Consider the following 72,089-nt stretch of genomic DNA (forward strand, 5'->3'; position numbering starts at 1 on the left):
CCTATTGTGTAACTGTACAAACTTTTAATGTCAAGTTTAATAATGCACATGACTGTCACAAACACATGGACCACATTTTTGGGATGCTCGCCTTTTTCCAGTTATGATGGTGTATCTTTCATAACTGGGAAACCACCAGAAACCTAGGAAATGGTTTCTGAGCTTCTGAACGTCATAGAAATATTATATTTGATATCAATCTCCGTCAATATTGGTGACGGCAAACTTGCCTTTGGAAGTGCATTGAGGTGAAGGGTGTATTGCTGGAAAAGGGGAAAAAACAAAACAAAACCTCTTTAAATCTCTTAATTTGCGAGTGTGAATGAGCGGAGTGTGACCAGAGCGTAAGTGCGAACGAAAGTAAGTGTGTGACTTATTTTTCAGTGACTTGGATTCAGGAAGTTTGGAAGGCAGGACTTTGGACTGAATTGCTGTCTGTATTTCATTAATTCTTTGCTTTTCTTTTTACTTAACATTCTGTCTATTGCAATCCCCATTAGGAAATGAGCTCCATTATTGACAATGCTATCCAGTGTACATCTTGCCACATGTAGGCAATCCTGAACAGCCGGTCGTGGTTGCTTACTGCTGCGCGAGATGTGAGCACGTTGTGCGTTTGGAAGCCCAGATACTGGATCTAAATGAGCAGCTGGCAACACTGAGATCCATTGACAACATGGAAAGGAGTCTGCTGCTCACTGAGCAGCCGCTCACTGGGGTAGATGTGGGGGAGGGTGGTAGTCTGGAGCTGCAGGACAGTGAGGCCGTTAGTTGGGTGACAGTTAGAAGGGGGGGTAGAGGGAAGAGTGCAAGGGAGGCTAGTCCTGATCTGGCACACCCCAATAAGTTTGCAAAGTTGGCAGATGAGGGGAGTGATGGTACAGGGGTAGCACTGCTGCAGCAAGGCATGTATCCTGAAAGCCGGAGGAGTGTCAGCTCCAGTAAAGAGGGAAATAGGAGAGTAGGGCAGGCCAGGCAGGTGCTGGTAGTGGGCGACTCAATTATTAGGGGAACAGATAGGGCAATCTGTCACAAAGACAGGGATCATCAGTGTGCTGCCTAGATGGCGCTCAAGTCCGGCACATCGCTGATCGGGTTGACAGATTACTGGGAGGGGCTGGTGAGGACCCAGCGGTCATGGTGCACATTGGCACAAATGACAAAGTTAGAGGTAGGTGGAAGGTCCTTAAAGATGACTTCAGGGAATTAGGCTGCAAGCTGAAAGCAAGGACCTCCAAGGTGGTATTCTCTGAAATACTACCGGTACCACGTGCCACGCCAGAGAGGCAACGGGAGATTAGGGAGATAAATAAGTGGCTCAAGAACTGGTGTAGGAAGGAGGGATTTGAGTTCCTGGAGAACTGGGCCGACTTCTCAGTTGGCTACAGACTCTACGCTAGGGACCGACTGCACCTTAATGGGGAGGGTGCAGCTGTGCTGGGGGAGAAAATGGCTAGAAGGTTGGAGGAGTGTTTAAACTAGGGATTGGGGGGGGTATTCATTTTATAGGTGGGGAAGATAGTGCAGATAGTGACCTGGGCACAAATAAATTGGGGGTGGGGTTAGAACAGCCAATAAAGTAAGAAGGAATAGAGGTACAGAGAGATACATAAAATGCATGTACACTAATGCCAGAAGCCTCACCAACAAAATGGAGGAATTAGAATTAATTTTGTTGGAAAATAATTATGACATGGTAGGAATATCTGAGACGTGGCTGGACGAGAGCCATGACTGGGCAGCTAATTTACAGGGCTATAGTCTGTTTAGAAATGACCGTACAAACAAGCGAGGGGGGGGGGGGGTGTTTATATGTAAAATCATCCTTAAAACCTGTCTTGCGGGAGGATATATGTGAATCTAATGAAAATGTAGAGTCCCTGTGGGTGGAGATAAGGGGAGGGGGAAAAAATAATAAATTACTGATAGGGGTTTGTTATAAGTCTCCAAAAATAATGGAAGTAGCGGAGAATATCCTCGTAAAGCAAATAGATGAAGCAGCGACTCAAGGAGAAGTCATTATTATGGGAGACTTCAACTACCCTGAAATATGTTGGGGGACAGAAACATGTACTTCAAGCAAAGGTAATAGGTTTGACAACTATGAGAGACAATTACCTTTCACAACTGATTCAGGACCCAACAAGAAGGGGGGCACTGCTAGACCTAATATTAACCAATAGGCCAGACCGCATATCAAATATACGAGTTGGGGGTCACTTGGGTAATAGTGATCACAAAATAATACATTTTCATGTAACCTTTAATAAGATGTGTAGTAGAAGGGTTACAAGGACACTAAACTTCAGGAAGGCTAATTTCCAACGGTTGAGAGATGATCTTAGTGCAATAAACTGGGACGATATCCTGAGACATAAAGCTGCACAAAGCAAATGGGAGACATTTATTAACCTCCTGAATAGGACCTGTGCACAATATATACCCTTTGGGAATAAACATGCTAGAAATGGGAGGAAACCACTATGGCTAAATAGAGCTGTAAGGGGCACAATAAGTGACAAAAAGAAAGCATTTAGAGAACTAAAGCATGTAGGTAGTGATGAGGCATTAAATAAATATAGAAAATTAAATAAATTATGTAAAAAGCAAATCAAGGCGGCAAAGATTGAGGCAGAGAGAATCATTGCCAGAGAAAGTAAAAATAACCCCAAAATATTCTTTAACTACATAAATAGTAAACAACTAAAAAATAATAGTGTTGGCCCCCTTAAAAATAGTCTGGGTGAAATGGTGGATGAGGATGAGGAAAAAGCCAATATGCTAAATGATTTTTTTTTCAACCGTATTTACACAAGAAAATCGCATGACCGAAAACATGATTAGTGATAACAAAAATTCTCCATTAAATGTCACTTGCTTAACCCAGCAGGAAGTACGGCGGCGTCTAAAAATCACTAAAGTTGACAAATCCCCAGGCCCAGGTGGGATACACCCGCGAGTACTGCAGGAATTAAGTAACGTCATAGATAGACCATTATTTTTAATCTTTAAAGATTCAATAATAACAGGGTCCACACGACTGGCGTATAGCAAATGTGGTGCCAATATTCAAAAAGGGGACAAACTGAACTTGGAAATTTATAGGCCAGTAAGCTTAACCTCTACTGTGTGTAAAATCCTGGAGGGTTTCCTAAGAGGTGCTATAATAGAGTATCTGAAGAAGAATAACCTCATGACCCAATATCAACATGGATTTACGAGGAACCGTTCCTGTCAAACTAATCTGATCAGTTTTTATGAGGAGGCAAGTTCGGGACTGGACCAAGGAAATGCAGTGGATGTTGTGTATATGGACTTTTCAAAAGCTTTTGATACGGTTCCACACAAAAGGTTGATACATAAAATGAGAACAATGGGGATAGGGGAAAATATATGTATGTGGGTTAAGAATTGGCTCAGTGATGGGAAACAAAGGGTGGTTATTAATGGAAAACACTCAGACTGGGTCTCAGTTAACAGTGGGGTACCACAGGGGTCAGAATTGGGCCCCCTTCTTTTTAACATATTTATTAATGACCTTGTAGGGGGCATACAGAGGAATATTTCAATATTTGCAGATGACACTAAACTCTGCAGGGTAATCAATACAGAGGAGGACAATTTTATATTACAGGAGGATCTATGTAAACTAGAAGCTTGGGCTGATAAATGACAAATGAGCTTTAATGGGGATAAATGTAAGGTAATGCACTTGGGCAGAGGAAATAAAATGTATAATTATATGCTTAATTGTAAAACACTGGGCAAAACTGTAACTGAAAAAGACCTGGGTGTATTGGTGGACGACAAGCTCACGTTTAGTGGCCAGTGTCAGGCAGCTGCTGCAAAGGCAAATAAAATAATGGGATGCATTAAAAGAGGCATAGATGCTCATGAGGAGAACATAATTTTACCTCTATACAAGTCATTAGTGCGACCACACTTAGAATACTGTGTACAGTTCTGGTCTCCGGTATATAAGAAAGACATGGCTGAACTAGAGTGGGTGCAGAGAAGAGCGACCAAGGTTATTAGAGGACTGGGGGGTCTGCAATACCAAGACAGGTTATTACACTTGGGGTTATTTACTGTGGAAAAAAGAAGGCTTAGAGGTGATCTTATTACTATGTACAAGTATATGAGGGGACAGTACAAAGACCTTTCTACTGATCTTTTTACTCTGAGGCCTGAGACGGGGACAAGGGGGCATCTTCTACGTCTGGAGGAAAGAAGGTTTAATCATAATCACAGACGGGGATTCTTTACTGTAAGAGCAGAGAGACTATGGAACTCTCTGCTGCATGATGTTGTAACGAGTGATTCACTTTTTAAATTTAAGAAGGGCATGGATGCCTTTCTTGAAAAGTATAATATTATAGGTTATAAATACTAGATTCCTTGATAGGGCGTTGATCCAGGGAACTAGTCTGATTGTCGTATGGAGTCGAAGGAATTTTTTTCCCCAATGTGGAGCTTAGTGTTTTCCACATGGTTTTTTTTTCCCTTCCTCTGGATCAACATGTTAGGCTATGGGTTGAACTAGATGGACTTAGTCTTCCTTCAACCTTAAAAAAAAAATAAAAAAATGATGTATTCATCTTGGATGTAGGGCTCCCCCATACCAAGATATGGAAGATGAAGGATTTTTATGTCTTGTGCAGCTGGGTGGGTTCACAAAACAGAGCCCCCGCGTGAGGTAAACAACATGGGTGTGTCCTAGTGTTTTGCCTCCTTACTAAAAACCAGAATGTCCATGTTGGCTCATTCCAACCCAGGGACGTCAGATGCAAGCACTCCTCGCTGCATGGAGGAATCACACCTAATTTCCGGGGAGCCGTCCCGCCACAGAATCTGAGACCATCACCTCGTGGCGCAGGTTTTGCTATTATTTACCCCTTTTATTTTAATAACTGTTTTATGCATATATGTAAATTGTCTTTTATAAAATCTTGTATATCTTTTGTAAACACTGCCAACTTTCGGGAGTAAATTATTATTTACCAGCTTCGTTCTTCTTGTCCTATGTCGAGCAAACACGTTCCTCACCCGCTAATTCACGTTACCTAACTGGTACCCGATCCACCTGTTAAGAGATCGGTGGTGGCAGCATACGGTGTATTTATGTGATATTGTGGTTGAGGGTGGTGGGATTGAGGTATATATACGTTCCTGGACGGAACTGGTGGTATATATACGTCCTGTCACATCACGTGCCACAATAGTCGACATAAATGAGAGCAGCTGCGCCCTGTTGCTTATCCTCAGTCAATACCGTGTTTGACCAGCAGGATAAGGGGGCGCCAGAGGGCTGCAAAGTCTGACTAAGTTTTCCTGACACCCTTTAAATGCAGTTTAGGGCCATCTCTGTTGCACTCTTACTCTCTATTAGCTGCTGTGTCCCATCTGCCTAATGCTGCCACAGATCTCATGGCTGCAGTATCCAGATCTTCAGCAACTTGCTGACATCGTGTCAGTTAATCCAATGAGTGTTTGCAGTGACAGCAATGTCTGTTAGCTGGGTTTCTGATGCTGCTCAGTTGTGGAGGAGAGTAGACAGATGTCAGTGTGGTGTTCGGAGGCTCCTGAGGCCCCTGCACATGACTTCATGAGTGCCAGAGATCCAGCATGTGATCTTGTGGTCTTGGGCTCCAGTATACAGGTGGGACTTTGCAGCTATTTGGGGGGGCGGGGGAGAAGGGCACAACACTGACGTGTGCAGTGAAGGTGGTTAAAGTTCATTGACGCTAGATGACTCATTTTGGTGCATTGACCCCATAGGCAAACTAGGAATGTCAAAGAACCAATCAAGAACAACCGAACAAAATTGTCAAATTATGCATAAATAGGAAATTAAAAAACCTATAATAAATACACGGTTAAGTAAGACACCCTAGAGACAGGCACTCACACCAATGTACATACAATAGTTAAAATCGAAAAATATAGAATAGATGTATACTACCAGGAGTAGTTCTAGAACCACCCACCAGGGGTAGTTCTAGAAGCGCCCACCAGGAGCAGTATTAGAACCGCACACTAGAAGAAAGTTCTAGAACCGATCATGGCACCAGGGGTAGTTCTAGAACCGCCCTCCAAGGGTAGTTATAGAAGATCACATCGGCATCAGGGGTAGTTCTAGAACTGGACACTAGGAGTACTTCTAGAAGCGCCCACGAGGGGGGTAGTTGTAGAAGTGCCCACGAGGGGGGTAGTTGTAGAAGTGCCCACGAGGGGGGTAGTTGTAGAAGTGCCCACGAGGGGGGTAGATGTAGAAGTGCCCACGAGGGGGGTAGATGTAGAAGTGCCCACGAGGGGGGTAGATGTAGAAGTGCCCACGAGGGGGGTAGTTGTAGAAGTGCCCACGAGGGGGGTAGTTGTAGAAGTGCCCACGAGGGGGGTAGTTGTAGAAGTGCCCACGAGGGGGGTAGTTGTAGAAGTGCCCACGAGGGGGGTAGTTGTAGAAGTGCCCACGAGGGGGGTAGTTGTAGAAGTGCCCACGAGGGGGGTAGTTGTAGAAGTGCCCACGAGGGGGGTAGTTGTAGAAGTGCCCACGAGGGGGGTAGTTGTAGAAGTGCCCACGAGGGGGGTAGTTGTAGAAGTGCCCACGAGGGGGGTAGTTGTAGAAGTGCCCACGAGGGGGGTAGTTGTAGAAGTGCCCACGAGGGGGGTAGTTGTAGAAGTGCCCACGAGGGGGGTAGTTGTAGAAGTGCCCACAGCACTGCGGGTAGTTGTAGAAGTGCCCACAGCACTGCGGGTAGTTGTAGAAGTGCCCACCAGGAGCATTATTAGAACTGCACACTAAAAGAAAGAAGTTCTAGAACTGCTTACGGCAACAGGGGTAGTTCTATAACCGCCCACCAGGTGTAGCTCTAGAACTGCATATTAGCAGTAGTTCTAGAACTGCACATTAGAGGTAGTTCTAGAATCGCCCACCAGGGGTAGTTCTAGTAGCGCCCACCAGGGGTAGTTCTAGTAGCGCCCACCAGGGGTAGTTCTAGTAGCGCCCACCAGGGGTAGTTCTAGTAGCGCCCACCAGGGGTAGCTCTAGAAGCGTCCGCCGGGGTTAGGTCTAGAAGCGCCCACCAGGAGCAGTATTAGAACCGCCCACCACGGGTAGTTCTAGAAGCGCCCACCTGGAGTCGTTCTAGAAGTGCACTCTGGCACCAGGGATAGTTCTAGAGGCGCCCACCGGCACCAGGGGTAGTTCTAGAACTGCATACTAGGAGTACTTCTAGAACCGCCCACCAGGGTTAGTGCTAAAAGCGCCCACCAGAAGCAGTATTAGAACCGCTCACGGCGCCAGGGGTGGTTCTAGAACTGCCCGCCAGGGGTGGTTCTAGAACTGCCCACCAGCACAATGGGTAGTATTAGAACCGCAATCTAGAAGAATTTCTAGAACAGATCATGGCACCAGGGGTAGTTCTTGAAACGCACACCGGCACCAGGGGTACTTCTAGTACTGCACACTAGGAGCACTTCTAGAACCGCCCACCAAGGGTAGGTCTAAAAGCGCCCACTAGGAGCAGTATTAGAACCGCACACTAGAAGTTCTAGAACCGCTCACGGCACTGGGGGTAGTTCTAGAACGGAACACTAAGAGTACTTCTAGAAGCGCCCACAAGATGTAGTTCTAGAAGCGCCCACCTGGAACAGTATTAGAACCGTACACTACACTGCGGGTAGTTCTATGACTGGCCACCAGGGGTAGTTCTATGACTGGCCACCAGGGGTAGTTCTATGACTGGCCACCAGGGGTAGTTCTAGAAGCACCCATCGGCACCAGTAGTTTCAGAACCACCCACCAGGGGTAGTACTAGAACTGCCCACCAGTACAATGGGTAGTACTAGAACTGCCCACCAGTAATAGTATTAGAAGCGCCCACCAGGAGCAGTATTAGAACCGCAATCTAGAAGAAGTTCTACAACCGATCATGGCACCAGGGGTAGTTCTAGTACTGCACACTAGGAGTACTTCTAGAACCGCCCACCAAGGGTAGGTCTAAAAGCGCCCACCAGGGGTAGTTCTAGAAGCGCCCATCGGCACCGGGGGTAGTTCTAAAAGTGCCCACCAGGAGCAGTATTAGAACTGCACACTAGAAGTTCTAGAACTGCTCACGGCACTGCGGGTAGTTCTAGAACTGCACACTAGGGGTAGTTCTAGAAGCGCCCACCGGGGGTAGTTCTAGAGCTGCACACTAGGAGTGGTTCTAGAAGAGCCCACCGGGCACCAGGGGTATTTCTAGAACTGCTCACTAGAGTACTTCTAGAACCACCTACCAGGAGCATTATTAGAACTGCACACTAGTAGAAGTTCTAGAACCACTCACAGCACCAGGGGTAGTTTCAGAACCACCCACCAGGGGTAGTTCTAGAACCGTCCACCGGCACCAGGTGTAGATTTAAAAGCGCCCACCAGGAGCAGTATTAGAACCGCACACTAAAAGAAGTTCTAGAACTGCTCACGGCAACAGGGGTAGTTCTATAACCGCCCACCAGGTGTAGCTCTAGAACCGCCCACAGGCACCAGGGGTAGTTCTAGAAGCGCTCTCTATGGGTAGTTCTAGAACTGCATATTAGCAGTAGTTCTAGAACTGCACATTAGAGGTAGTTCTAGAATCGCCCACCTGCACCGGGGGCAGTTCTAGAACCGCACACGAGGAGTACTTCTAGAAGCGCCCACCAGGGGTAGTTCTAGTAGCGCCCACCAGGGGTAGTTCTAGTAGCGCCCACCAGGGGTAGCTCTAGTAGCGCCCACCAGGGGTAGCTCTAGTAGCGCCCACCAGGGGTAGCTCTAGTAGCGCCCACCAGGGGTAGCTCTAGTAGCGCCCACCAGGGGTAGTTCTAGAAGCGTCCGCCAGGGTTAGGTCTAGAAGCGCCCACCAGGAGCAGTATTAGAACCGCCCACCACGGGTAGTTCTAAAAGCGCCCACCAGGAGCAGTATTAGAACCGCCCTCCAGGGGTAGTTCTAGAAGCGCCCACCTGGAGTCGTTCTAGAAGTGCACTCTGGCACCAGGGATAGTTCTAGAGGCGCCCACCGGCACCAGGGGTAGTTCTAGAACTGCATACTAGGAGTACTTCTAGAACCGCCCACCAGGGTTAGTGCTAAAAGCGCCCACCAGAAGCAGTATTAGAACCGCTCACGGCGCCAGGGGTGGTTCTAGAACTGCCCGCCAGGGGTGGTTCTAGAACTGCCCACCAGCACAATGGGTAGTATTAGAACCGCAATCTAGAAGAATTTCTAGAACCGATCATGGCACCAGGGGTAGTTCTAGAAACGCACACCGGCACCAGGGGTACTTCTAGTACTGCACACTAGGAGCACTTCTAGAACCGCCCACCAAGGGTAGGTCTAAAAGCGCCCACTAGGAGCAGTATTAGAACCGCACACTAGAAGTTCTAGAACCGCTCACGGCACTGGGGGTAGTTCTAGAACGGAACACTAAGAGTACTTCTAGAAGCGCCCACAAGATGTAGTTCTAGAAGCGCCCACCTGGAACAGTATTAGAACCGTACACTACACTGCGGGTAGTTCTATGACTGGCCACCAGGGGTAGTTCTATGACTGGCCACCAGGGGTAGTTCTATGACTGGCCACCAGGGGTAGTTCTAGAAGCACCCATCGGCACCAGTAGTTTCAGAACTGCCCACCAGTACAATGGGTAGTACTAGAACTGCCCACCAGCACAATGGGTAGTACTAGAACTGCCCACCAGTGATAGTATTAGAAGCGCCCACCAGGAGCAGTATTAGAACCGCAATCTAGAAGAAGTTCTACAACCGATCATGGCACCAGGGGTAGTTCTAGTACTGCACACTAGGAGTACTTCTAGAACCACCCACCAAGGGTAGGTCTAAAAGCGCCCACCAGGGGTAGTTCTAGAAGCGCCCATCGGCACCGGGGGTAGTTCTAAAAGTGCCCACCAGGAGCAATATTAGAACTGCACACTAGAAGTTCTAGAACTGCTCACGGCACTGCGGGTAGTTCTAGAACTGCACACTAGGGGTAGTTCTAGAAGCGCCCACCGGGGGTAGTTCTAGAAGCGCCCACCGGGGGTAGTTCTAGAAGCGCCCACCGGGGGTAGTTCTAGAGCTGCACACTAGGAGTGGTTCTAGAAGAGCCCACCGGGCACCAGGGGTATTTCTAGAACTGCTCACTAGAGTACTTCTAGAACCACCTACCAGGAGCATTATTAGAACTGCACACTAGTAGAAGTTCTAGAACCACTCACAGCACCAGGGGTAGTTTCAGAACCACCCACCAGGGGGTAGTTCTAGAACCGTTCACCGACACCAGGTGTAGATCTAGAACCGCCCACCGGCACCAGGGGTAGTTCTAGAACTACATACTAGGAGTACTTCTAGAACCGCCCACCAGGGGAAGTTCTAAAAGCGCCCACCAGGAGCAGTATTAGAACCGCACACTAAAAGAAGTTCTAGAACTGCTCACGGCACCAGGGGTAGTTCTATAACCGCCCACCAGATGTAGCTCTAGAACCGCCCACAGACACCAGGTGTAGTTCTAGAACTGCACACTAAGAGGACTTCTAAAAGCGCCCACCAGGGGTAGTTCTAGAAGCGCCCAGCGGAGGTAGCTTCAGAACCGCTCACCGGCACTAGGTGTAGTTCTAGAAGCACCCCCTAGGGGGAAGTTCTAGAACTGCACACTAGGAGTAATTCTAGAAGAGCCCACCGGCACCAGGGATATTTCTAGAACTGCTCACTAGAGTACTTCTAGAACCACCTACCAGGAGCATTATTAGAACTGCACACTAGTAGAAGTTCTAGAACCACTCACAGCACCAGGGGTAGTTTCAGAACCACCCACCAGGGGTAGTTCCAGAAGCACCCTCCGGCACCAGGGGTAGTTCTAGAACTGCATACTAGGAGTACTTCTAGAACCGCCCACCAGGGGAAGTTCTAAAAGCGCCCACCAGGAGCAGTATTAGAACTGCACACTAGAAGAAGTTCTAGAACTGCCCACCAGGACTAGTTCTAGTACCACTCACGGCACCGGGGTAGTTCTAGAACTGCATACTAGGAGTACTTCTAGAAGCACCCACCAGGTGTAGTTCTAGTAGCGCCCACCAGGGGTAGCTCTAGAACCCCCCACGGGCACCAGGGGTAGTTCTAGAACTGCATGTTAGCAGTAGTTCGAGAACTGCACACTAGAGGTAGTACTAGAACCGCCCACCTGCACCAGGGGTAGTTCTAGAACCGCACACTGAGTACTTATAGAAGCACCCACAAGATGTAGTTCTAGAAGCGCCCACCTGGAACAGTATTAGAACCACACACTACGGGTAGTTCTAGAAGCGCCCACCAGGGGTTTTTCTAGAAGCGCCCATCGGCACCAGTAGTTTCAGAACCACCCACCAGGGGTAGTTCTAGAAGTGCCCACCAGCACAATGAGTAGTACTAGAACTGCCCACCAGTGATAGTATTAGAAGCGCAATCTAGAAGAAGTTCTACAACCGATCATGGCACCAGGGGTAGTTCTAGAAGCGCACACCGGCACCAGGGGTAGTTCTAGTACTGCACACTAGGAGTACTTCTAGAACCGCCCACCAAGGGTAGGTCTAAAAGCGCTCACCAGGAGCAGTATTAGAACCGCACACTAGAAGTGCTAGAACCGCTCACGGCACCGGGGGTAGTTCTAGAAGCGCCCATCGGCACCGGGGGTAGTTCTAGAACCGTCCATCGGCACCGGGAGTAGTTCTAGAACTGCACACTAAGAGTACTTCTAGAAGCGCCCAGCGGGGGTAGTTTCAGAACCGCTCACCAGCACTAGGTGTAGTTCTAGAAGCGCCCACCGGGGGGTAGTTCTAGAAGCGCCCACCGGGGGTAGTTCTAGAAGCGCCCACCGGGGGGTAGTTCTAGAAGCGCCCACCGGGGGTAGTTCTAGAAGCGCCCACCGGGGGTAGTATTAGAACTGCACACTAGAAGTTCTAGAACTGCTCACGGCACTGCGGGTAGTTCTAGAACTGCACACTAGGAGTACTTCTAGAAGCGCCCGAGAGGGGTAGTTCTAGAAGCGCCCATCGGGGGGTAGTTCTAGAAGCTTCCATTGGCACCAGGAGTAGTTCTAGAACTGCACACTAAGAGTACTTCTAGAAGCGCCCACCGGGGGTAGTTTCAGAACCGCTCACCGACACTAGATGTAGTTCTAGAAGCACCCACGAGGGGTAGTTCTAGAAGCACCCCCAGGGGTAGTTCTAGAGCTGCACACTAGGAGTGGTTCTAGAACCGTCCACCGGCAGCAGGTGTAGATCTAGAACTGCATACTAGGAGTACTTCTAGAACCGCCCACCAGGGGAAGTTCTAAAAGCACCCACCAGGAGCAGTATTAGAACCGCACACTAAAAGAAGTTCTAGAACTGCTCACGGCACCAGGGGTAGTTCTATAACCGCCCACCAGATGTAGCTCTAGAACTGCCCAGACACCAGGTGTAGTTCTAGAACTGCCCACCAGGAGTAGTTCTAGTACCGCTCACGGCACCGGGAGTAGGTCTAGAACTGCCCACCAGGGGTAGTTCTAAAAGCGCCCACCAGGGGTAGTTCTAGAAGCGCCCACCAGAGGTAGCTTCAGAACCGCTCACCGGCACTAGGTGTAGTTCTCGAAGCGCCCACGAGGGAGTAGTTCTCGAAGCGCCCACGAGGGAGTAGTTCTCGAAGCGCCCACGAGGGAGTAGTTCTCGAAGCGCCCACGAGGGAGTAGTTCTCGAAGCGCCCACGAGGGAGTAGTTCTCGAAGCGCCCACGAGGGAGTAGTTCTCGAAGCGCCCACGAGGGAGTAGTTCTCGAAGCGCCCACGAGGGAGTAGTTCTCGAAGCGCCCACGAGGGAGTAGTTCTCGAAGCGCCCACGAGGGAGTAGTTCTCGAAGCGCCCACGAGGGAGTAGTTCTCGAAGCGCCCACCGGCACCAGGGGTATTTCTAGAACTGCTCACTAGAGTACTTCTAGAACCACCTACCAGGAGCATTATTAGAACTGCACACTAGTTGAAGTTCTAGAACCACTCACGGCACCAGGGGTAGTTTCAGAACCACCCAACGGCACCAGGGGTAGTTCTAGAACTGCATACTAGGAGTACTTCTAGAACCGCCCACCAGGGGAAGTTCTAAAAGCGCCCACCAGGGGTAGCTCTAGAACCCCCCACGGGCACCAGGGGTAGTTCTAGAACTGCATGTTAGCAGTAGTTCGAGAACTGCACACTAGAGGTAGTACTAGAACCGCCCACCTGCACCAGGGGTAGTTCTAGAACCGCACACTGAGTACATATAGAAGCACCCACAAGATGTAGTTCTAGAAGCGCCCACCTGGAACAGTATTAGAACCGCACACTACACTGCGGGTAGTTCTAGAAGCACCCGCCAGGGGTAGTTCTAGAAGCGCCCGCCAGGGGTAGCTTTAGAAGCGCCCACCTGGAACAGTATTAGAACCGCACACTACACTGCGGTTAGTTCTAGAAGCGCCCACCAGGGGTAGTTCTAGAAGCGCCCACCAGCACCAGAGGTAGTTCTATGACTGCCCACCAGGGGTATTTCTAGAAGAGTCCATCGGCACCAGTAGTTTCAGAACCACCCACCAGGGGTAGTTCTAGAAGTGCCCACCAGCACAATGAGTAGTACTAGAACTGCCCACCAGTGATAGTATTAGAAGCGCCCACCAGGAGCAGTATTAGAACCGCAATCTAGAAGTTCTACAACCGATCATGGCACCAGGGGTAGTTCTAGAAGCGCACACCGGCACCAGGGGTAGTTCTAGTACTGCACACTAGGAGTACTTCTAGAACCGCCCACCAAGGGTAGGTCTAAAACCGCTCACCAGGAGCAGTATTAGAACCGCTCACGGCACCAGGGGTAGTTCTAGAACGGGACACTAGGAGTACTTCTAGAAGCGCCCACCAGGGGTAGCTCTAGAAGCGCTCATCGGCACCGGGGGGTAGTTCTAGAACCGTCCATCGGCACCGGGAGTAGTTCTAGAACTGCACACTAAGAGTACTTCTAGAAGCGCCCAGCGGGGGTAGTTTCAGAACCGCTCACCGGCACTAGGTGTAGTTCTAGAAGCGCCCACAAGGGGTAGTTCTAGAAGCGGCCATGAGGGGTAGTTCTAGAAGCGCCCGACGGCACCGGGGGTAGTTCTAAAAGCGCCCACCAGGAGCAGTATTAGAACTGCACACTAGAAGTTCTAGAACTGCTCACGGCACTGCGGGTAGTTCTAGAACTGCACACTAGGAGTACTTCTAGAAGCGCCCGTGAGGGGTAGTTCTAGAAGCGCTCCCAGGGGCAGTTCTAGAGCTGCACACTAGGAGTGGTTCTAGAACCGTCCACCGGCACCAGGTGTAGATCTAGAACTGCCCACCAGGGGTAGTTCTAGAAGCGCCCACCGGCACCAGGGGTAGTTCTAGAACTGCATACTAGGAGTACTTCTAGAACCGCCCACCAGGGGAAGTTCTAAAAGCGCCCACCAGGAGCAGTATTAGAACCGCACACTAAAAGAAGTTCTAGAACTGCTCACGGCACCAGGTGTAGTTCTATAACCGCCCACCAGGTGTAGTTCTATAACCGCCCACCAGGAGTAGGTCTAGAACTGCACACTACGAGTACTTCTAGAAGCGCCCACCAGAGGTAGCTTCAGAACCGCTCACCGGCACTATGTGTAGTTCTAGAAGCGCCCACGAGGGATAGTTCTAGAAGAGCCCACCGGGCACCAGGGGTATTTCTAGAACTGCTCACTAGAGTACTTCTAGAACCACCTACCAGGAGCATTATTAGAACTGCACACTAGTTGAAGTTCTAGAACCACTCACGGCACCAGGGGTAGTTTCAGAACCACCCACCAGGGGTAGTTCTAGAACTGCATACTAGGAGTACTTCTAGAACCGCCCACCAGGAGCAGTATTAGAACCGCACACTAAAAGAAGTTCTAGAACTACTCACGGCACCAGGGGTAGTTCTATAACCGCCCACAGACACCAGGTGTAGTTCTAGAACTGCACACTAAGAGGACTTCTAGAAGCGCCCACCGGGGGTAGTTCTAGAAGCGCCCACCGGGGGTAGTTCTAGAAGCGCCCACCGGGGGTAGTTCTAGAAGCGCCCACCGGGGGTAGTTCTAGAAGCGCCCACCGGGGGGGGGGGGGGGTAGTTCTAGAAGCGCCCACCGGGGGGTAGTTCTAGAAGCGCCCACCGGGAGCAGTATTAGAACTGCACACTAGAAGTTCTAGAACTGCTCACGGCACTACGGGTAGTTCTGCACACTAGGAGTACTTCTAGAAGCGCCCACCATGTAGACGGGCCCCGATCACCTGTCCCTTGTGGGCAGACGGGCCCCGATCACCTGTCCCTTGTGGGCAGACGGGCCCCGATCACCTGTCCCTGGTGGGCAGACGGGCCCCGATCACCTGTCCCTGGTGGGCAGACGGGCCCCGATCACCTGTCCCTTGTGGGCAGACGGGCCCCGATCACCTGTCCCTTGTGGGCAGACGGGCCCCGATCACCTGTCCCTTGTGGGCAGACGGGCCCCGATCACCTGTCCCTGGTGGGCAGACGGGCCCCGATCACCTGTCCCTGGTGGGCAGACGGGCCCCGATCACCTGTCCCTGGTGGGCAGACGGGCCCCGATCACCTGTCCCTGGTGGGCAGACGGGCCCCGATCACCTGTCCCTGGTGGGCAGACGGGCCCCGATCACCTGTCCCTGGTGGGCAGACGGGCCCCGATCACCTGTCCCTGGTGGGCAGACGGGCCCCGATCACCTGTCCCTGGTGGGCAGACGGGCCCCGATCACCTGTCCCTGGTGGGCAGACGGGCCCCGATCACCTGTCCCTGGTGGGCAGACGGGCCCCGATCACCTGTCCCTGGTGGGCAGACGGGCCCCGATCACCTGTCCCTGGTGGGCAGACGGGCCCCGATCACCTGTCCCTGGTGGGCAGACGGGCCCCGATCACCTGTCCCTGGTGGGCAGACGGGCCCCGATCACCTGTCCCTGGTGGGCAGACGGGCCCCGATCACCTGTCCCTGGTGGGCAGACGAGCCCCGATCACCTGTCCCTGGTGGGCTAAATTATTGAACCCATAATATTAGCACCATAACAAGTATTTACCCCTTTAATAACCATATAACATACCCAAATAATGATTTTAAAAAAGAATCAAAATCTTCTATGTTCCCCAAACTTTTGTCAATAAAAACATGAGCTTCACTCACACAAACTAAATCCTCATTTTGCTTTACCAATAGGAAAATATTTGGCCACAGGAAATAGTGGGAAACGAGTTATTTTCTTTGTTGCAAAATGAAATAAAATAAAATGTTTTCACCACTAAGATAAAAACAAACTATACAACTATATATTTATCATATGTCTGAAATGTGGAGAGAAACAAAATCTGTGTTGGGATGAAATAATGAGATAAAAGCAATTCCACTATTGTCTTTTAAGGATTTGTTTTTAGATTATAATATAATTCTCCAGGTCATTGAGATAACCGCAATACCAAACTCAAGGTGTTTTATCTCCCACGGTGGTTAAACAACTATGTAACAACACTAAAGAAATTGGTTTGGGTCACCATATTCTGAGACCTTTTACATTTTTTTTTCTGTTGATGGACCTTTGTGAGGGCGTGATTTTGCGTAGCTTTTATTGATACAATTTTGGGGTATATTAAAAGGTTTGCCCAGGTTTGGGGCGCCATCTGCAGTCAGACTTGTGGCTCCTTAAAGTGCACAGTGTGCGAGCGGACAGAATTTCTCTAGTACTGGCGCCGCAAGATTGCAATTTGCATACACGCTATCACGTGCCGACTGGATGTGTTCGGCCTCTCTCAATACAAGTGAATTGATCCGTTTTTGATACCTTTTTGGGTTGCATTAAATGTCATTGCTTTTGATTGTGTTTTTTTTGTGAAGAAGAGCATTTCATTTTATGTTTTGGGGGTATTTTAACATAACGGTTGAAGTATAATTTAAACGTTCATATTTTTCAAAACTTTTTCAATTTTTACTTTATTTTTAAGTTAACTTAGTGGACTTATGTGATCATTTAACCCCTTATACTATATTTTGTAATTTTGTATTATTGCAGTATATGCATGTAGTTTAATTGACATTCTCTTGTGAAGCCAAGCTTTATAGGAGTACTAAGATGGCAGTGATTGAATCCTTCTTTAAGGCCCCTGACTGCCATGGTAAATCTTCGGCAATCACTTCTATGGGGCGATGGGAAGAGGTACATGAGTGAAGTAGCTACCAGGACACTTAAATGCCTCTGTTAGTGATTAACCATGGTATTGACTGAACGGCAGCATTTAATGCTCCCTCCCTCCTGCATCTGACACAGCGGGCACGATGATGACACTTCATCGCACTCCATGCTGTGTCAGATAGTGTAGCTGCTGAGGTGAGTATATGCGCTGCAGAGACTGAAGCAGTGGGGGAACAAGGAGCGGTGAGTATTGTATTTTTCTTAAAAAAAATCAGTGAGTACGTGGTGCCCATAATACTGGAAAACTGTGGGCTGCGTTTTACCCTATGGGGGGTGGGGTTGTGTTTTACCCTATGGGCGGGGGTTTGCGTTTCACCCTATGGGGGGGTTGTATTTCACCCTATGGAGGGGGGGGTTGAGTTTTATCTTATGGGCGGGGGGGTTGAGTTTTACCCTATGGGCGGGTGCATATTACTGTGTGGAGGACCATGGGGAGTGTATTATTCTGTGAGGAGGACTATGGGGAAGTGAATTATGCTCTGTGGAGCACTATAGTGAGTATTTTATTGTATGGAGGATTATGGTGGCGTGTTATACTATGGGGGGTCATTATAATATTTGAAGGGTTGTGTGGGGCCATTATACAGTATGCAAGCAATTATACAGTGTTAAGGTTTGTGTGGGGTCCATCATGCTTGGATTGAAGTGAATATCCAGCTCCAGTAAAAAAACAAATGGATTGCTGTGACACCATTTAGCTGTAGTTGGGGGTTTGGAAGGTGTAGAAAATGTGCAACACCGAACGCGTTTCAAACACTCTGCATGTTCTTAGACTCATATTTTGTGCACCTTCCAAACCCCCAACTACACCTAAATGGTGTGTCACAACAATGCCATTGTTTCAATCGTTCTTATAAAGACTTTTTTTGTACTGGATTTGGATGCACCTTGCTTCTACATCTGGCAGAGACTGGATCCTGTGCTTCGTTATATGGAACCCACTGGGAATCCTTCAAGGGTGAGCTGAATATTACTCTGACCTATGTGGTGTCCATCATACTGTTTGGAGGGCTAGTGCAGACTATTATACAGTGTGGGGCCATTATACTGTATGTAGGCCCATTACTCTACATGGAGGGCTGTGTGGGGGTCACAGTTGGGGGATTGCTGTGTTGTGGTCACCTTACTTTGCCTTGGGAGTTGAGGGGGGGCATAGTTTGATGACCCTACTGTACATGTGGAGGCTAAGGTAGAGGAATTCACCATGGGGGGTATCATACTGTGTTTGGGGGGCACTTTTGTTGGCATCATACGTTATGGTGGCAATGAGAGGGGAATCTAGGACTTCAGCAGGGGGAAAATTACTATGTAAAGGCTGGAAAGTTGTGACACTGACAAATATAATTTTTTTAAAAATATCTTTTGAAGGGGGAGACCTCAACTCAAACTTCTGCTATGGGCCCGATGATTTCTATGTACGCCCCTGCCCCACAGCATCAATATACGCGCACAGCACTGCTACAGCAATACACAGAATTAACAAAATGAAGGTGAGTGACCCCCTAACCTATTAGCCCCCTGTGCAGCTGCACTGGTAGCACCAATGATATCCACTTAGTCTAGTAAAATCTGTCATCCCTCATCAAAGCTGAGCAACAAACTCTCCTAGTTACCCATAGCAATCAGAGATTAAAAGGGTATTCCCATCTCCAAGATCCTATCCCAATATGTAGTAGGTGTAATAATAATATTAGAAAAAACCTCAATTAGAAATGTAGAATAGTTTTTCTGCTTCGCTGTCTCTTTCCTCATGTGCAGGCATTGCAGGACCTTAGGTATCCATGGTTACGACCACTAGCAACTAGATAACTGGTGGTTGTAAGCATGGATATCTAATATTATTATTATTATTACACCTACTACATATTGGGAGAGGATTTTGGAGATGGGAATACCCCTTTAATAAAAGCTGAGCTCTGACTGGTTGCTATGGGTAACGAGAATAGTTGTAATGCTGCTACATAATCTACATAATTTCTCACCTTTCTCATCAGTCAGGTGGATGTGACGGGGTCCTGGGTCTCCTCCTCCGCTTCCATCCGCTCAGTCTTGTCATGGCTCAGTGAAGGCTAAGAAGCGGGTTATTCTGTTCTTCTTGGCTTCTCCTGTCCCTGTTCTCCAATCGATTCTTCTTGCCTTCCTTGTGGTTTGTGAGCTCCCGTGTGTCTCCTCTCACCTGCGCTCCTGTGTATATAGGCGCCTGCCATTGTGATGTCATCGCTATGTCATAGATTCCACATTCCGGCACCTGCCATTGTGATGTCATCGCTGTCATGGATTCCACATTCCGGCACCTGCCATTGTGATGTCATCGCTATGTCATAGAATCCACATTCCGACACCTGCCATTGTGATGTCATCGCTATGTCGCCATGCTTCCACATGCTGGTATGTGCCTCTGTGATATCACAGCTTTGGCCAATATGGCTGTAGTCCTGGGGCAGCATAAGTCACATGACTGGTACAAGTCGTATGGTTCAGGACATTGCAGTCCAATTGAAGAAATCATTGCTTGATTACAATCCGGTTTTCCACACCATTTACCTCACACACATTATTTACACCAGTGCATTATTAATGGCCGTACAGAACTAGGCCTCAAAAAGGCTGGGTTTATTGAGGTCCTGACAAGACCAGGTAATGAAGGGTTTATTACAGGGTTTGATATGGAGGTTGGATGTGGAACTAGGAATGTGATAGGCTGGTGGTGGAGTTATAGTGAGATTTATATAATAGGAGGGCAGCCATCTTTGGCGTGACATTCAGCGCTGGCTTCACTTTCCTCTCCTACAGACATCATTGACATCTGGAGGAAGTGGGAGAGCAGCTGCAGCGGTCAATTCCTCCAAAGTACGAGAGAGTGAAGACACCTCTGATTGGCCGCAGGGATCGCGGACCCCGGGAGAGCCAGTGCTGACACTGCTGGAATGGCACAGAGTAGAATAGTTATTATTTTACTCAGGGGAAACAGTGATTGAGAAGTTGTCTGAATAGTGGAAAAGCCTTTTAAGTTTGGGGGTGGCGCGTTCTCATGAAGCCTCAGCACCTCCTGATGGTGTTTAGGTTTTCTACAATAGGGGGCTAGTTAATGTTGTGACTTCGTTGCCACCTGCTGGTCATTCGGTGCAATGCAGCGTTTACTTTTTTATTATTATTATTTTTCATTATTGCAGGCTTCATCAGAGGTCGTTAATCCAGAAGATACTTTGCATCAGGTCCTCAAAATGCCCAGAGTCAGTTAGGATGGACCATTAGTGGGTTGTGGTGATGACCTCCGGTGAGACATGCCAGTTACACGCTTTCACACCTCATGTACGGTAACCTGGGTACATCTTTTAGGCCACCGGGTGTTGAAGTTGGGACCACAGTGTGAGGGGCCTGTAGCAGCATGGTCTGTTAGGGTTGATGATGCAGAAGGATGTGTTGGGACTTGGCCAGTGGCAGCAGAGACTGTTACCAAAAATAGGCTTGTCCGTCTGCAACAAAGTCTGACTTGGGAGCGTGTGTGTATGCTTTCAAGGACCATTAGGGCCTCATTTAAAAAATGGAAGTTAAAAATATTTGGAAAAGGAAAACTGCAGCTTTATCTACTTTACTGCCTCTTGAGTGTTTCGTCACTGAAATGTGGGAGCAGGGAAAAAGCATAGGGAGGTGGAGGGTGAGCAATGTAGGAGGGACTTTTGGAAATTGGCTACAGGCATTTATTATTCTCGGCAGGGTGCTAGGTGAGGAGAATCCTGAGCACTGTTCAGATCTGTTCTGTAGTGATAAGCTAACGTGCTCCGATAAGGCGTTATCCGAGTATTCTCGGGTGCTAAGAGTATCTTCGGCGTGCTTGAAAAATATGTTTGCGTCACCGCGGCTGCATGTCTCACGGCTGTTAGACCGCCGCAATACATGCAGGGCTTGCCAGTTTGTGTGGAGCCGCGGCGGTGTGAACATATTATTAGAGCATGCAAAAGATAATCTGTTAGCACCCGAGCATGCTCAGATGACACCTTATCCAAGCACGTCTGCGCAACACTACTGTTCTGTTGTCTTGATGCCAATTGGGAGGATTATAGTGTGTATAATAATGATACTAGCCACTGGATGCCATACCATAATGATACTGGCCACTGGATGCCGTACCATAATGATACTGGCCACTGGATGCCATACCATAATGATACTGGCCACTGGATGCCATACCATAATGATACTGGCCACTGGATGCCATACCATAATGATACTGGCCACTGGATGCCATACCATAATGATACTGGCCACTGGATGCCATACCATAATGATACTGGCCACTGGATGCCATACCATAATGATACTGGCCGCTGGATGCCATACCATAATGATACTGGCCGCTGGATGCCATACCATAACGATACTGGCCGCTGGATGCCATACCATAACGATACCGGCCGCTGGATGCCATACCATAACGATACCGGCCGCTGGATGCCATACCATAACGATACTGGCCGCTGGATGCCATACCATAACGATACCGGCCGCTGGATGCCATACCATAACGATACCGGCCACTGGATGCCATACCATAATGATACTGGCCGCTGGATGCCATACCATAACGATACTGGCCGCTGGATGCCATACCATAACGATACCGGCCACTGGATGCCATACCATAATGATACTGGCCGCTGGATGCCATACCATAATGATACTGGCCACTGGATGCCATACCATAATGATACTGGCCACTGGATGCCATACCATAATGATACTGGCCACTGGATGCCATACCATAATGATACTGGCCACTGGATGCCATACCATAATGATACTGGCCACTGGATGCCATACCATAATGATACTGGCCACTGGATGCCATACCATAATGATACTGGCCGCTGGATGCCATACCATAATGATACTGGCCGCTGGATGCCGTACCATAATGATACCGGCCACTGGATGCCGTACCATAATGATACTGGCCACTGGATGAGCTTGAGAGCAGAAGTCGGTGCAGACTTCTGGACAAACCAGGTCTTCATAGGTAATTGAATAAAATGGAGGTTAATTTAGAATAAACTTACAATTAAAAAAGGTATAGATAAGGCTAAGATATAAAAACACTTATACAGAAACCTCTATGAATGAGGAGTGGGTCGGCCTTCTTGTAAGAGGTTGAAGTATTTAAATGTAAATTTCTCTCCTGCATGGAGTTTCCACGCACGCCCAGACAATATAATGAAATGACATGGAAATCTGTATTCCAAGCAAAACATCCATATTCACAGGTGATTAGAATGAGAGAAAAATGTATTTTGAATAATAGTTACAGTTCAGAGATGGAGATGAGACATAAATTGTGTATACAGGACACCTATGAATGAGAGAGGGACCTACTCTGTTACAGAAGAGTGCAGTATCTAAACCAAAGTTCTGGCTCACAGTAACAAAGTTTCCATGCATGTTCAGATTAAACATTACAATTCTTAGTTCTCAAGGATAAGTCTGTTGCAGGAGACCTCCAGACGCCTGGTTTCTGTGAGTACATTTTATCTATAGAATAACATGGTACAGAACTTTCTAACAATATCTGCCGGCTCAGCCTCGATTTCCTTTACAGAAACAAAACATGATTTAATAAAGCTAGACTATATCAGACGTATCACAAGTAATAGAACATATTGGAATATTATGGATTATAATTACTGTATTGATTATTTTCTTTATTAGAAATATTTAAAGTAAAATATAATTAGTTCTTAAGCATAAATCTGACAAGGAGGCTTCCAGGCGGTTTGTTTCTGGAAGAATATCTGATCTATAGTGCAATGTCTTACAGAACCTTCTGACCATATCTGCAAGCTTAGCAGAGGCAGATCTGTTTTCCGGCACCCGGAGCAGGAATTCAGTTTGGCGCCCCCCACACACACCGCTCATGCAGTTTGAATAGTAGTCATGTGACCGCTCATATACGATTTGCTTTTTGACAGTCACGTGACTAGCTACTCTTCCTAATTCTCTCAATTTCAGTCAAAAACTACAGCTCCTATTTCATAAAGAGAAGCAGGATTAAAGGCTAGTTGTCACATAACCGTAAGTATGAAAATCACATACGAGTGGTCATGTGGTGTCTGCTGGACCCAGCTAGCAGAGCTGAATCCTGACATTGAGTATATTACACGCTCTTAGGATTGGGCATGCTACAGTACTTAATTGTATAATTAAAAGGGTTGTCCAGGTTTGTGATTAAAGTCGGAAGAACTCTAGGTGACTGCAGACTTCTGAATACTCGCAGCGCATGCACTGCACACTTTCACCTTTCCTCCAGTACAGGAGAATCCTGAAAGGTCATGTGCGTGCAAGTATTAGATTTTCATACTTCTGGCCACATTCCAACTAAACGTGACCAGCCTCACTCAAGTAATTTGTATAGAATGAGGCCATGCATGTCTAGTCGGCATGTGATCATGTGTATGCAATTCGCATAATTGTGGTTTCAAGACTTCCTGCTCTCACCACTAGCACCAGAGAATCCTGACCGCATGCAGTGCACATGCGCACGATGAGAATTCAGAGGTATGCTGTCAGTGATTGCAGACTTTCATCACAAACTTGATCTAACCCTTTAATTTTCCTAAAACAAATAAAAACAGTAACTCTTCTCAGACAGCACAACACTTTATTAACATGGCCATGTATCATGTAATCTTACAAGTTATGGACTGTTCCATGTGTACAGGATCAGAACCAATAGCTGCACAAAAATACATCAATAGAACTACCAGCAGTATGCAGAAATACAGCATCACAACCCTCATCAGTACAGTACAACATCATCAGTACATGTACTGTCTCCTCTTTGGTATGCCCTCACACTGTCTCTTCATGTTACTCCTTTCCCCACATTACCCAGTCTCTATTATGTGCCCGCACAAACTTTTCTCCCCCTACTCTGTCTCCTGACACATTACCCCCCTGTTCCTTATATTTCCACACACACATTCCCCCTTGCTCCTCACCCCCGCTCACTATGCTGGGGGTAAGGAAAGGGCAGCAGTGTTTACCTGGCCAGATCTTCAAAGCCAAATGCACTACCAGGATGCAGCAGACCCACATAAAGATAGCAGATGTGTGACGCTGGAAGCCCTACCCTGGGGGATGGGGGACTCGGAGCCGGGTCCTATGTTGTCGATGGGGTGCAGCCATGGCCCAGACCCGCTCCGTGCCCAGGGCCGGATACTGTGCACTACCCTAGTGTGAACAGCACCCTATACAAGCCTATCTTTGTGCAATTCTAATACTAGGCAGTCACCCCCTCCATGAAATTGTAGGTTGTGAGTGATTGTTTCATCAGTATTTTGCACCTGTGTATCCGCCATCTTAAAATGGGGGACCCAAAGAAAAATGACGTGGGTTCCCCCTATTTTAATAGCTAGCAAAGGCTAGGCAGACAGCTGGGGGCTGATATTAATAGCCCAGGAAGGGTGCCATGAATATTGGCCGCCTCACAGGCTAGAAACACCAGCCGTCAGCCGCCCGAGAAATGACACATCCATAGGATACGCCAATTCTGGCACTTAGCCTCGCTCTCCCACTGCCCTGTAGCGGTGGCACTGGAGTAATAGGGCTGGGGTTGATGTCAGCTTATAATGCCAGCTGACATCAAGCCCAGGTTAGTAATGAGGAGGTGTCTATAAGACGCGCCCATTACTAACCCCATAGTGAAAGTGAATAAAACACCAACACCCAGAATAAAATCTTTTAATTGAAATAAACACACAATACTTTAATATCCTAAATTAAACCATACTTACCATCACGCCCATTCCAGCTGAAGCCAATGTCTCCTGCAATAGAAGTAAAATAATTAACAAACCTCATCTTTACCTTTCCATGGTTCCTACGACGGCTCCAGCTCTGCTACATTGAGATGGCAGGCTGGATCGTAGCAGAACGCTGCCATCCAGCCTGCCATGCCGCAGACACTGAGAAGCCTATCCAGAGTAATATGGAAACTACTAAACCAATATTGACCCCTCACTGTTTTATATAGTATAAATATGCTCCAAGATAATTCTGCAGTATTTCGCAGTCAAATCCAATGGGAGTAAAATATAAAAAATAACCTTTATTCCATATTTTAAAAAGATTTTTTTAAGTGTCCAAAATCTGTGACAAATTTCCTAAAATTATCCTAAACATAGGACTATTGTGTATGGTTTTAATTTATCTCACCGGCTAACCATTTATATATATTGTCTTGTTGGGAGGCCAGGGATTAGTCACAATTCCTAGGGGTATCTCTTTATTTATATTTATAACCCCCTTTTCAATTTGGCCTCTGGCTATTAGAAATCATGCCATCTCATTTCTCCTCATTGTGAGTCTGCAGTCTGATAATGGCATTAATAATCTTCATTTTACCATGTCCTGTGCTATTCTCTTCAGAACGGCTTTATAGTGCTGCCGTCATATACCGGTGCGGTGCTTGTTTCTCCTGATCTAGGAGCTTTATATTGAGGTAGCCTGGCTAATCATCTCTTGTAGGACTTTCTATAGAAATGCTCAGCCCTACGCGTTTCATCATTCTTATATGAGACTCTCATGGTCATCAGGGGCTCACAGTCTATGATCTTTTTTGGTTTGATAGTACGATGGTTTTGTAATAAACTTATTGGCAGGGTTGCCGGCAGCGTCTGGCGGCTAAACCAGCGTGACTTTATAGGAAAGCTGGTGCCCCCTCTTGTGCGCCCCCCTTCTGTCATCCAATCGAGTGACTCGGGTGCGTTGCAGGCGTATCATGTTGCGATCATATAATCATGCAGGGACTCGTCTCATTCTTCCAGGAGGATCTTTTTCTCACAGAGATGTCTTGGCTGCACTGCGATCTCACAGTATTAATATGTCTTTTATATCTAGGGAAGGAGACTGGTATATTGCATTGCATCTTATAATGTCGTCTCTACGAGTTTGTTGCGATATGAGTTGTTAATAGTGTTTGTTCGTAGTTTGTCATTTGTTTTGTTTACAGACAGATCTCCCTGTTTCATGTGCTACCTCGTCCCACCTACACTTACATCGATGCAGAACTTCCTTTCATCGTGACAAATGCCATCTGGCTATGTCACTGCTTCCGCACCAGCAAACGCTTGCGGACGTCTATTTCCTCAAAGTTCATTTCATTTGATCGTATCAATATGTCCATAATAATAGACATTGGGATGACTTTTATTCTGATTGTATCAGTGTGTCTGATTGTATCGATGTATCTGTATTATTAAGTCTTCAGATGAGTATTTTATAATCTAAAAACAAAGGAAGAAATTCTGATGAAATTTGTCCAATTGTTATCAAAGTTCAATTTGTTCAAGAGGTCATTTTGTGATTTTAAAGTATAATAACTTTAATAGTTTTGGTCCTATAAGGCGCTGATTTGATAGTTATGTGGACCAATATCCATTATGAAGAACATGGACTGGATTCTACATATTATATTTTAGAGAGTTTTTAGGTCTAGCGAGGTTCAAGAGGTTTCATAGGGGGTGAAAATGTTATTATGTGTCAATGAAACATGAGAAGGACAATGTTTCATTTGTGTAGTGTGGGTTATAGGATTTCATTCTATGGATCCATCTACTTTCTTTCTGAAGCAGCAGTTGGTCCCAATTACCTCCTCTCGGGGGGGCGTACTACTTCAATGGCTTGAAAGTATAAAGAAAACGGGTCCAAGGTGTGTTTCTCAAGCATGTGTCTCGAGAGAGTTGTGTCCTCCCTACGTCTGACATAACCGATATGGTCCAATATCCGTCTCCGGAACTCTTTTGGTTTTGCCGATGTAGTTCATCGGACTTTGGCGAGTTGCCATATAGATTACTCCTTGCGTCTTGCAGTTTGTGAATTTGTGATTTTGGTCTTCTAGTTTGGTTGTGGCACTGATACATTTCTTGCTTTTACAGATGTATTTGCAGGCTTTGCAGTCACCACATCTATAAGTCCCCGTGGTGTCACTGCTCAGCCACGTTGTTTTGCCCGTGTTGTCCTCCACAAAGTGGCTGCGCACAAGGTGATCTCGAAGGTTCCTGCCTCTCCTGTATGTGACCCTGGGGCTCTCAGGGACCACATCTTGCAGATCTTTATCTGATCTCAAAATTGCCCAAAGATCATAGAGTATGTTCATCACCCCCTGATTTCGGTCGTCGTAGGTTCCTATTAGATGGATCTCATTATCTTGTTGTTCTCGTGCTTTAGGGGTCAATAGAGAATTTCTGTCTCTTGTAAGGGCGTTGGCCTAGCACTTTTTTAGGACATCCCTTTTGTAGGAAGCGTTTTTGTAATTCCCTCAATTTTATCATGTACTCATTCACCGTTGAGCAATTTCTCCTTAGGCGTATATATTGGCTTTTCGGTATTCCTCTACGTAGGGGAGCCGGATGGTAGCTCTGCCAGGATAGTAACCCACTTGTGGCTGTCAGTTTTCAGTGTTGTGGTAACCGGCCTTGGTTGGTATTTATTATTGTAATGTCAAGGAAGTTTAAATTGTGTTTTTGAATCTCACTGGTAAAATACAAGCCTAACTGGTTCTGGTCTCACTGTTGTACTTCAATACATCTACATTTGGCTGTGGAGATCTATGAATGATTACTTGAGTCAGGTAACCTAATGACTAGTAGATTCACAGCCATCTGGATAAAAAATCCTGTTATGTGACGTTGTGCTGCCACCTAGTGGCTTCCCATTCTTTTACATAACCGTCTACACCACAGGTCTCAAACATGCGGCCCACGGGCCACATGTGCACAAAGGAAGCAGAGGGAACGGAGGACAGGTGAAAGGAATCTTTTTTTTTTTTTTTTTTTACTTTGTGTGTGAAGAACAGCGCAGAGGACAATTCTACTAGATGGGGACCTGGATGGGGCATATTACTGCAAGATGGGGACCACAAGTATGGGGCATATTACTACAAGATGGGGACCACCAGGATGGGGCATATTACTACAAGATGGGGACCACAAGTATGGGGCATATTACTGCAAGATGGGGACCACCAGGATGGGGCATATTACTACAAGATGGGGACCACCAGGATGGGGCATATTACTGCAAGATGGGGACCACCAGGATGGGGCATATTACTGCAAGATGGGGACCACCAGGATGGGGCATATTACTGCAAGATGGGGACCACCAGGATGGGGCATATTACTACAAGATGGGGACTACCAGGATGGGCATATTACTGCAAGATGAGGACTACCAGGATGGGCCACATTACTGCAAGATGGGGACCACCAGGATGGGCCACATTACTGCAAGATGGGGGCCACATTACTGCAAGATGGGGACCACCAGGATGGGGCACATTACTGCAAGATGGGGACCACCAGGATGGGCATATTACTGCAAGATGGGGACTACCAGGATGGGCCACATTACTGCAAGATGGGGGCCACATTACTGCAAGATGGGGACCACCAGGATGGGCCACATTACTGCAAGATGGGGACTACCAGGATGGGCCACATTACTGCAAGATGGGGACCACCAGGATGGGCCACATTACTGCAAGATGGGGACCACCAGGATGGGCCACATTACTGCAAGATGGGGGCCACATTACTGCAAGATGGGGACCACCAGGATGGGCCACATTACTGCAAGATGGGGACCACCAGGATGGGCCACATTACTGCAAGATGGGGACCACCAGGATGGGCCACATTACTGCAAGATGGGGACCACCAGGATGGGCCACATTACTGCAAGATGGGGACCACCAGGATGGGCCACATTACTGCAAGATGGGGACCACCAGGATGGGCCACATTACTGCAAGATGGGGACCACCAGGATGGGCCACATTACTGCAAGATGGGGACCACCAGGATGGGGCACGTTACTGCAAGATGGGGACCACCAGGATGGGGCACGTTACTTCAAGATGGGGACCACCAGGATGGGGCACGTTACTTCAAGATGGGGACCACCAGGATGGGGCATGTTACTACAAGGTGGGGACCAGGATGGGGCAAATTACTAGATGTTTGCCAGAATTACTATATATGGTGCTAATTCTGAAACTATATTACTCTATGTGGCCAAAAGAGGGAAACAAAATTGTAAAAATAAAGCATGAAAAAATATTTTGCCACTAAAAATGCTGCTTTATATATAAACTAAATATATAAACTAAAGTAAACACAAAAAGTGCACATTTATTATCGCCATATCCGTAACGACCCAAGCTATAAAAAAGTAAAAAACACCGCAAAAATGTTCAGACGGTGTATACAAAAAAAATGGCATCACTAAAAATGTCACTTTGACCTGCAAAGAATGCGGCCCCCCAAATTCCAATTTTTTCCATATGCGGCCCATATACCCAGCCGAGTTTGAGACCCCTGCTCTACACTGTCCGTGTGGAATGTCCATTGGACGCACACATTTTTGGATGTCGTTGTATTTACAATGTGATTGGACATTTTTGCTAATATTTATAAGCTGTATGTAGAAACAGGAGGTCAGTTTTCCTTGTAGGAGTCATAAGTCCCTGCAAAAGTCCCTGGCAGGGGGATGAGAGCGGCTGGGTCAGGAGGGGACCCAGCTAATTCTACATAGAGCAGAGAAAAGAGAATAATTAGCCCAGTAGAAAGGTATAATGAGCAGCTGTAAGTACAGTGCTGTATAATCTGATTACAATATAGTAAGAGGATAAGCTCTGATGGGAGAGGTTCTTTAAGCCGGTCATGTATTGGGTAATGAGTTGGGGTGTCAGTCTCCATCAGTGCTGGCTGAACACTGACTATCCTGCTCAGATTACTACACATGGCGCTGCTCCTCCTCCCTGTAGTATGGGCTCCGCAGGACGGTGCCGAGGCTCCAGATTCTACCTGCACAGCAACAAGGTCCCAACACTTCTACCTCTATAACTTGCCTAATGCAGACGCAAACCTGCAGCCTTTCCACTGAGATCTTGTCGGCCTTCTACACTGCCATGGCTTTGTCTGCACAATGTAGCTTAAAGGGAATGTCCACTTCTTAAGCATCCTAGAAGTCTACAATATAAGGTCGGTATTCCTCTAACCCTCTGCCTTATTTGGCTGCCATTGAAGGCAGTCAGCGAAATGGGTTCAATTTTCTATAGAAGTGGCAGAATTTAACCCCTTCCTGACCATGTTATTTCCCGGCTCTGCATTTTTCTTATTCTTCTAAGAGCAGTAGCTTTATTTTTCTGTCAATACAGCCATATGAGGGTTTTTGTTTTTATGCCGTTCACTGATCAGGTTAATTATTTTTATATTTTGATTGGATAACGCCCATATGTTTTATTTTAAAATGGGTCATAGAGGGGCAGGAGTGATTTGAATGTTCAGATTAAACTTTTTCCTTTTTGTCCCCTTAGGCTGTGTGCCCACGATTCCTTTTTAAGTGTTTCCGCAGCGGCAAAAACGCTGCAGAAATGCTTAAAAAACGCATGGTAGAAGGCCTGCCATGTTCCCCAATGATGATCCACATGTGCTGTGCACATGCTGTGGAAATTTCCGCTGCGGATTATCATTGAGGAAAAAAAAACAGCACTACCAATTATTTTGCGGAAGTGCTGCGTTTTCGCCACCATTATATAGTAACATAGTTTTTAAGGTTGAAGGAAGACTAAGTCCATCTAGTTCAACCCATAGCCTAACATGTTGATCCAGAGGAAGGCAAAAAAAACCCATGTGGCAAACACCAAGCTCCACATTGGGGAAAAAAATTCCTTCCCGACTCCATACGACAATCAGACTAGTTCCCTGGATCAACGCCCTATCAAGGAATCTAGTATTTATCACCTGCAATATTATACTTTTCAAGAAAGGCATCCATGCCCTTCTTAAATTTTAACAGTGAATCACTCATTACAACATCATGCGGCAGAGAGTTCCATAGTCTCGCTACTCTTACAGTAAAGAATCCGCGTCTGTGATTATGATTAAACCTTCTTTCCTCCAGACGTAGAAGATGCCCCCTTGTCCCCGTCTCAGGCCTCAGAGTAAAAAGATCAGTAGAAAGGTCTTTGTACTGTCCCCTCATATACTTGTACATAGTATTAAGATCACCTCTAAGCATTTCTTTTTTCCACAGTAAATAACCCCAAGTGTAATAACCTGTCTCGGTATTGCAGACCCCCCAGTCCTCTAATAACCTTGGTCGCTCTTCTCTGCACCCGCTCTAGTTCAGCTATGTCTTTCTTATACACCGGAGACCAGAACTGTACACAGTATTCTAAGTGTGGTCGCACTAGTGACTTGTATAGAGGTAAAATTATGTTCTCCTCATGAGCATCTATGCCTCTTTTAATGCATCCCATTATTTTATTTGCCTTTGCAGCAGCTGCCTGACACTGGCCACTAAACGTGAGCTTGTCGTCCACCAATACACCCAGGTCTTTTTCAGTTACAGTTTTGCCCAGTGTTTTACAATTAAGTATATAATTATACATTTTATTTCCTCTGCCCAAGTGCATTACCTTACATTTATCCCCATTAAAGCTCATTTGCCATTTATCAGCCCAAGCTTCTAGTTTACATAGATCCTCCTGTAATATAAAATTGTCCTCCTCTGTATTGATTACCCTGCAGAGTTTAGTGTCATCTGCAAATATTGAAATATTACTCCGTATGCCCCCTACAAGGTCATTAATAAATGTTAAAAAGAAGGGGGCCCAATACTGACCCCTGTGGTACCCCACTGTTAACTGAGACCCAGTCTGAGTGTTTTCCATTAATAACCACCCTTTGTTTCCTATCACTGAGCCAATTCTTAACCCACATACATATATTTTCCCCTATCCCCAATGTTCTCATTTTATGTATCAACCTTTTGTGTGGAACCGTATCAAAAGCTTTTGAAAAGTCCATATACACAACATTCACTGCATTTCCTTGGTCCAGTCCAGAACTTGCCTCCTCATAAAAACTGATCAGATTAGTTTGACAGGAACGGTCCCTCATAAACCCATGTTGATATTGGGTCATGAGGTTATTCTTCTTCAGATACTCTATCATAGCATATCTTAGGAAACCCTCCAGGATTTTACCCACAGTAGAGGTTAAGCTTACTGGCCTATTATTTCCAAGTTCAGTTTTTGTCCCCTTTTTGAATATTGGCACCACATTTGCTATACGCCATTGACTTGCATTAGAACGCATGGACTATGCATCACTGTATTTGTAGATGCGCAATCCACGTGTTCCAATGTGCGGATGGTACCCAGGTCTAGAGGAGAGAAGACTCTCCTCCAGACCCAGGTACCATAGAAACTGTGAAAAAAAGAATAAAATAAAAAATAAATATGATACTTACCTTCTGGCGGCCCCCGTTGCGCTCCTCCTCTCATGCCGGCAAATCGCGATGGACTGAAGGACCTGCGCTGACGTCATATTCTTGTGACTGGTCACGCGACGCTGACGTCGGCAGGTCCTTCAGTGCACTGTACCGCGATCTGCCGGCAGTCAGCACCGAGTGAAGCAAGACTCCGGGGCCCATCACAAGGTAAGTATAGATTTATTTTTTATTTTTTTGACATTCTCTCGGGTCACACTCCATTTGCATGGATTTATATAGTGTGACCAAGTTGACAAGCACTTTCCAAGTGACGCTAAAATCGCTTGAAAAGCGCTTGTCAACCCGCATGCAGAAATGCATGTGAAGAACGCTTCACATCCGCATGTCCCTGGCAGGAAAAACGCATGTACTATCCGCATGTACAATCCGCATGCGTTTTGTCTGCCAGGAGAGATGCAGAAAGGCTCAGGAAAAATCCGGAGCATTTCTGCATCGTGGGCACATAGCCTTAGGGGACGTGAACATGCAATCATCTGGTTTCTTGTGTTATGTACAGCAATACTGCAGTATATAGCCAGCATTCACAGATCTGTCATGACAGGCATGGGTCTTTTCAGCAGACTCCTTCCTGGCAGTGATGGCATCCCACGATCGTGTTACAGGGGCACAGTTGGGCACATGGCATGACTCCCTTCTCAGTTCGCTGTTAATCCTGCTGTCCATCTCTAACAGGTGGAGCTCTGCTCTACATGTGGCTATTAAAGGCAGATGATGGCTAAATATCACAGCCATCATCTTCCAGGCAAGAAGTCAGAGCTGGCATATGATGTAACTGCAAATCATGTTGGTAAGGGGTTAAAGTGCCACTTCAGTGGGGTTTTGACACGTGAAATACTTTTAGTGCAGAAATGACGTAGTCCTTTTGGGCATGAGGGTTGGGTGCTGGGATTACTAGTACACCTGACATCCAGGTGGGCATAATTCTGTTCCTTGTGTATTGGAAGACTTTTGCCTCTGCAGCTTTGGTGTTGGCAATCTTTCACGCCCATTGATGCTCCATATGGTTGGCTCAGGAACCGTCCTCACATGATCTATATTTCCCTAAAGTAAAGTCACTTGTCAAAAGCCACCAGGACAAAGTGCGCGGTTCTGTATCATGTGGGAAAACATCAAGAAAAGCTCTAGGAAATGGCAACAAGCAAGTAATGACCCAGAAGAACGGGCAGCCTCTGAAAGGAGACCAGAAAGTGCCAAAGCCTGCGCCAATTGTTATACAGGTATAATGTATTACCGCAGCTCGGATCATACACCGCTCTTGTGTTCTCCCCTGTACTGATGTACAGACTTGTATCTACATAAAATTTGTTGTGCAATTTCCCCTGGGCACGCAGATACCCCATATGTGGGGAAAAAACACTGTTTGGGCTCACGGCAGGGCTCTGAAGGGAAGGAGCGCCATTTGACTTTTTGATTGTAAAATTTGCTTGAATAATTAGCGGACGCCATATTGTGTTTGGAGAGCCCCTGATGTGCCCAAACATTGGAGCTCCCCCACAAAGTGACCCCATTTTGGAAACTAGACCCCCCAAGGCACCTATCTAGATGCATAGTGAGCAGTTGGAACCCCCAGGTGCTTCACAAATTGATTCGTAAAAATGAAAAAGTGGAAAAAAAATACTTTTCCATTTTTATGAATCAATTTGTGAAGCACCTAGATAGGTGCCTTGGGGGGTCTAGTTTCCAAAATGGGGTCACTTGTGGGGGAGCTCCAATGTTTGGGCACACAGGGACTCTCCAAATGCAACATGGTGTCCGCTAACAATTTGAGCCGACAATTTGTTAGTGGACACCATGTTGCATTTGGAGGTACGACACAGAATTTGATAACATTAGGTCATCATATTGAATAAGTTGTCATTAGTCTTGAGCGCAAGTGCTCGCTACTTGAGTTTGCATCGGGTACTCAGGTATGCACCATGTACTGCGTGTGCTTGAGTGAAATGCTCGAGTCCCCGCCCGGATGTTTCACGGTTATTAGACACCCCAAAAAAAACATGCAGGGATCGCTCGTGCATGGCAGGCAATCCCCGCAAAGTTTTTTGGGCCATGAAGCATATGGGGCGGAGACTCGAGCATGTCACTCAAATACCCACGATACTCAATGCATACCAGAACACCCGATGCAAACTCAAGTAGCGAGCACTTGCGCTCAACACTAGTCGCCATATCGTCATCTTTTTTTCTTACTTTTGAAAAAAATCCCAACCCCATCACAACCCTAACCGTAGCACAACCCTAACCCTAGCACAACTCGAGAGTTTATTTTTTACGCCGTTCCTCATGCGGTATAAGTGATTAGATGACCTTATTCTTCAGGTCGGTGTGATTACAGAGATACCAGAATCATATGGGGTTTTTATGACTGACAGCTGTCACACACTAAAAGACGCATTTTTTGTAAAATCTAGTTTTTGCATCGCCATATTTTGAGAGCTATAATTTTTCCAGATTTTGGCAGACAGTCATTTGACGGCTTTTTTTTTGCGGGATGAGTTGACGTTGTTATTGGTGCCATTTTCAGGCATGTGACATTTTTTGATCGCTTTCTATTCCGATTTTTGGAGGCAGAATAAACAAAAACCAACAATTCAGGAATTGTTTTTTTTGTTTTTTTTTTATTCTGTTCCGTGTGTGGTAAAATTGATAAGGCAACTTTATTCTTCGGGTCAGTACGTTTACAGCGGTACCACATTTATATCGTATTTCTATGTTTTGCACTTTTACATAATAATAAAAGCAATTTTATAGAAAAAATTATTTTTTAGCATAGCTTTATTCTGAGAGCTATAACTTTTTTATTTTTTGGCTGATGGAGCTGTATGGCAGCTTGTTTTTTGCGGGACGAGATGACTTTTTCAGCGGTACCATTTTTATTTATATTTGTCTTTTTGATCGCGTGTTATTCCATTTTTTGTTTGGCGGTATGGTGATAAAGCATTGTTTTTTGCTTCGTTTTTTATTTTTATTTTTTAACGTGTTCACTGAAGGGGTTAACTAGTGGGACAGTTTTATAGGTCTGGTTGTTCCGGACGTGGCGATACCAAATATGTGTACTTTTATTGTTTTTTTTTTTTTTATATATATATAATAATATTCATTGATGGGTACATTATATTTTTATTTTTGGTGGATTATTTTTTTTATTTTTTTATATATATATTTTTACAATTTTTTTTATTTATTTTTTCACTTTCTGATAGTTTTTATACTTTATTACTTTGTCCCACTATGGGACTTTCACTTTTTTTTCTCTGATCGCCTGCATGGCACAGGAATGCAGCACCATCCCTGTGTCATGCAGGCTGTCAGCGCTGGACAGGGAGAAGATTTTTGGAGATGCACTGCGCATGTCCAAAAAATCTTCCTGCTGTCTGGTGACCCGGATGTTGTCATGACAACATCGGGTCATCATGGCAACATCCTGGAAGCCACGGCAGACAGCGCTGGAAGCCGGAAGAGGAGGTGAGTATCTGCGATCACCTCCCCTTGCCACCGCAATGCTGCGATCGACTTCGATCGCAGCATCGCGGGGGTTAATGTGCTGGGAGCGGTGCGTGACCGCTCCCTGCACATAGTACCGGGTGTCAGCTGTGACAATCAGTTGACACCCGGCGGCGATCGCGCCCGCACAGCCTGTATGCGCGCGCGATCGCCATGACGTACTAATACGGGTCTGGCTCTTAAGTCCCAGGGCACAGACGCGTATTAGTACGTCAAATGTTAAGGGGTTAACAATGCACATGACTGTCACAAACACATGGACCACATTTTTGGGATGCTCACCTTTTTCCAGTTATGATGTATCTTTCATAACTGGGAAACCACCAGAAACCTAGGAAATGGGTTCTGAGCTTCTGAACATCATAGAAATATCAAATTTGATATCAATCTCCGTGAATATTGGTGACGGCAAACATGATGTATCCATCTTGGATGTGGGCCCCCCCATACCAAGATATGGAAGATGAAGGATTTTTATGTCTTGTGCAGCTGGGTGGGTTCACAAAACCGAGCCCCCGTGTGAGGTAAACAACATGGGTGTGTCCTAGTGTTTTGCCTCCTTACTAAAAACCAGAACGTCCATGTTGGCTCATTCCGACCCAGGGACGTCAGATGCAAGCACTCCTAGCTGCGTGGAGGAATCACACCTAATTTCCGGGGAGCCGTCCCCCCCACAGAATCTGAGACCATCACCTCGTGGCGCAGGTTTTGCTATTATTTACCCCTTTTATTTTAATAACTGTTTTGTGCATATATGTAAATTGTCTTTTATAATATCTTGTATATCTTTTGCAAACACTGCCAACTTTCAGGAGTAAATTATTATTTACTAGCTTCGTTCTTCTTGTCCTATGTTGAGCAAACCCGTTCCTCACCCGCTAATTCATGTTACCGAACGGGTACCCGATCCACCTGTTAAGAGATCGGTGGTGGCAGCATACGGTGTATTTGTGATATTGTGGTTGAGGGTGGTGGGATTGAGGTATATATACGTTCCTGGACGGAACTGGTGGTATATATACATCCTGTCACATCACGTGCCGCAATAGTCGACATAAATGAGAGCAGCTGCGCCCTGTTGCTTATCCTCGGTCAATACCGTGTTTCACCAGCAGGATAAGGGGGTGCCAGAGTGCTGCAAGGTCTGACCAAGTTTTCCTGACAATTGGTGGCAAGCGGTGGGATCATAGGACATTAGTGATCTGGTTTGAGCAATCATTCCTCTCACTAAAAACTTGCACGGTTCTTACCTGGACCCTGCACAAAAGTTTTGAAGATTGAACTCGGTGTTTATTAGATCTGAGACAATACTGTATGTGCAGCAGTCACCCCTACCCTTCTTCGTTTTTTCTTTCTATTTGTATTTTGGTGATTAAGGTCATTGTTGGGGAGTTCTGGTACAGCCAGCAGAAAATGGACACTCTTATTGGAATATGTATAACCAAAGGCATGGACCCCCTCGGCAAAAACAAAGAACAAATGGCTGATGCGCTGGCGCAACTGGAGGCAGAGCAAGCCCTTCTCCAGGGGTCAGCCAAGATATGGACAGTACTGCTGCAGGGGTCCCACCTGTAGACGCATGCCGCGTCAGCGACCAGGGCAGCCTGGACCCTTATCTGCAGATGGCTCTACAGCAACTTCCTGCAGAGGATCATGAAGGACGGCTGAAAGTAATTCAGCAGCACCAGGAGGCTGACGAGCGGAGGCCCAAGCCCAGTCAGAGGCAGAGAGAGCCGAGCGAGAGGCCGAGCGGCAGGCCCAAGCTCAGAAGGCCCATGAACTGCAGATGGCCCAGCTCAGGATCTCACCATCCACCTCACGGAACGGTGAGACCAACAATGCGACCCTGTTTAAACCCCGTCCAGAGCATTTTCCTGTGATGTTAAAGGACAGCGACCTCGACACCTTTCTGAGGGGTTTTGAAAAGACTTGCAGACAGTACCAGCTGCCTGTGGACCAGTGGGCCCGGTACTTAACTGCAGGGCTGCGAGGCAAAGCTCTGGATGTGTTTGTGGCTCTTCCTCAGGGCCTAGATGGGAACTATGATGCCATTAAGCAGGCCCTAATCCAGAGGTTCCAACTGACTCCTGAGGTGTACTGTAAAAAGTTCCGGAACCTCCAACGTGGACCGCACGACAGTTACAGCGATGTGGTGCATGGGCTCAGAACCAACTTCAAGCAGTGGATCCAAGGACTGTCAGCGACCACCTTTGAGCAGTTAAAGGACCTGATGGTGAAAGACCAGTTCCTGCATCTGTGTCCGACTGAGGTAATGGATCGGGAGCCACCAGATGCCAATAAAGCAGCGCAGATCGCAGACACCTACAAGGCCAACCGGAGGTGTGGAAGCCGGGCGTTGCCAGCTGGAAAAGGGGGTAAGCCATCAACCGCCATCCCTGCCCCAGCATCCGACCTTCTGGAGGCCTTGTCCCCGTTACCAACGCCCGGCCTGCATCTGATGCCCGCAAGTGTTATTTCTGCAACCAGACTTGTCATCTCAGCGCCACTTGCCCAGAGAAGCAGAGGAAGAACCCCCCATCCAAGGTCCCAGGGCCTAATGCATCAATTCTTTTGGTGGGTGGGCCGGTTGGGAGGGCCTGTGAAAACTTGCAGTCTGTCACTGTGGTGGATACTGTCACTGTAGGCCTCAAGGACACTGGGGCCGAACGAACCCTCATCCGACCCGAAATGGAGTCCGCTGAAGAGCTTATTCCAGGAAAGACCCTGACTGTCACCGGGATTGGTGGTGTCCGATGCCCCTTGCCCAGGTTTTTATTGATTAGGTTGCGGGGAGTGGGGTGAAGGAAGTGGGAGTATCTGAAAACCTGCCTGCAAATGTTTTGTTGGGATCTGATTTGGGGAGGATATTTGCTTATTATATCCCTGACACCCCTGCCCGATCTGATACAGTTGTTAAGGTTAATGCTGATAATGTGAATGTCAAAGCTTTACCTGATGATGATGTATTTGAAGGTACAGGAGAACTCAGCCATGTCACGCTGCAGGGTGATATTGCTGAAGATCCCCTAGCAGGAGCAAGTGTCAGTGCTATGGGTAATGGAGAGAGGCACGGGGACCATGAAGCAGGTGGTGCTGTGCCAGCGACCAGTGTCACAACAGACGGTGATCTGGCTGATGGTAGCTGCCCCATAAGTAGCACTGCGCCTGAGGTAATGGGGGAGGATGGGGAAGTGGCACGCATAGCCGCGCAGGCTGATGGGACGGTGTTATTCCCCGGGGAGACGGCCTATATAGCCGCTGTTACCCGCAGTCAGAGTGCCCAGAACGCAAGTAACGCCCTGCCTTCTGGACCCTCCTCGGACAGAGGAATAACGGAATCAGTTAGGGACCCAGAGCCGGTCCCAGTGAGGACGTGGCCTTAACCTCACTTCTGGCTTCCTCCAGCCAGGAGTTTCAAGCAGCTCTGCACTCAGATGCTAGCCTAGAGGCGTTAAGGAGCCTCGCTGAGAAACCCACCTCCGAGTCGGATAAGGAGAGGGTATTGTGGGACCATAGGAGGTTGTACTGGGAGACAGTTCCCTGTACACCCCAACAGGAGTGGCTGAGGGGAAGACAGCTTACACAATCCATGTAGTCCATAGCGGCCTTGTTGTTCCGCTAGTGTGCACCTTGCTGACAGACCAGAGCTGTTCTACATACCAGAGGTTGCTGCAAAAGCTGAAGAACTTGCAGCCTGGACGGCAGCCAGACAACCTGATGTTGGATTTTGAACTAGCTGCAATACAGGCATTTGAAAGTGAATTCCCCAACCTTGAGAAGACTGGTTGCTTTTTCCACCTATCACAGTCGGTTTGGCGTAAAGTTCAAAATGAAGGACTCAAGATGCAATACCAAGGTGACCATGAATTTGCCCGTTGGATACGCATGATACCTGCCCTGGCCTTTATACCACCACAGAATGTTGTGCAATCATTTGAAGAATTGGTGGAAGATCCTGACTTTCCACAAGAAGCAATACCTATCGCCAACTATTTTGAAGACAGCTATATCGGTCGAATGAATCGCAGAGGACGTCAAGCACCTTTGTTTCCAGTTCAACTCTGGAATGTGTATGAACGAACATTGAATGATCAACAGCGAACAAATAATGATGTCGAAGGATGGCACCGTAGCTTTCCAGAAACATGTGGTACTCTTTTCCAAAATATATACCGGTTCATTAACTGTCTGAAACATCAGCAAGAGCTCCATAGTTTTGAAATTATTCAGATAATAGCAGGAAATCCCATCGCTGCAAGAAACAAAAAGTATGCTGCAATTTCAGCAAGGGTTAAACGTATCGAGCAAGATTTCAATAATAGAAGCGTGATGGATTATCTGAGAGGCATTGCCTACAGCTTTGGATTTTAGTTCATGGTCACATATTGTATGTTTTGAGAGCAGTGTTTTTAGCTGTAAAATCATTCAAGCATTATAACCTGTAATTTGTCTTTTCTCTTTTTCTCTAATCCTTCCCCTCTATACCTTTTTATGTTTCTTGTTACAACAGTTTTGATATATACAGTTAAAGCAGAACTCTCCAAAAAACATAAGTTCTGTTATAGTACCTGTGCCCATGATATTCATTTCCAAAGGAGACCTTCCAGCAGCTTCACTTCTGTGTGAAAAGTCTCCTCCAAGTTAAAGCTCCATGTGCTGCAGGATTTCAGTGGTGGCTAAGGAGGTTGTTTCTCCTTAGTAGCAGAACTTGTGGATGGATTCTAGAGGCTGTGGCTGCACAGGAGCATGCAACTACCGTAACAATAGATTCCCTATGATGTATAAAGGGCTGCTGGTTTACAGCCTTCTGCAGAGCCCCCCCCCCTATGTGTTCCGTCCTGTAACGGCTTTACACAGGCGGGGGGGAGCCCTCCTCTTGTCCAGGACAGAGCACATGAGCGGAGGGTGAAGGGGAGCTTTGCAGAGGGCTGTGAACAAGCAGCCCTGAATGTATCACAGGGAGCCAGGATCCGTTCTGCTACCAAGGGGGCACGACCTCCTTAGTAACCAATGAAATCCTACTATTTTCCTGTCTGTTTGTAAAATGACTTATCTAGAAAACAATGTTTTAGAATAAAAAAAACTCATTTGATCAGAATTCTATATCTTAGACTCATATGGTGTATTATTAGTGATAAGCGAACCTGCCAAAGTTCAGTTCAGACAGGTCTTTCCCGTATGCGAAAGATCCAGGAGCAAATTGCTAGAGACAAAACATCCTGGGGGCGAAACATCCTGGGGGCGAACTGTGCGGGGGCGAAATGTACCCGGGGGCGAATTGCTGGGGGCGAAACATCCAATTCCCGGCCCCCACATAGTCCCCCATACAGAATTATGGGCACCACAAAGTCCTCTATAAAATGTAATGGGCCCCACATAGTCCTCTATACAGAATAATGGCCCCACATAGTCCTCCATACAGAATAATGGGCCCCACATAAACCTCCATACAGTATAATGGGCCCCATAGATTGTTCCATACTGAAATGGCCCCATAGATTGCTCCATGCTGCATAATGGCCCCATAGATTGCTCCATATTGTATAATAGCCCCTAGATTGCTCCATACTGTAATGGCCCCATAGATTGCTCCATATTGTATAATAGCCCCTAGATTGCTCCATACTGTAATGGCCCCATAGATTGCTCCATATTGTATAATAGCCCCTAGATTGCTCCATACTGTAATGGCCCCATAGATTGCTCCATACATTAATTGCCTCATAGATTGTTCCATGCAACATAATGGCCTCATAGATTGCTCCATGCTGCATAATGGCCCCATACATTGCTCCCTACTGTATAATGGCCCCCTAGATTGCTCCATACTATAATGGCCCCACATGATGCTGCATACTGTATAATGGCCCCATATATAACTCCATACTGTATAATGGCCCCATATAGTGCTCCATACTGTATAATGGCCCCATATAGTGCTCCATACTGTATAATGGCCCCATATATTGCTCCATACTGTATAATGGCTCCATAGATTGCTCCATGCTGCATAATGACCCCATAGATTGCTCCATGCTGCATAATGACCCCATAGATTGCTCCATGCTGCATAATGACCCCATAGATTGCTCCATGCTGCATAATGGCCCCATAGATTGCTCCATGCTGCATAATGGCCCCATAGATTGCTCCATACTGTATAATGGCTCCATAGATTGCTCCATACTGCATAATGGCCCCATAGATTGTTCCATGCTGTAATGGCCCCATAGATTGCTCCATACTGTATAATGGCTCCATAGATTGCTCCATACTGCATAATGGCCCCATAGATTGTTCCATGCTGTAATGGCCCCATAGATTGCTCCATACTGTATAATGGCTCCATAGATTGCTCCATATTGTATAATAGTCCCTAGATTGCTCCATACTGTAATGGCCCCATAGATTGCTCCATATTGTATAATAGCCCCTAGATTGCTCCATACTGTAATGGCCCCATAGATTGCTCCATACATTAATTGCCTCATAGATTGTTCCATGCAACATAATGGCCTCATAGATTGCTCCATGCTGCATAATGGCCCCACACATTGCTCCCTACTGTATAATGGCCCCCTAGATTGCTCCATACTGTATAATGGCCCCACATGATGCTGCATACTGTATAATGGCCCCATATAGTGCTGCATACTGTATAATGGTCCCATATAGTGCTCCATACTGTATAATGGCCCCATATATTGCTCCATACTGTATAATGGCCCCATAGATTGCTCCATGCTGCATAATGACCCCATAGATTGCTCCATGCTGCATAATGGCCCCATAGATTGCTCCATGCTGCATAATGGCCCCATAGATTGCTCCATGCTGCATAATGGCCCCATAGATTGCTCCATGCTGCATAATGGCCCCATAGATTGCTCCATGCTGCATAATGGCCCCATAGATTGCTCCATACTGTATAATGGCTCCATACTGCATAATGGCCCCATAGATTGCTCCATACTGTATAATGGCCCCATAGATTGCTCCATGCTGTATTGGCCCCATAGATTGCTCCATGCTGTATTGGCCCCATAGATTGCTCCATACTGTATAATGGCCCCATAGATTGCTCCATACTGTATAATGGCCCCATAGATTGCTCCATACTGTATAATGGCCCCATAGATTGCTCCATGCTGTAATGGCCCTATAGCTTGCTCCATGCTGTAATGGCCCCCTAGATTGCTCCATAAGTATAATGGCCCCCTAGATTGCTCCATAAGTATAATGGCCCAATAGATTGCTCCATATTGTATAATAGCCCCATAGATTGCTCCATACTGTATAATGGCCCCATAGCTTGCTCTATGCTGTAATGGTCCTATAGCTTGCTCCATGCTGTAATGGCCCTATAGCTTGCTCCATGCTGTAATGGCCCTATAGCTTGCTCCATGCTGCATAATGGCCCCATGGATTGCTCCATACTGTAATGGCACCATAGATTGCTCCCTACTGTACAATGCCCCCCTAGATTGCTCCATAATATAATGGCCCCATATATTGCTCCATGCTGCATAATGACCCCACATGATGCTGCTGCAAACTGTATAATGGCCCCATATATAACTCCATACTGTATAATGCCCCCACATGCTGCTGCATAATGTATAATGGCCCCATATAGTGCTCCATACTGTATAATGGCCTCATATATTGCTCCATACTGTATAATGGCCCCATATATTGCTCCATACTGTATAGTGGCTCCATACATTGCTCCATGCTGTAATGGCCCTATAGATTGCTCAATGCTATAATGGCCCTATAGATTGCTCCATGCTGTAATGGCCCTATAGATTGCCCCATGCTGTATAATGGTCCCATAGATTTCTCCCTACTATATAATGGCCCCATAGATTGCTCCATGCTGTAATGGCCCCATAGATTGCTCCATAAGTATAATGGCCCCATAGATTGCTCCATGCTGTAATGGCCCTATAGATTGCTCCATAAGTATAATGGCCCCATAGATTGCTCCATGCTGTAATGGCCCCATAGATTGCTCCATGCTGTGATGGCCCCATAGATTGCTCCATACTGTATAATGGCCCCATAGATTGCTCCATACTGTATAATGGCCCCATAGATTGCTCCATACTGTATAATGGCCCCATAGATTGCTCCATGCTGTGATGGCCCCATAGATTGCTCCATGCTGTGATGGCCCCATAGATTGCTCCATGCTGTAATGGCCCCATAGATTGCTCCATGCTGTAATGGCCCCATAGATTGCTCCATGCTGTAATGGCCCCATAGATTGCTCCATAAGTATAATGGCCCCATAGATTGCTCCATGCTGTAATGGCCCTATAGATTGCTCCATGCTGTAATGGCCCTATAGATTGCTCCATAAGTATAATGGCCCCATAGATTGCTCCATGCTGTAATGGCCCCATAGATTGCTCCATGCTGTGATGGCCCCATAGATTGCTCCATACTGTATAATGGCCCCATAGATTGCTCCATACTGTATAATGGCCCCATAGATTGCTCCATACTGTATAATGGCCCCATAGATTGCTCCATGCTGTGATGGCCCCATAGATTGCTCCATGCTGTGATGGCCCCATAGATTGCTCCATGCTGTAATGGCCCCATAGATTGCTCCATGCTGTAATGGCCCCATAGATTGCTCCATGCTGTAATGGCCCCATAGATTGCTCCATGCTGTAATGGCCCCATAGATTGCTCCATGCTGTAATGGCCCCATAGATTGCTCCATGCTGTAATGGCCCCATAGATTGCTCCATGCTGTAATGGCCCCATAGATTGCTCCATGCTGTAATGGCCCCATAGATTGCTCCATGCTGTAATGGCCCCATAGATTGCTCCATGCTGTAATGGCCCCATAGATTGCTCCATGCTGTAATGGCCCCATAGATTGCTCCATAAGTGTAATGGCCCCATAGATTGCTCCATGCTGTAATGGCCCCATAGATTGCGCCATACTGTATAATGGCCCCATAGATTGCTCCATACTGCATAATGGCCCCATAGATTGTTCCATGCTGCATAATGGCCCCATAGATTGCTCCATACTGTATAATGGCCCCATAGATTGCTCCATACTGTATAATGGCCCCATAGATTGTTCCATGCTGTATAATGGCCCCATAGATTGCTCCATGCTGTATAATGGCCCCATAGATTGCTCCATACTGTATAATGGCCCCATAGCTTGCTCTATGCTGTAATGGCCCTATAGCTTGCTCTATGCTGTAATGGCCCTATAGCTTGCTCTATGCTGTAATGGCCCTATAGCTTGCTCCATGCTGTAATGGCCCTATAGCTTGCTCCATGCTGCATAATGGCCCCATGGATTGCTCCATACTGTAATGGCACCATAGATTGCTCCCTACTGTACAATGCCCCCCTAGATTGCTCCATAATATAATGGCCCCATATATTGCTCCATGCTGCATAATGACCCCACATGATGCTGCTGCAAACTGTATAATGGACCCATATATAACTCCATACTGTATAATGCCCCCACATCCTGCTGCATAATGTATAATGGCCCCATATAGTGCTCCATACTGTATAATGGCCCCATATATTGCTCCATACTGTATAATGGCCCCATAGATTGCTCCCTACTGTATAATGGCCCCATAGATTGCTCCCTACAGTATAATGGCCCCATACATTGCTCCATGCTGTAATGGCCCTATAGATTGCTCAATGCTATAATGGCCCTATAGATTGCTCCACAAGTATAATGGCCCCATAGATTGCTCCATGCTGTAATGGTCCCATAGACTGCTCCATACTGTATAATGGCCCCATATATTGCTCCACAAGTATAATGGCCCCATAGATTGCTCCATGCTGTAATGGTCCCATAGACTGCTCCATACTGTATAATGGCCCCATAGATTGCCCCATGCTGTATAATGGTCCCATAGATTTCTCCCTACTGTATAATGGCCCCATAGATTGCTCCATGCTGTATAATGGCCCCATAAATTGCTCCATGCTGTAATGGCCCCATAGATTGCTCCTTAAGTGTAATGGCCCCATAGATTGCTCCATGCTGTAATGGCCCTATAGATTGCTCCATGCTGTATAATGGCCCTATAGATTGCTCCATGCTGTATAATGGCCCCATAGATTGCTCCCTACAGTATAATGGCCCCATAGACTGCTCCATACTGTATAATGGCCCCATATATTGCTCCATGCTGTAATGGCCCCATAGATTGCTCCATGCTGTAATGGCCCCATAGATTGCTCCATACTGTATAATGGCCCCATAGCTTGCTCCATGCTGTAATGGCCCTATAGCTTGCTCCATGCTGTAATGGCCCCCTAGATTGCTCCATAAGTATAATGGCCCCCTAGATTGCTCCATGCTGCTTAATGGCCCAATAGATTGCTCCATATTGTATAATAGCCCCATAGATTGCTCCATGCTGCATAATGGCCCCATAGATTGCTCCATGCTGCATAATGGCCCCACATGATGCTGCTGCAAACTGTATAATGGCCCCATATATAACTCCATACTGTATAATGCCCCTACATGCTGCTGCATAATGTATAATGGCCCCATATAGTGCTCCATACTGTATAATGGCCTCATATATTGCTCCATGCCGTAATGGCCCTATAGATTGCTCCATGCCGTAATGGCCCTATAGATTGCTCCATGCCGTAATGGCCCTATAGATTGCTCCATGCCGTAATGGCCCTATAGATTGCGCCATACTGTAATGGCCCTATAGATTGCGCCATACTGTAATGGCCCTATAGATTGCTCCATAGGTATAATGGCCCCATAGATTGCTCCATGCTGTAATGGCCCTATAGATTGCTCCATAAGTATAATGGCCCCATAGATTGCTCCATGCTGTAATGGCCCCATAGATTGCTCCATGCTGTGATGGCCCCATAGATTGCTCCATGCTGTGATGGCCCCATAGATTGCTCCATACTGTATAATGGCCCCATAGATTGCTCCATACTGTATAATGGCCCCATAGATTGCTCCATGCTGTAATGGCCCCATAGATTGCTCCATGCTGTAATGGCCCCATAGATTGCTCCATGCTGTGATGGCCCCATAGATTGCTCCATACTGTATGATGGCCCCATAGATTGCTCCATACTGTATAATGGCCCCATAGATTGCTCCATACTGTATAATGGCCCCATAGATTGCTCCATACTGTATAATGGCCCCATAGATTGCTCCATACTGTATAATGGCCCCATAGATTGCTCCATGCTGTAATGGCCCCATAGATTGCTCCATGCTGTAATGGCCCCATAGATTGCTCCATGCTGTAATGGCCCCATAGATTGCTCCATGCTGTAATGGCCCCATAGATTGCTCCATGCTGTAATGGCCCCATAGATTGCTCCATGCTGTAATGGCCCCATAGATTGCTCCATAAGTGTAATGGCCCCATAGATTGCTCCATAAGTGTAATGGCCCTATAGATTGAGCCATACTGTATAATGGCCCAATAGATTGTTCCATACTGTATAATGGCCCCATAGATTGTTCCATGCTGTATAATGGCCCCATAGATTGCTCCATACTGTATAATGGCCCCATAGATTGCTCCATACTGTATAATGGCCCCATAGCTTGCTCTATGCTGTAATGGCCCTATAGCTTGCTCCATGCTGTAATGGCCCTATAGCTTGCTCCATGCTGTAATGGCCCTATAGCTTGCTCCATGCTGCATAATGGCCCCATGGATTGCTCCATACTGTAATGGCCCCATATATTGCTCCATGCTGCATAATGACCCCACATGATGCTGCTGCAAACTGTATAATGGCCCCATATATAACTCCATACTGTATAATGCCCCCACATGCTGCTGCATAATGTATAATGACCCCATATAGTGCTCCATACTGTATAATGGCCTCATATATTGCTCCATACTGTATAATGGCCCCATATATTGCTCCATACTGTATAGTGGCTCCATACATTGCTCCATGCTGTAATGGCCCTATAGATTGCTCAATGCTATAATGGCCCTATAGATTGCTCCACAAGTGTAATGGTCCCATAGACTGCTCCATACTGTATAATGGCCCCATATATTGCTCCATGCTGTAATGGCCATATAGATTGCTCCACAAGTATAATGGCCCCATAGATTGCTCCATGCTGTAATGGTCCCATAGACTGCTCCATACAGTATAATGGCCCCATAGATTGCCCCATGCTGTATAATGGTCCCATAGATTTCTCCCTACTGTATAATGGCCCCATAGATTGCTCCATGCTGTATAATGGCCCCATATATTGCTCCATGCTGTAATGGCCCCATAGATTGCTCAATGCTATAATGGCCCTATAGATTGCTCCATGCTGTATAATGGCCCCATAGATTGCTCCATGCTGTAATGGCCCTATAGATTGCTCCATGCTGTATAATGGCACTATAGATTGCTCCATGCTGTATAATGGCCCCATAGATTGCTCCCTACAGTATAATGGCCCCATAGACTGCTCCATACTGTATAATGGCCCCATATATTGCTCCATGCTGTAATGGCCCCATAGATTGCTTCATGCTGCATAATGGCCCCATAGATTGCTCCCTACTGTATAATGGCCCCAAAGATTGTTCCATACTGTATAATGGCCCCATAGATTGCTCCATGCTGTAATGGCCCTATAGATTGCTCCATAAGTATAATGGCGCCATAGATTGCTCCATAAGTATAATGGCCCCATAGATTGCTCCATGCTGTAATGGCCCTATAGATTGCTCCATAAGTATAATGGCCCTATAGATTGCTCCATAAGTATAATGGCCCCATAGATTGCTCCATAAGTATAATGGCCCCATAGATTGCTCCATAAGTATAATGGCCCCATAGATTGCTCCATGCTGTAATGGCCCTATAGATTGCTCCATAAGTATAATGGCCCTATAGATTGCTCCATAAGTATAATGGCCCCATAGATTGCTCCATAAGTATAATGGCCCCATAGATTGCTCCATAAGTATAATGGCCCCATAGATTGCTCCATGCTGTAATGGCCCTATAGATTACTCCATAAGTATTATGGCCCTATAGATTGCTCCATAAGTATAATGACCCCATAGATTGCTCCATGCTGTATAATGGCCCCATAGATTGCTCCATGCTGTATAATGGCCCCATAGATTGCTCCATGCTGTATAATGGCCCCATAGATTGCTCCATGCTGTATAATGGCCCCATAGATTGCTCCATGCTGTAATGGCCCCATAGATTGCTCCATGCTGTAATGGCCCCATAGATTGCTCCATAAGTATAATGGCCCCATAGATTGCTCCATAAGTATAATGGCCCTATAGATTGCTCCATGCTGTATAATTGCCCCATAGATTGCTCCATGCTGTATAATGGCCCCATAGATTGCTCCATACTGTATAATGGCTCCATAGATTGCTCCATGCTGTATAATGGCCCCATAGATTGCTGCATGCTGTAATGGCCCTATAGATTGCTCCATAAGTATAATGGCTGCATAGATTACTCCATGCTGTAATGGCCCTATAGATTGCTCCATGCTTTATAATGGCCCCATAGATTGCCCCATGCTGTACAATGGCCCCATAGATTGCTCCATAAGTATAATGGCCCCATAGATTGCTCCATACTGTATAATGGCCCCATAGATTGCTCCATGCTGTAATGGCCCTATAGATTGCTCCATGCTCCATAATGGCCCTATAGATTGCCCCATACTGTATAATGGCCCCATAGATTGCTCCATAAGTATAATGGCCCTATAGATTGCTCCATAAGTATAATGGCCCTATAGATTGCTCCATAAGTATAATGGCCCTATAGATTGCTCCATGCTGTATAATGGCTCCATAGATTGCTCCATGCTGTATAATGGCCCCATAGATTGCTGCATGCTGTAATGGCCCTATAGATTGCTCCAAAAGTATAATGGCTGCATAGATTACTCCATGCTGTAATGGCCCTATAGATTGCTCCATGCTTTATAATGGCCCCATAGATTGCCCCATGCTGTACAATGACCCCATAGATTGCTCCATAAGTATAATGGCCCCATAGATTGCTCCATACTGTATAATGGCCCCATAGATTGCTCCATGCTGTAATGGCCCTATAGATTGCTCCATGCTCCATAATGGCCCTATAGATTGCTCCATACTGTATAATGGCCCCATAGATTGCTCCATAAGTATAATGGCCCTATAGATTGCTCCATAAGTATAATGGCCCTATAGATTGCTCCATAAGTATAATGGAACTATAGATTGCTTAAGTATAATGGCCCCATAGATTGCTCCATGCTGTAATGGCCCTAAAGATTGCTCCATAAGTATAATGGCCCCATAGATTGCTCCATGCTGTATAATGGCTCCATAGATTGCTCCATGCTGTATAATGGCCCCATAGATTGCTGCATGCTGTAATGGCCCTATAGATTGCTCCAAAAGTATAATGGCTGCATAGATTACTCCATGCTGTAATGGCCCTATAGATTGCTCCATGCTTTATAATGGCCCCATAGATTGCCCCATGCTGTACAATGACCCCATAGATTGCTCCATAAGTATAATGGCCCCATAGATTGCTCCATGTTGTAATGGCCCTATAGATTGCTCCATGCTCCATAATGGCCCTATAGATTGCTCCATACTGTATAATGGCCCCATAGATTGCTCCATAAGTATAATGGCCCTATAGATTGCTCCATAAGTATAATGGCCCTATAGATTGCTCCATAAGTATAATGGAACTATAGATTGCTCCATGCTGTAATGGCCCCATAGATTGCTCCATAAGTATAATGGCCCCATAGATTGCTCCATGCTGTATAATGGCTCCATAGATTGCTCCATGCTGTATAATGGCTCCATAGATTGCTCCATGCTGTATAATGGCCCCATAGATTGCTGCATGCTGTAATGGCCCTATAGATTGCTCCATAAGTATAATGGCCCCATAGATTGCTCCCTACTGTATAATGGCCCCATAGATTGCTCCATGTTGTAATGGCCTTATAGATTGCTCCATGCTCCATAATGGCCCTATAGATTGCTCCATACTGTATAATGGCCCCATAGATTGCTCCATAAGTATAATGGCCCTATAGATTGCTCCATAAGTATAATGGCCCTATAGATTGCTCCATAAGTATAATGGCCCTATAGATTGCTCCATAAGTATAATGGAACTATAGATTGCTTAAGTATAATGGCCCCATAGATTGCTCCATGCTGTAATGGCCCCATAGATTGCTCCATAAGTATAATGGCCCCATAGATTGCTCCATGCTGTATAATGGCTCCATAGATTGCTCCATGCTGTATAATGGCTCCATAGATTGCTCCATGCTGTATAATGGCCCCATAGATTGCTGCATGCTGTAATGGCCCTATAGATTGCTCCATAAGTATAATGGCCCCATAGATTGCTCCCTACTGTATAATGGCCCCATAGATAGCTCCATGCTGTAATGGCCCTATAGATTGCTCCATAAGTATAATGGCCCCATAGATTGCTCCATGCTGTAATGGCCCTATAAATTGCTCCATAAGGATAATGGCCCCATAGATTGCTCCATGCTGTATAATGGCCCCATAGATTAACCCATGCTGTATAATGGCCCCATAGATTGCTCCCTACTGTATAATGGCCCTATAGATTGCTCCATTCTGTATAATGGCCCCATAGATTGCGCCATGCTGTAATGGCCCCATAGATTGCTCCATAAGTATAATGGCCCTATAGATTGCTCCACGCTGTAATGGTCCCATAGATTGCTCCATACTGCATAATGGCTCCATAGATTGCTCCATACTGTATAATGGCCCCATAGATTGCTCCATGCTGTATAATGGCTCCATAGATTGCTCCATGCTGTATAATGGCTCCATAGATTGCTCCATAAGTATAATGGCCCTATAGATTGCTCCATAAGTATAATGACCCTATAGATTGCTCCATGAGTCTAATGGCCCTATAGATTGCTCCATACTGTATAATGGCCCCATAGATTGCTCCATGCGGTAATGGCCCCATAGATTGCTCCATAAGTATAATGGCCCCATAGATTGCTCCATGCTGTAATGGCCCTATAGATTGCTCCATAAGTATAATGGCCCCATAGATTGCTCCATGCTGTATAATGGCCCCATAGATTGCGCCATGCTGTAATGGCCCCATAGATTGCTCCATAAGTATAATAGCCCCATAGATTGCTCCATGCGGTAATGGCCCCATAGATTGCGCTATGCTGTAATGGCCCCATAGATTGCTCCATAAGTATAATGGCCCCATAGATTGCTCCATGCTGTAATGGCGCTATAGATTGCTCCATAAATATAATGGGCCCATAGATTGCTACATGCTGTATAATGGCCCCATAGATTGCTCCATGCTGTATAATGGCCCCATAGATTGCTCCATGCTGTAATGGTCCCATATATTGCTCCATAAGTATAATGGCCCCATAGATTGCTCCATGCTGTAATGGCCCTATACATTGCTCCATGCTGTAATGTCCCTATAGATAGCTCCATGCTGTATAATGGCCCCATAGATTGCTCCATGCTGTAATGGCCCTATAGACTGCTCCATGCTGTATAATGGCTCCATAGATTGCTCCATGCTGTATAATGGCCCCATAGATTGCCCCATGCTGTATAATGGCCCCATAGATTGCCCCATGCTGTATAATGGCCCCATAGATTGCTCCATGCTGTAATGGCCCTAGAGATTGCTCCATGCTGCATAATGGCCCCATAGATTGCTCCATACTGTATAATGGCCCCATAGCTTGCTGCATGCTGTAATGGCCCTATAGATTGCTCCATAAGTATAATGGCCCCATAGATTGCTCCATGCTGTATAATGGCCCCATAGATTACCCCATGCTGTATAATGGCCCCATAGATTGCTCCCTACTGTATAATGGCCCCATAGATTGCTCCATGCTGTATAATGGCCCCATAGATTGCGCCATGCTGTAATGGCCCCATAGATTACTCCATAAGTATAATGGCCCTATAGATTGCTCCATGAGTCTAATGGCCCTATAGATTGCTCCATAAGTATAATGGCCCAATAGATTGCTCCATGCTGTATAATGGCCCCATAGATTACCCCATGCTGTATAATGGCCCCATAGATTGCTCCCTACTGTATAATGGCCCCATAGATTGCTCCATGCTGTATAATGGCCCTATAGATTGCTCCATGCTGTAATGGTCCCATAGATTGCTCCATGCTGTATAATGGCCCAAAGATTGCTCCATGCTGTATAATGGCCCAAAGATTGCTCCATGCTGTATAATGGCCCCAGAGATTGCTCCATGCTGTATAATGGCCCCATAGATTGCTCCATGCTGTATAATGGTCCCATAGATTGCTCCATGCTGTAATGGTCCCATAGATTGCTCCATGATGTAATGGCCCCATAGATTGCTCCATGATGTAATGGCCCTATAGATTGCTCCATACTGTATAATGGCCCCATAGATTGCTCCATAAGTATAATGGCCCTATAGATTGCTCCATAATTATAATGGCCCCATAGATTGCTCCATGCTGTATAATGGCCCCATAGATTGCTCCATAAGTGTAATGGCCCTATAGATTGCTCCATAAGTGTAATGGCCCCATAGATTGCTCCATGCTGTATAATGGCCCCATAGATTGCCCCATGCTGTATAATGGCCCCATAGATTGCTCCATGCTGTATAATGGCCCCATAGATTGCTCCATGCTGTATAATGGCCCCATAGATTGCTCCATGCTGTATAATGGCCCCATAGATTGCTCCATGCTGTAATGGTCCCATACATTGCTCCATGCTGCATAATGGCCCCATAGATTGCTCCATGCTGCATAATGGCCCCATAGATTGCTCCATACTGCATAATGGCCCCATAGATTGCTCCATACTGCATAATGGCCCCATAGATTGCTCCATACTGTATAATGGCCCCATAGATTGCTCCATAAGTATAATGGCCCTATAGATTGCTCCATGAGTCTAATGGCCCTATAGATTGCTCCATGCGGTAATGGCCCCATAGATTGCGCCATAAGTATAATGGCCCCATAGATTGCTCCATAAGTATAATGGCCCTATAGATTGCTCCATAAGTATAATGGCCCCATAGATTGCTCCATGCAGTATAATGGACCCATAGATTGCGCCATGCTGTAATGGCCCCATAGATTGCTCCATAAGTATAATTGGCCCATAGATAGCTCCATGCTGTATAATGGCCCCATAGATTGCTCCATGCTGGATAATGGCCCCATAGATTGCGCCATGCTGTAATGGCCCCATAGATTGCTCCATAAGTATAATTGGCCCATAGATAGCTCCATGCTGTATAATGGCCCCATAGATTGCTCCATGCTGGATAATGGCCCCAGAGATTGCTCCATGCTGTAATGGTCCCATAGATTGCTCCATAAGTATAATGGCCCCATAGATTGCTCCATGCTGTAATGGCCCTATACATTGCTCCATGCTGTAATGGCCCCATAGATTTCTCCATGCTGTAATGGCCCCATAGATTGCTCCATACTGTATAATGGCCCCATAGATTGCTCCATACTGTATAATGGCCCCATAGATTGCTCCATACTGTATAATGGCCCCATAGATTGCTCCATGCTGTATAATGGCCCCATAGATTGCTCCATGCTGTATAATGGCCCTATAGATTGCTCCATGCTGTATAATGGCCCCATAGATTGCTCCACGCTGTAATAGTCCCATAGATTAATCCTTAAGTATAATGGCCCCATAGATTGCTCCATGCTGTAATGGCCCTATAGATTGCTCCATGCTGCATAATGGCCCCATAGATTGCTCCATACTGCATAATGGCTCCATAGATTGCTCCATACTGTATAATGGCCCTATAGATTGCTCCATAAGTATAATGGCCCTATAGATTGCTCCATAAGTATAATGGCCCTATAGATTGCTCCATAAGTATAATGGCCGCATAGATTGCTCCATGCTGTAATGGCCTCATAGATTGCTCCATGCTGTAATGGCCCCATAGATTGCTCCATGCTGTAATGGCCCTATAGATTGCTCCATAAGTATAATGGCCCCATAGATTGCGCCATGCTGAATAATGGTCCCATAGATTGCCCCATGCTGTATAATGGCCCCCTAGATTGCTCCCTGCTGTATAATGGCCCCATAGATTGCTCCATAAGTATAATGGCCCCATAGATTGCTCCATGCGGTAATGGCCCAATAGATTGCTCCATAAGTATAATGGCCCCATAGATTGCTCCATGCTGTAATGGCCCCATAGATTGCTCCATGCTGTATAATGGCCCCATAGATTGCTCCATGCTGTATAATGGCCCCATAGATTGCGCCATGCTGTAATGGCCCCATAGATTGCTCCATAAGTATAATAGCCCCATAGATTGCTCCATGCGATAATGGCCCCATAGATTGCGCCATGCTGTAATGGCCCCATAGATTGCTCCATAAGTATAATGGCCCCATAGATTGCTCCATGCTGTAATGGCGCTATAGATTGCTCCATAAATATAATGGGCCCATAGATTGCTCCATGCTGTATAATGGCCCCATAGATTGCTCCATGCTGTATAATGGCCCCATAGATTGCTCCATGCTGTAATGGTCCCATATATTGCTCCATAAGTATAATGGCCCCATAGATTGCTCCATGCTGTAATGGCCCTATACATTGCTCCATGCTGTAATGTCCCTATAGATAGCTCCATGCTGTATAATGGCCCCATAGATTGCTCCATGCTGTAATGGCCCTATAGACTGCTCCATGCTGTATAATGGCCCCATAGATTGCTCCATGCTGTATAATGGCCCCATAGATTGCCCCATGCTGTATAATGGCCCCATAGATTGCTCCATGCTGTATAATGGCCCCATAGATTGCTCCATGCTGTAATGGCCCTAGAGATTGCTCCATGCTGCATAATGGCCCCATAGATTGCTCCATACTGTATAATGGCCCCATAGCTTGCTGCATGCTGTAATGGCCCTATAGATTGCTCCATAAGTATAATGGCCCTATAGATTGCTCCATAAGTATAATGGCCCCATAGATTGCTCCCTTCTGTATAATGGCCCCATAGATTGCTCCATGCTGTAATGGCCCTATAGATTGCTCCATAAGTATAATGGCCCCATAGATTGCTCCATGCTGTAATGGCCCAATAGATTGTTCCATAAGGATAATGGCCCCATAGATTGCTCCATGCTGTATAATGGCCCCATAGATTACCCCATGCTGTATAATGGCCCCATAGATTGCTCCCTACTGTATAATGGCCCCATAGATTGCTCCATGCTGTATAATGGCCCCATAGATTGCGCCATGCTGTAATGGCCCCATAGATTACTCCATAAGTATAATGGCCCTATAGATTGCTCCATAAGTATAATGGCCCAATAGATTGCTCCATGCGGTAATGGCCCCATAAATTGCCCCATGCTGTAATGGCTCCATAGATTGCTCCATAAGTATAATGGCCCCATAGATTTCTCCATAAGTATAATGGCCCTATAGATTGCTCCATAAGTATAATGGCCCCATAGATTGCTCCATGCTGTATAATGGCCCCATAGATTGCGCCATGCTGTAATGGCCCCATAGATTGCTCCATAAGTATAATGGCCCCATAGATTGCTCCATGCTGTAATGGCCCTATAGATTGCTCCATGCTGTAATGGTCCCATAGATTGCTCCATGCTGTATAATGGCCAAAAGATTGCTCCATGCTGTATAATGGCCCCATAGATTGCTCCATGCTGTATAATGGCCCCATAGATTGCTCCATGCTGTATAATGGCCCCATAGATTGCTCCATGCTGTATAATGGCCCCATAGATTGCTCTATGCTGTATAATGGCCCCATAGATTGCTCCATGCTGTAATGGTCCCATAGATTGCTCCATGATGTAATGGCCCCATAGATTGCTCCATGATGTAATGGCCCCATAGATTGCTCCATACTGTAATGGCCCCATAGATTGCTCCATAAGTATAATGGCCCTATAGATTGCTCCATAATTATAATGGCCCCATAGATTGCTCCATGCTGTATAATGGCCCCATAGATTGCTCCATAAGTGTAATGGCCCTATAGATTGCTCCATAAGTGTAATGGCCCCATAGATTGCCCCATGCTGTATAATGGCCCCATAGATTGCCCCATGCTGTATAATGGCCCCATAGATTGCCCCATGCTGTATAATGGCCCCATAGATTGCTCCATGCTGTATAATGGCCCCATAGATTGCTCCATGCTGTATAATGGCCCCATAGATTGCTCCACGCTGTAATGGCCCCATAGATTGCTCCATGCTGCATAATGGCCCTATAGATTGCTCCATGCTGTAATGGTCCCATAGATTGCTCCATGCTGTATAATGGCCCAAAGATTGCTCCATGCTGTATAATGGCCCCATAGATTGCTCCATGCTGTATAATGGCCCCATAGATTGCTCCATGCTGTATAATGGCCCCATAGATTGCTCCATGCTGTATAATGGCCCCATAGATTGCTCTATGCTGTATAATGGCCCCATAGATTGCTCCATGATGTAATGGCCCCATAGATTGCTCCATGATGTAATGGCCCCATAGATTGCTCCATGATGTAATGGCCCCATAGATTGCTCCATACTGTATAATGGCCCCATAGATTGCTCCATAAGTATAATGGCCCTATAGATTGCTCCATAATTATAATGGCCCCATAGATTGCTCCATGCTGTATAATGGCCCCATAGATTGCTCCATAAGTGTAATGGCCCCATAGATTGCCCCATAAGTGTAATGGCCCCATAGATTGCCCCATGCTGTATAATGGCCCCATAGATTGCCCCATGCTGTATAATGGCCCCATAGATTGCTCCATGCTGTATAATGGCCCCATAGATTGCTCCATGCTGTATAATGGCCCCATAGATTGCTCCACGCTGTAATGGCCCCATAGATTGCTCCATGCTGCATAATGGCCCCATAGATTGCTCCATGCTGCATAATGGCCCCATAGATTGCTCCATGCTGCATAATGGCCCCATAGATTGCTCCATACTGCATAATGGCTCCATAGATTGCTCCATACTGCATAATGGCTCCATAGATTGCTCCATACTGCATAATGGCCCCATAGATTGCTCCATACTGCATAATGGCCCCATAGATTGCTCCATACTGTATAATGGCCCTATAGATTGCTCCATAAGTATAATGGCCCCATAGATTGCTCCATGCTGTATAATGGACCCATAGATTGCGCCATGCTGTAATGGCCCCATAGATTGCTCCATAAGTATAATGGCCCCATAGATTGCTCCATGCTGTAATGGCCCTATAGATTGCTCCATGCTGTAATGGTCCCATAGATTGCTCCATGCTGTATAATGGCCCAAAGATTGCTCCATGCTGTATAATGGCCCCATAGATTGCTCCATGCTGTATAATGGCCCCATAGATTGCTCCATGCTGTATAATGGCCCCATAGATTGCTCCATGCTGTATAATGGCCCCATAGATTGCTCTATGCTGTATAATGGCCCCATAGATTGCTCCATGCTGTAATGGTCCCATAGATTGCTCCATGATGTAATGGCCCCATAGATTGCTCCATGATGTAATGGCCCCATAGATTGCTCCATACTGTATAATGGCCCTATAGATTGCTCCATAAGTATAATGGCCCTATAGATTGCTCCATAATTATAATGGCCCCATAGATTGCTCCATGCTGTATAATGGCCCCATAGATTGCTCCATAAGTGTAATGGCCCTATAGATTGCTCCATAAGTGTAATGGCCCCATAGATTGCCCCATGCTGTATAATGGCCCCATAGATTGCCCCATGCTGTATAATGGCCCCATAGATTGCTCCATGCTGTATAATGGCCCCATAGATTGCTCCATGCTGTATAATGGCCCCATAGATTGCTCCACGCTGTAATGGCCCCATAGATTGCTCCATGCTGCATAATGGCCCCATAGATTGCTCCATGCTGCATAATGGCCCCATAGATTGCTCCATACTGCATAATGGCCCCATAGATTGCTCCATACTGCATAATGGCTCCATAGATTGCTCCATACTGCATAATGGCTCCATAGATTGCTCCATACTGCATAATGGCCCCATAGATTGCTCCATACTGCATAATGGCCCCATAGATTGCTCCATACTGTAATGGCCCTATACATTGCTCCATGCTGTAATGGCCCCATAGATTGCTCCATGCTGTAATGGCCCCATAGATTGCTCCATACTGTATAATGGCCCCATAGATTGCTCCATACTGTATAATGGCCATATAGATTGCTCCATGCTGTATAATGGCCCCATAGATTGCTCCATGCTGTAATGGCTCTATAGATTGCTCCATACTGTATAATGGCCCCATAGATTGCTCCACGCTGTAATAGTCCCATAGATTAATCCATAAGTATAATGGCCCCATAGATTGCTCCATGCTGTAATGGCCCTATAGATTGCTCCATGCTGCATAATGGCCCCATAGATTGCTCCATACTGCATAATGGCTCCATAGATTGCTCCATACTGTATAATGGCCCTATAGATTTCTCCATAAGTATAATGGCCCTATAGATTTCTCCATAAGTATAATGGCCCTATAGATTGATCCATAAGTATAATGGCCCTATAGATTGATCCATAAGTATAATGGCCCTATAGATTGCTCCATAAGTATAATGGCCCTATAGATTGCTCCATAAGTATAATGGCCGCATAGATTGCTCCATGCTGTAATGGCCCCATAGATTGCTCCATGCTGTAATGGCCCCATAGATTGCTCCATGCTGTAATGGCCCTATAGATTGCTCCATGCTGTAATGGCCCTATAGATTGCTCCATAAGTATAATGGCCCCATAGATTGCTCCATGCTGAATAATGGTCCCATAGATTGCCCCATGCTGTATAATGGCCCCCTAGATTGCTCCCTGCTGTATAATGGCTCCACAGATTGCTCCATAAGTATAATGGCCCCATAGATTGTTCCATGCTGTATAATGGCCCCATAGATGGCTCCATAAGTATAATGGCTCCACAGATTGCTCCATGCTGTATAATGGCCCCATAGATTGCTGCATGCTGTAATTGCCCTATAGATTGCTCCATAAGTATAATGGCCCCATAGATTGCCCCATGCTGTATAATGGCCCCATAGATTGCTCCACGCTGTATAATGGCCCCATAGATTGATCCATGCTGTATAATGGCCCCATAGATTGCTCCCTACTGTATAATGGCCCCATAGATTGCTCCCTACTGTATAATGACCCCATAGATTGCTCCATGCTGCATAATGGCCCCATAGATTGCTCCATGCTGCATAATGGTCCCATAGATTGCTCCATGCTGCATAATGGTCCCATAGATTGCTCCATGCTGCATAATGGTCCCATAGATTGCTCCATGCTGCATAATGGTCCCATAGATTGCTCCATGCTGCATAATGGTCCCATAGATTGCTCCATGCTGCATAATGGTCCCATAGATTGCTCCATGCTGCATAATGGTCCCATAGATTGCTCCATGCTGCATAATGGTCCCATAGATTGCTCCATGCTGTAATGGCCCCATAGATTGCTCCATGATGTAATGGCCCCATAGATTGCTCCATACTGTATAATGGCCCCATAGATTGCTCCATAAGTATAATGGCCCTATAGATTGCTCCATAATTATAATGGCCCCATAGATTGCTCCATGCTGTATAATGGCCCCATAGATTGCTCCATAAGTGTAATGGCCCCATAGATTGCCCCATAAGTGTAATGGCCCCATAGATTGCCCCATGCTGTATAATGGCCCCATAGATTGCCCCATGCTGTATAATGGCCCCATAGATTGCTCCATGCTGTATAATGGCCCCATAGATTGCTCCATGCTGTATAATGGCCCCATAGATTGCTCCACGCTGTAATGGCCCCATAGATTGCTCCATGCTGCATAATGGCCCCATAGATTGCTCCATGCTGCATAATGGCCCCATAGATTGCTCCATACTGCATAATGGCTCCATAGATTGCTCCATACTGCATAATGGCCCCATAGATTGCTCCATACTGCATAATGGCCCCATAGATTGCTCCATACTGCATAATGGCCCCATAGATTGCTCCATACTGTATAATGGCCCTATAGATTGCTCCATAAGTATAATGACCCTATAGATTGCTCCATAAGTATAATGGCCCCATAGATTGCTCCATGCTGTATAATGGACCCATAGATTGCGCCATGCTGTAATGGCCCCATAGATTGCTCCATAAGTATAATGGCCCCATAGATTGCTCCATGCTGTAATGGCCCTATAGATTGCTCCATGCTGTAATGGCCCTATAGATTGCTCCATGCTGTAATGGTCCCATAGATTGCTCCATGCTGTATAATGGCCCAAAGATTGCTCCATGCTGTATAATGGCCCCATAGATTGCTCCATGCTGTATAATGGCCCCATAGATTGCTCCATGCTGTATAATGGCCCCATAGATTGCTCCATGCTGTATAATGGCCCCATAGATTGCTCTATGCTGTATAATGGCCCCATAGATTGCTCCATGCTGTAATGGTCCCATAGATTGCTCCATGATGTAATGGCCCCATAGATTGCTCCATGATGTAATGGCCCCATAGATTGCTCCATACTGTATAATGGCCCCATAGATTGCTCCATAAGTATAATGGCCCTATAGATTGCTCCATAATTATAATGGCCCCATAGATTGCTCCATGCTGTATAATGGCCCCATAGATTGCTCCATAAGTGTAATGGCCCTATAGATTGCTCCATAAGTGTAATGGCCCCATAGATTGCCCCATGCTGTATAATGGCCCCATAGATTGCCCCATGCTGTATAATGGCCCCATAGATTGCTCCATGCTGTATAATGGCCCCATAGATTGCTCCATGCTGTATAATGGCCCCATAGATTGCTCCACGCTGTAATGGCCCCATAGATTGCTCCATGCTGCATAATGGCCCCATAGATTGCTCCATGCTGCATAATGGCCCCATAGATTGCTCCATACTGCATAATGGCTCCATAGATTGCTCCATACTGCATAATGGCTCCATAGATTGCTCCATACTGCATAATGGCCCCATAGATTGCTCCATACTGCATAATGGCCCCATAGATTGCTCCATACTGTATAATGGCCCTATAGATTGCTCCATAAGTATAATGACCCTATAGATTGCTCCATAAGTATAATTGGCCCATAGATAGCTCCATGCTGTATAATGGCCCCATAGATTGCTCCATGCTGGATAATGGCCCCATAGATTGCTCCATGCTGTAATGGTCCCATAGATTGCTCCATAAGTATAATGGCCCCATAGATTGCTCCATGCTGTAATGGCCCTATACATTGCTCCATGCTGTAATGGCCCCATAGATTGCTCCATGCTGTAATGGCCCCATAGATTGCTCCATACTGTATAATGGCCCCATAGATTGCTCCATACTGTATAATGGCCATATAGATTGCTCCATGCTGTATAATGGCCCCATAGATTGCTCCATGCTGTAATGGCTCTATAGATTGCTCCATACTGTATAATGGCCCCATAGATTGCTCCACGCTGTAATAGTCCCATAGATTAATCCATAAGTATAATGGCCCCATAGATTGCTCCATGCTGTAATGGCCCTATAGATTGCTCCATGCTGCATAATGGCCCCATAGATTGCTCCATACTGCATAATGGCTCCATAGATTGCTCCATACTGTATAATGGCCCTATAGATTTCTCCATAAGTATAATGGCCCTATAGATTTCTCCATAAGTATAATGGCCCTATAGATTGATCCATAAGTATAATGGCCCTATAGATTGATCCATAAGTATAATGGCCCTATAGATTGCTCCATAAGTATAATGGCCCTATAGATTGCTCCATAAGTATAATGGCCGCATAGATTGCTCCATGCTGTAATGGCCCCATAGATTGCTCCATGCTGTAATGGCCCCATAGATTGCTCCATGCTGTAATGGCCCTATAGATTGCTCCATGCTGTAATGGCCCTATAGATTGCTCCATAAGTATAATGGCCCCATAGATTGCTCCATGCTGAATAATGGTCCCATAGATTGCCCCATGCTGTATAATGGCCCCCTAGATTGCTCCCTGCTGTATAATGGCTCCACAGATTGCTCCATAAGTATAATGGCCCCATAGATTGTTCCATGCTGTATAATGGCCCCATAGATGGCTCCATAAGTATAATGGCTCCACAGATTGCTCCATGCTGTATAATGGCCCCATAGATTGCTGCATGCTGTAATTGCCCTATAGATTGCTCCATAAGTATAATGGCCCCATAGATTGCCCCATGCTGTATAATGGCCCCATAGATTGCTCCACGCTGTATAATGGCCCCATAGATTGATCCATGCTGTATAATGGCCCCATAGATTGCTCCCTACTGTATAATGGCCCCATAGATTGCTCCCTACTGTATAATGACCCCATAGATTGCTCCATGCTGCATAATGGCCCCATAGATTGCTCCATGCTGCATAATGGCCCCATAGATTGCTCCATGCTGCATAATGGTCCCATAGATTGCTCCATGCTGCATAATGGTCCCATAGATTGCTCCATGCTGCATAATGGTCCCATAGATTGCTCCATGCTGCATAATGGTCCCATAGATTGCTCCATGCTGCATAATGGTCCCATAGATTGCTCCATGCTGCATAATGGTCCCATAGATTGCTCCATGCTGCATAATGGTCCCATAGATTGCTCCATGCTGCATAATGGTCCCATAGATTGCTCCATGCTGCATAATGGTCCCATAGATTGCTCCATGCTGCATAATGGTCCCATAGATTGCTCCATGCTGCATAATGGTCCCATAGATTGCTCCATGCTGCATAATGGTCCCATAGATTGCTCCATGCTGCATAATGGTCCCATAGATTGCTCCATGCTGTATAATGGCCCCATAGATTTCTCCATGCTGTATAATGGCCCCATAGATTTCTCCATGCTGTATAATGGCACCATAGATTGCTCCATGCTGTAATGGCCCTATAGATTGCTCCATGATGTATAATGGCCCCATAGATTGCTCCATGCTGTAATGGCCCCATGTAACGGGTCTGGGAGGCGGAACCTCTGAGCTACTATACAAGGGGGCGGTCCTTGTAAGGGAGCGGGTGGCGACCAGGCAGGCAGTCACAGCAGGTGACCGGGACAGTCTCTGGGTGTATGGGCAGGAGGTCACGGCAAGTGACCGGGACAGTCTCTGGAAGAACGGGCTGGAGGTCACGGCAAGTGACCGGGGCAGTCTCTGGGTGAACGGGCTGGAGGTCACGGCAAGTGACCGGGGCAGTCTCTGGGTGAACGGGCTGGTACGACCTGTGATGGCTGAACCTCCAGGTAGGCTAGCAAGGCAGATGGAGGATGTGTGCTCCCAGGTGAGTAAGCGAGAGTCTCTGGAATAGCAGGTGGTCACAGCACGTGACAGCGAAGCCTCCAGGTAGGCAAGCAAGGCAGATGGAGGATGTGTGCTCCCAGGTGAGCAAGCGAGAGTCTCTGGAATAGCAGGTGGTCACAGCACGTGACGGCGAAGCCTCCAGGTAGGCAAGCAGGCAGGTAGCGGAGAAGCGCTCCCAGGTGAGCGGGCAAGAGTCTCTGGAATAGCTGGTGGTCACAGCACGTGACGGCGGAGCCTCCGGGCAGGCAAGCAGGCAGGTAGCGGAGGAGCGCTCCCAGGTGAGCGGGCAAGCTGGTCCATAGACAGACTGACAGGAGTAGAAAGGCAGACCGTCGGACCTCAGTCTAGCAAGCAGGCAGGTAGCTGATGTGCGCTCCCAGGTGAGCGGGCAAGCTGGTCCTTAGACAGACTGACAGGAGTTGTAAGGCAGACCGTCGGACCTCAGGCTAGCAAGCAGGTAGCAGGAATAACTGGCAGGAAACGGACAGCAAACTGGCAGGACTCTGGCAGGAATCAGGCAGGTAACTGGCAACGGGACCTGAGGGCTGAAGCAGAGTAGAACAGTGCAACAACATTGCTCGGGCACCTCCATTTTGGAGGAGGTGCCTTATATATGGTGAAGTCCTCCGGCCATTGGTCGGGGACTCCTTAGGACGGCGCGCGCGGCCCCTTTAAGAGGGAGGGAGAGTGCGCGCGCCCGCCCTAAGCACAGTGGCCGGGAAGGAGCGCGCGCTACCAGCAGAGCGGGAGGAGGAAGCCGGGCACGGAGCAGGGAGGTGAGGGGAACAGCGTCCCTGCCTAGCAGAGGGCAGGGACGCCGGCGCTACACCCCATAGATTGCTCCATAAGTATAATGGCCCCATAGATTGCTCCATAAGTATAATGGCCCCATAGATTGCTCCATGCTGTAATGGCCCTATAGATTGCTCCATAAGGATAATGGCCCCATAGATTGCTCCACGCGGTAATGGCCCCATAAATTGCTCCATGCTGTAATGGCCCCATAGATTGCTCCATGCTGTATAATGGCCCCATAGATTGCTCCATGCTGTATAATGGCCCCATAGATTGCTCCATGCTGTATAATGGCCCCATAGATTGCTCCATAAGTATAATGGCCCCATAGATTGCTCCATGCTGTAATGGCCCTATAGATTGCGCCATGCTGCATAATGGCCAAATAGATTGCTCCATGCTGCATAATGGCCAAATAGATTGCTCCATACTGCATAATGGCCCCATAGATTTCTCCATGCTGTAATGGCCCTATAGATTGCTCCATAAGTGTAATGGCCCTATAGATTGCTCCATGCTGTATAATGGCCCCATAGATTGCCCCATGCTGTATAATGGCCCCATAGATTGCTCCATGCTGTATAATGGCCCCATAGATTGCTCCATGCTGTAATGGTCCCATAGATTGCTCCATAAGTATAATGGCCCCATAGATTGCTCCATGCTGTAATGGCCCCATAGATTGCTCCATACTGCATAATGGCTCCATAGATTGCTCCATACTGTATGATGGCCCCATAGATTTCTCCATAAGTATAATGGCCCCATAGATTGCTCCATAAGTATAATGGCCCTATAGATTGCTCCATTAGTATAATGGCCGCATAGATTGCTCCATGCTGTAATGGCCTCCTAGATTGCTCCATGCTGTAATGGCCCCATAGATTGCTCCATGCTGTGATGGCCCTATAGATTGCTCCATAAGTATAATGGCCCCATAGATTGCTCCATGATGTAATGGCCCTATAGATTGCTCCATGCTGTATAATGGCCCCATAGATTGCTCCATGCTGTATAATGGCCCCATAGATTGGCCCATGCTGTATAATGACCCCATAGATTGACCCCTGCTGTATAATGGCCCCATAGATTGTTCCATGCTGTATAATGGCCCCATAGATTGCTCCATAAGTGTAATGGCCCCATAGATTGCTCCATGCTGTAATGGCCCTATAAATTGCTCCATGCTTCATAATGGCCCCATAGATTGCTCCACGCTGCATAATGGCTCCATAGATTGCTCCATAAGTATAATGACCCTATAGATTGCTCCATAAGTATAATGGCCCCATAGATTGCTCCCTACTGTATAATGGCCCCATAGATTGCTCCATGCTGTAATGGCCCCATAGATTGCTCCATAAGTATAATGGCCCCATAGATTGCTCCATGCTGTAATGGCCCTATAGATTGCTCCATGCTGTAATGGCCCTATAGATTGCTCCATAAGGATAATGGCCCCATAGATTGCTCCATGCGGTAATGGCCCCATAAATTGCTCCATGCTGTAATGGCCCTATAGATTGCTCCATGCTGTATAATAGCCCCATAGATTGCTCCATGCTGTATAATGGCCCAATAGATTGGCCCATGCTGTATAATGGCCCCATAGATTGACCCCTGCTGTATAATGGCCCCATAGATTGTTCCATGCTGTATAATGGCCCCATAGATTGCTCCATAAGTATAATGGCCCCATAGATTGCTCCATGCTGTAATGGCCCCATAGATTGCTCCATAAGTATAATGACCCTATAGATTGCTCCATAAGTATAATGGCCCCATAGATTGATCCATGCTGTAATGGCCCCATAGATTGCTCCATAAGTATAATGGCCCCATAGATTGCTCCATGCTGTAAAATGGCCCTATAGATTGCTCCATAAGTATAATGGCCCCATAGATTGCTCCATGCTGTATATTGGCCCCATAGATTGCTCCATAAGTATAATGGCCCTATAGATTGCTCCATAATGGCCCCATAGATTGCTCCATACTGCATAATGGCTCCATAGATTGGCTCCATGCTGTAATGGTCCTATAGATTGCTCCATAAGTATAATGGCCCCATAGATTGCTCCATGCTGTATAATGGCCCCATAGATTGCTCCATGCTGTATAATGGCCCCATAGATTGCTCCATGCTGTATAATGGCCCCATAGATTGCTCCATGCTGTATAATGGCCCCATAGATTGCTCCATGCTGTATAATGGCCCCATAGATTTCTCCATACTGTATAATGGCCCCATAGATTGCTGCATGCTGTAATGGCCCTATAGATTGCTCCCTACTGTATAATGGCCCCATGGATTGCTCCCTACTGTATAATGGCCCCATAGATTGCTCCATGTTGTAATGGCTCCATAGATTGCTCCATGCTGTATAATGGACCCATAGATTGCTCGATGCTGTATAATGGCCCCATAGATTGCTCCATGCTGTAATGGCCCTATAGATTGCTCCATAAGTATAAAGGTCCCATAGATTGCTCCATGCTGTATAATGGCCCCATTGATTGCCCCATGCTGTATAATGGTCCCATAGATTGCTCCCTACTGTATAATGGCCCTATAGATTGCTCCATAAGTATAATGGCCCCATAGATTGCTCCATGCGGTAATGGCCCCATAGATTGCTCCATGCTGTAATGGCCCCATAGATTGCTCCATAAGTATAATGGCCCCATAGATTGCTCCATGCGGTAATGGCCCCATAGATTGGCTCCATGCTGTAATGGCCCTATAGATTGCTCCATAAGTATAATGGCCCCATAGATTGCTCCATGCGGTAATGGCCCCATAGATTGCTCCATGCTGTAATGGCCCCATAGATTGCTCCATAAGTAGAATGGCCCCATAGATTGCTCCATGCTGTAATGGCCCCATAGATTTCTCCATAAGTATAATGGCCCCATAGATTGCTCCATGCTGTAATGGCCCCATAGATTGCTCCATAAGTAGAATGGCCCCATAGATTGCTCCATGCTGTATAATGGCATCATAGATTGCTCCATGCTGTTTAATGGCCCCATAGATTGATCCATGCTGTAATAGCACCATAGATTGCTCCATAAGTATAATGGCCCCATAGATTGCTCCATGCTGTAATGGCCCTATACATTGCTCCATGCTGTATAATGGCCCCATAGATTGCTCCATGCTGTAATGGCCCTATACATTGCTCCATGCTGTAATGGCCCTATAGATTGCTCCATGCTGTATAATGGCCCCATAGATTGCTCCATGCTGTAATGGCCCTATAGATTGCTCCATTAGTCTAATGGCCCCATAGATTGCTTCATGCTGTATAATAGCCCCATAGATTGCTCCCTACTGTATAATGGCCCCATAGATTGCTCCATGCTGTATAATGGCCCCATCGATTGCTCCATGCTGTATAATGGCCCCATCGATTGCTCCATGCTGTATAATGGCCCCATAGATTGCTCCATGCTGTATAATGGCCCCATAAATTGCTCCATGCTGTATAATGGCCCCATAGATTGCTCCATGCTGTATAATGGCCCCATAGATTGCTCCATAAGTATAATGGCCCCATAGATTGTTCCATGCTGTAATGGCCCTATAAATTGCTCCATGCTGCATAATGGCCCCATAGATTGCTCCATACTGTATAATGGCTCCATAGATTGCTCCATACTGTATAATGGCCCCATAGTTTGCTCCATAAGTATAATGGCCCTATAGATTGCTCCATAAGTATAATGGCCCTATAGATTGCTCCATGCTGTAATGGCCCCATAGATTGCTCTATAAGTATAATGGCCCTATAGATTGCTCCATAAGTATAATGGCCCCATAGATTGCTCCATGATGTAATGGCCCTATAGATTGCTCCATGCTGTAATGGCCCTATAGATTGCTCCACAAGTATAATGGCCCCATAGATTGCTCCATGCTGTAATGGCCCCATAGATTGCTCCATGCTGTAATGGCCCCATAGATTGCTCCATGCTGTATAATGGCCCCATAGATTGCTCCCTACTGTATAATGGCCCCATAGACTGCTCCATACTGTATAATGGCCTCATATATTGCACCATGCTGTAATGGCCCTATAGATTGCTCCATAAGTATAATGGCCCCATAGATTGCTCCATGCTGTAATGGCCCCATAGATTTCTCCATAAGTATAATGGCCCCATAGATTGTTCCATGCTGTAATGGCCCTATAAATTGCTCCATGCTGCATAATGGCCCCATAGATTGCTCCATACTGTATAATGGCTCCATAGATTGCTCCATACTGTATAATGGCCCCATAGTTTGCTCCATAAGTATAATGGCCCTATAGATTGCTCCATAAGTATAATGGCCCTATAGATTGCTCCATAAGTATAATGGCCCTATAGATTGCTCCATAAGTATAATGGCCCCATAGATTGCTCCATGCGGTAATGGCCCCATAGATTGCTCCATGCTGTAATGGCCCCATAGATTGCTCCATAAGTATAATGGCCCTACAGATTGCTCTATAAGTATAATGGCCCTACAGATTGCTCTATAAGTATAATGGCCCTACAGATTGCTCTATAAGTATAATGGCCCTACAGATTGCTCTATAAGTATAATGGCCCCATAGATTGCTCCATGATGTAATGGCCCTATAGATTGCTCCATAAGTATAATGTCCCCATAGATTGCTCCATGCTGTAATGGCCCTATAGATTGCTCCACAAGTATAATGGCCCCATAGATTGCTCCATGCTGTAATGGCCCCATAGATTGCTCCATGCTGTAATGGCCCCATAGATTGCTCCATGCTGTATAATGGCCCCATAGATTGCCCCATGCTGTATAATGGCCCCATAGATTGCTCCCTACTGTATAATGGCCCCATAGATTGCTCCATGCTGTAATTGCCCCCATAGATTGCTCCATGCTGTAATGGCCCCATAGATAAAAAAGGATTTTGGGGGTATGTCAAAAGTAAAAGAAAAGTCAAAGATGCTATAGGATTTTTACAGGATGAAAATGGAGAAATGGTAAGAGAGGATGTTGAGAAGGCCGAACTTTTTAATTCCTATTTTGCATCTGTTTTCTCTCAGAAAGAAAATGTAACATCAACTGATCTTCACTGTCCTTTTAAAGGAATAGAGGAATCCAAGTTATTAGTAAACAGAGAGATTGTGAGGGAATATTTAGCTAACATAAATGAGTTCAAGTCTCCAGGTCCAGATGAATTACACCCCAGAGTACTGAAGGAGATTGTAGAAGAAATTTTAGAACCACTCTCCATAATCTTTGAAAATTCTTGGAGAACAGGAGAAGTCCCAGAAGACTGGAGAAGAGCAAATGTTGTTCCTATCTTCAAAAAGGGGAAGAAGGTGGACCCAGGGAACTATAGGCCGGTGAGTCTGACTTCTATACCAGGAAAGATCTTTGAACAAATTATTAAACAACATGTATGTAAGTACATGGATAAGAATGAAGTGATTAACCAGAGTCAGCATGGGTTTGTAACTAACAAGTCATGTCAGACTAACTTAATTTCCTTCTATGACAGAATCACTGACTGGGTGGATCAGGGAAATGCTGTAGATATAGTATATCTTGACTTCAGCAAAGCATTTGACAAAGTATCTCACATCATCCTTATTGAAAAAATGACCAAGTATGCAATGGACCAGGCAACTGTTAGGTGGATTCATAACTGGCTTAGTGATCGGACTCAAAGGGTGGTTGTAAATGGCTTCACATCCAGCTGGATGAATGTCTCAAGTGGGGTACCACAGGGCTCCGTCCTGGGACCTGTATTGTTCAACATCTTTATCAATGATTTAGATGAAGGAATTGAGGGTAAACTGATTAAATTTGCTGATGACAGAAAGCTAGGAGGGATAGCTAATACTAGAGAAGAGAGAGAGAGGATTCAAAAAGACCTAAATAAACTGGAGCAGTGGGCAGCAACCAACAGAATGGTTTTTAACAGGAAAAAATGCAAAGTACTACATCTGGGCAATAAAAATGAAAAAAGCATATACAGAATGGGAGGAATAGAGCTAAGCAACAGTACATGTGAAAAAGACTTAGGTATACTAATAGATCATAGACTGAACATGAGTCAACAGTGTGATGCAGCAGCAAAAAAGGCAAATACAATTCTGGGATGTATTAACAGAAGCATACAGTCTAGATCACGTGAAGTCATTATCGGTCTTTACTCCTCTTTGGTCAGACCTCATCTGGAATACTGTGTACAGTTTTGGGCACCACATTTTAAAAAAGACAGACAAACTGGAGCAAGTTCAGAGAAGAGCGACCAGAATGGTGACTGGTCTGCAAACCATGTCCTATGAGGAACGGTTGCAGGATTTGGGAATGTTTAGCTTGCAAAAAAGAAGACTGAGAGGAGACTTAATAGCTGTCTACAAATATGTCAAGGGCTGTCACATTGTAGAAGGATCATCTTTATTCTCATTTGCACAAGGAAAGACTAGAAGCAATGGGATGAAACTAAATGGGAGGAGACACAGATTAGATATTAGAAAAAACTTTTTGACAGTTAGGGTGATTAATGAGTGGAACAGGCTGCCACGAGAGGTGGTGAGTTCCCCTTCAATGGACGTCTTCAAACAGAGGCTGGACAGACATCTGTCTGAGATGATCTAGTGAATCCTGCTTTGAGCAGGGGGTTGGACCAGATGACCCAG

Source organism: Phyllobates terribilis, unplaced genomic scaffold (assembly GCF_046119375.1).
Source record: "Phyllobates terribilis strain yellow unplaced genomic scaffold, ASM4611937v1 Scaffold_232__1_contigs__length_3120203, whole genome shotgun sequence".
Taxonomy (NCBI): Eukaryota; Metazoa; Chordata; class Amphibia; order Anura; family Dendrobatidae; genus Phyllobates; species Phyllobates terribilis.